The sequence below is a fragment of the Gossypium hirsutum genome, chromosome D08 (genome assembly GCF_007990345.1).
Source record: "Gossypium hirsutum isolate 1008001.06 chromosome D08, Gossypium_hirsutum_v2.1, whole genome shotgun sequence".
Lineage (NCBI taxonomy): Eukaryota > Viridiplantae > Streptophyta > Magnoliopsida > Malvales > Malvaceae > Gossypium > Gossypium hirsutum.
In genome coordinates, this window is record NC_053444.1 from 59633040 (window position 1) to 59705128 (window position 72089).

Here is a 72089-nt window from a genome sequence, read left to right on the forward strand (position 1 = left end):
TATAATGATGATAAGATACTTCATTTCACCCCCAAACATATATAATAATCGACGGCCAAAAAAAAAAGTGTACCAATCCGTGAGAAAGAGAGCCAAAATCAGGTATTAAAGTTGAGTCCCCCAAGCAGAGGAAGCCAATCGTGGACACCTACACACGTGATTCCCACACAATAAAAAGACAGAAACAGAGTATGCATCACTCGAGTCAGCGCTCCAAACTTTGCTGGCAGCCAATGGGACCACTCATCTCTTTGTCTTAGCCCCATTGTCCCATTTATTTACCCTCACATGCAAGACTGATCAGGTGCATGGGAGCGACCCAATTGGTGGATTCCATTCAGTTATTATTGCTGGTAGTTGAGGGCTTGCGATATGGGAGATTGGGGGAATTTAATAGCCTATTCAATTTTGTTTGAGGTTGATGACAGGAGATGTGGCAATCAATTATTAATTTTCGATTTCCATTTCCGATTCAATCAATTCGTCAAATTCAATTTAAAAGTTTTAATTGTTGTTGATTTTTCTCACCATTACTTTCCCATAAACAAATAAAAACCTCATTTTGTTATTCAAGGTTTTGCTATGTGATATTGTGAAGCTATTAGTAGGTCATCCCTTGATAAAAGTATCATAGAGATTTTGTATTAGAAGTTGGATTAAATTTTGTTCTTTTCACTAAAAAATAGACAAATTAATTTATTTATATTAGATTAAAGAGTAAATTGACTCTTTTGTGAGATACACTTAGCACGCCAAGCATCACTATCTGATTATTCTATCAACCATATTAACTTTTAACAATATAAAAGTACGAAATTTTTTAATAAAAGAGATAAATTTACTTATTAATCTCACGTATAATGATTATATCAATTTTTTAAGTATAAAAAATAAAATACAATCCGACTTCTAATAAAAAAATCTCTATAATACTTTTACTATTATTATTATTTAAGAAACAGACCAAATTAATGATATCAATCAATTAATCAGTGGGTGCCTAATAACATGCCAAAAGTGCCACTGCTATATATTGCAAAAACAAAAGAAGCCCAGTATTATAATTGAACCAATTTGCATTAAATTTTCAAACTGAACACCCAAGATTAGTAGTTTTACATTAGTTGATTCTGGTAGAACTCTTTTATCTCAAAACCACCGTCGTGCCAACACTTCTTGTTCGATACATGTTAAACCCTTTCTTTTTTATTGCGGTCTTTCTATTTCTACAATCACGGCCTAAATTGGAATAGGTTCAACCAAGCCAGTATCATTGAATGCTGGTTGAGTTGAGTAATGGTCAATAAAACTAATGAATGTGGAAATTTTTCTTTTTAACTAATTGTCACGTAGCACCGCTCCCCACGAAACCCTCTTTTTAACTGTTTTGTTTTTTTTTTTTTTTTCTTTTGCTTTTACCTATTCGCCATTGGCTATTCCTCGGCGTGCTCAATGGGGCAAATCTCGGTGCATGGATGACAATTGACAACCTTCTTTATTGAGAGAGATTTAGTGGCTAACTAATATGCGGCATGCTATTGTAATTAGGCCTTAACCTAGTAACCTTTTTGTGTACGTTATGTTATATATGGGCAATGGTCCAAAGACGGGAGAGGGGTTTCAACCCACCCAAGGACGATACACTTAAATTGCTCTGGGTGGTTGTACATTTACATATGATTGAGGTAGTTTTTGTTCTGTGAACCAAAATTTTAATGTAGTTACTCACAGAACATTAACTCTTTTGACAAAGCATTAGAGAGAAAATTTTTCTTAGAGGATAATACCTTTAGTTGTTAGAGTATCGAGCCAATCGGTTAGCGGATGACACTTCAAAAAATTTTCTTTAGATGGAGTTGACCCCTCCCCAACAACGATAATAAAATTAAACTTTTTTATTATTTCTTTGTTAATCTTAGGATAGAAAATAATAGAATTATCCACCTTTCTTAAATTAAATGGGGAAAATTCAATGTCGTGTAAATAAGATATTGGATTTGCAATTGTAGGTAGAGAAAATAGCATTATGAGGGCTTTTATCTCGTTTAGATATCCGATCCAATTATACTTTAAATTTTGATCGAGTATAATATGATATGATTTGAATTTTGTTGCATCTCTTAAAAAAATCAAAATATTATTTAAAATAATTTAAAAAAGGGGATGCAATACCATTTGTACACGTGAAGATAGAGATAATGCAATAATGATGAGATTAGGTTTAATTATAACAATGCACTTCCTTGTTTTCATCAAAATGTGGGTTTTGATAAATAAATGTCACATTTTAACCTTTTTGTCCCTAAATAAATGATAGTGAAAGTGATAGAATATCTAACATTGGGAGAGTCGGGTAATTTACATAAAAAAGCCTTTTTTTTAAATATTATCGAAATGAGCCCATTATTTAATTATTTATCGGAATGGTCCATTTTCCGTCAAATCGCGTCCACGTTAGCGCAATGTCAGGAGAAGCGCCAGCAAGTCGCGGCCACGTCAGCGCGCTTTGCTGACGTGGACGCGACTTCATGCCACGTAGCGCGTTCTGGGGGACGAGATTTTGCCGTTTTTCCCATGTTAGGTTTTTTTTGCTTTTAGGGTTTAGGGTTTAGGCTTTTTAGGGTTTTTAGGTCTTGGAAGAAATAATTTCGAGTTGACATTTCTGATCAAATAGTATAAAATCTCTTCTAGTTGGATGCTATTTGAGAAGAATTTGTGAAATCGCGTCCTCGTGGACACGCTTTTGCTACAGTAGGTCATGGAAGAAATAATTTTTTTTTGACGTTTCTGAGGAAATAGTATAAAATCGCTTCTAGCTAGATGCTATTTGAGAAGAATTTGTGAAACTGTTGGTCATGGAAGAAATAATTTTTTCTTGACGTTTCTGAGCAAATAGTAGAAAATCGCTTCTAGCAAGATGCTATTTGAGAAGAATTTGTGAAATCGCGCCCTCGTGGACTCGCTTTTGCTACAATAGCATGTTTGGGCTGAGGCTATAAATTAGGCAGAAAATGTTCTCAGAATGCATAAGTCACAGCAGAAACAATTTAGAGAGGCTAAGAAGGTTAGAGTTTCAAATATGAGTGAACGTATTAGCGCTGTTATTTACTACGATGGTGAGATTTGCCACACCGAGAATGGTGTTATTTTTTTTCGGAGAATACGGTGCGACTGGTTTTTAACCAGAACATAGATTTGACAGAACTTCGTAAAAGAATTAGGCGTAAAATTTTTGGAACGACGCCAATGAAAGTTCTGTCTATTACGTACTGATTCTGTTCTTCTGTTGATCCGGTGACATATGACTCGTTCGACATAAAAGGTACTCGTAGCTTGGAGGCAATGGTGCGGACTCATCTTGCTAGTGGAGCACCTTATATTGAGTTATATGTACAATTTACATCATCAAATGATGTATTTGCGACCAGTGTTCGAGATGTATACACGACCCCTGGCCGACACTCGGTTAGCGAGTTACAAAATATGGAACAGCCCATGTTTGGTAGCGGTGTCAAATGCACATCCCCTGCAAGACACTCTGTCAATGGATGGGACATGTACGTCAGTGGCTCGATGTTTAATGCTAGAAATATGTACTGGGAACGGCATCAAGTTCTGGTGGGTGGTAATCTACATCCAATTGGGGACGTTATCAAATGCCTAGAAGAATGGATGATGTATTCCCTACGACGTCAACCGGTGAGGGGACCTCGTAAGCTGCAGATGATTGTGGGTTAGAAGATGACTCCGATGTGGATCCACCTCAAGAGCCTGGGCGGGATGGTGCAGAAGTTGGTTTATTTTCTGAACCGGAGCCTATTCCAACAGAACTTGAAGATGCTGAAAGGAGTTCAGATGAAGAAGAAAATCCACGATTCAGAGCATACTCACCTCCAGCCCACATGCATAATGTCGATCTGTCTGCAGATGATGCGTTAGAGTTTCCAGATATACCACACCGGTTGCGTGATCGTACAAGTTCAGTGTAACAGCCCAATTTTGACCCTAATTGGAATAGTGGTTTCGGGACCACAAATCCGAGTCTGAAAAATATTTTAATATTATTTTGTGTGTTTATGATGTGTGAATTTAAATGTATGAAAGTTTCGTGAATTAATTTTGTTGTTTATGTGTTTAATTTGACAAAAGTATCAAATTGCATAAAATGTGAAGTTTGCTTATTAAGGTGTAAAGTGTTTATTTGATAGTGGCTTTTAAATATGAGGTTCTTAAAGGGCAATTAGCCTATTTTAAAGGATAGTGGACGGCAATTTAGTTAATATATAGTTTTTATATATTAAATAAAAAAGTTATAATAATAATAGTATAATATTATGTTATTATGTCATTAAAACATAAAAGAAATAAGCTTTTTCTTCATTGTTTGTATCACCGAAAATAGAAAAGAAAAACAAGGTTTGAGAGCTTGAAATATTCGGCCATTTTGAAGCTTAATTCAAGGTTAGTTTTTGTTCGGTTTTTGATAATTTTTACGTTTTTGAGATCGTTGCTTTGAATACTTCAAAACCCATGTCTTAATTTTGTGAATTGTTGATGATTTGAGAAATGCCATTGATGAATGCTTGAGCTTTGTGATAGTTGATGATGAAATATGAAAGATATGTGAAAGATTAACATGCTTTGTTTTTGAATTTTTGATGAATTTGAGTAATTAGGGTTAAGTTGTAAAAATAAAATTTTTGAGGGACTAAAATATGAAATAAATGAAATGTGTGGGTTTGTATGGACACTAGGAATATTCGACCCTTAAGGAGTGTAGTCAAATTTTGTGTATTTTGTGTTTTGAGCAAAAAGGACTAAATTGTGAAAATGTGAAATATTAGGGGTAAAAATGTAATTTTCCCATTTATGTGTTCTTATACTAAATTGAATGAAAATATCTTTAAATGAGATTTATTTGAATATGTTTAGATCAAGAAACCAAGAAATCGGATTTAGATTGGGGGAAATCAAAGGTAGTTGAGTAGTCGATCTATTAGTCGACAATATCCGAGGTAAGTTATTAAAAGCATACATAGTTGTGTCGTTTTAAATTATCTTAACATCTACGTAATTATGCTGAATTGAATTGATATATATATAGTGATAAAATTTTTGAATTATGACGTATTGAGTTGTTGACTTCCAACACTAAGTGTGCGAGTATAAAAATATACGATAATGAGATTAGCACTAAGTGTGCGAGTTTAATTGAAATGCACTAAGTGTGTGAGTATAAGGGTAAAGCACTAAGTGTGCGAGTTTGATTATTAAGCACTAAGTGTGCGTACTTATTAAATATTTTCGAAAGATTATTAATATCGAATATTCGACTTATCGAGAAATCATGAGTAATAAAGTGAGTAATAATTATTTTGGTGGTATTCAAGATTAAGTTTTGTAAGTATTAAACCTAGGTGGTGATTATAATTGGAATCATATTTATTTAAGATGATTCTTTATATTTTATGATAATAAAATGTATAATGTACTTGACCTTGTACTTAAATTTGAAGAAATGCTTATAGTTGTGTTATTATATTGATTTTTGTTAAATCATAGTATAAAGTGAATAATTATATTATGCTATGGTAAGCTAAAGGTAAGATGATTTAGAAGTATGAATTGGTTAAATATTATTCTAAATGTCAAGTTAAATTGTAGAGTTTATTTGCTTGTAACTTACTAAGCTAAATTAGCTTACCATGTGTTGGATTATTGTTTGATGTATAGATTTTGGTGATCGCTACGTGTTCGGGTATCGTCAGCTAAGCTCATCACACTATTGATGTCTCCTTTTGGTATTTTGCTAAATTGTTTTCAAATATATGGCATGTATAGCATAGTTAAAAAAATGTTGATTTTGAAACCAATGTGTTTGTGTAATTAAAAGCCATGCGAAAATGGCTTATCTCTTTTTGTTTGAATTTGACTTTGATACATATAGTTTAATGAACAATTTGGGGTATATGCTTATGTATCATGTGCATGATTAATTAGATTTAGATAATGTATATACTTGACTTAGATATAAGTTCAATAATTTTTTTTTAAAGATGTGATAACCGATTGTGTGGTGCAGGTTTGATTTAGTGTATGCATATTAAGTATGTAAATTAGGTATAAAATTAGAGGTTAATAATGTATAATATGGTTCAAGTTGTCATGGTCATATGCGCACAAAATGGTAGTGAGAAAATAGGTACATTTTTGTGTTATAAATTTAATGTATAATGCTGTCCAATTTTGAGTATATTTAAGCTGTCTAATTCGATGTATAATGCTGTCCATTTAGAGCATATTATTGCTGTCCAATTTGATGAATAATTGCTGTCCAAAACAGGGTTGGTTCTTTATGTCTGTAGTATGTTACATAGTTAATCATTTATTAATGAAATAAATGTATGCAAATAGTAGTTTTAATATTGGCTCGGCATATGATATGTATTGATAAATGTTAATTTTAAAATGTTTTAAGTATTTGAATGATATAAAATTTTTAATTAGTAAAGCATGACTGATATTTGGTGTGGATTGTTAATGACTTATATTTTTGGCGAATAAATTGTTTTTTGATAATTAGGTGAAATAAATTAGGATTTTAAATATATATATTTTTATATATTCAAGACGCATATTTATATACAGCTTGATATTTGGTTCATTCTGTTAAGTGTAAGATTTCGATATTTAGTATCACTCCTTAATCCTAATTCAGCGACGGATATGGGTTAGGGGTGTTACATTCGGGGGTAGATTCCGGTGAATTTGAAGTTGGTAATCAGTTTACCAACAAGAATAGTTTTATTGGTGCTTTGAAACAACATAGCATCAAAAACAGCGTTAACTACCACGTTGTTAAATCCAAATCTGATAAGTTTGAGGCGAAGTGTGCGGTCCAAGACGGCACACGTTCATAGAAAATCTACGCCTCGTTAAGGAAAATGACAGGGTTGTAGGAGATTAAAAAGTACAAAGGTCCACATACATGTGCTGCAGGTACAGTATTGACGGTTTCTGAATAATACTTTTATTATGCAATGTTGCATTACTTAATGTACTCGGTTTATAGGTGTTTCACAAGATCATCCCAAGATGGATTCAGCTATGTTAGCTAGCTTGATACTGCCCACGGTTAAAGTAGATCCCAGGACTTCAGTGCCGGTGTTAATTGCCAATATTCGTAGCCAAATAGGGTACACGCCCTCTTACCGCAAGGCTTGGATAGCTAAGAAAAAGGCATTGGAGAAGATGCATAGTGGGTGGGATGCCTCATATAATGAAATATGGCAGTGGTGTCAAGTGCTAGAGAGATACGTCCCAAGTGCCATCACAGACCTTGAAACGGAACATGCGTACTACAACGATTGATTGCTACGCGGATGCCAAGTGTTCAAATGCCTGTTTTGGACCTTTAAGCAATGCCGAGACGTATTTCCATACTGCAAGCCGTTGGTACAAATTGACGGTACATTTATGTTCGGTAGATATACTCATCGGTTATTGCTTGCAGTGGCACAGGATGGCGGTGGGAGAATTCTTCCAATTGTATTTGCAATAACACCGGGGGAGTCGTCTAATGACTGGGATTTCTTTCTCTCTAGGTTAAGGAGGCATGTGTGCCCCCAACCTGATATCTGTGTTATTTCAGATCGGGGCGCCAGTATATTAGCTGCATTTGATCGTCAAGAAAGCTTATGGCAGCGCACACACCATAGATATTGCCTAAGACACGTTGCTTCGAACTACTACAGGCAATATCCATCAAAGAGCGAAAGATGACAAGTGACCAACATGGGTATTTAGTCTATATCTGTGTTATTTCGTTTGTCAATTTGAATTAGTTTTATTGGCAGAAGTGGTATAAATTATTCGCTATGATCTTATATTGGCAGGGTATGAAATAAATAAAGATCGTTTTCATGAGATGTTGGCAATTTTACGTTCAATTAACGGAGAAGGGGCGGACTACCTTTGTAACATACGTTTCGAACAGTGGGCACAAGCATACGACGGTGGCCTACGATATGGCCATATGACGTTGAACCTGGCTAAATGCATAAATTCTATTCTTAAAGGAACACGCCATCTACCGATAACATCGGTTGTGCGAGAGACATATTTTTGTTTGGCGGCGCTATTTCCAAAGCGAGCAGCAAGTTATGCAGGCCAAATGCAGGGAGGCCATGTATGGTACAGTAAGGTAGTTCAAGAAATTAGCAAGGCCAAGGCGAGGGCAAACACCATGCACACAGTGTGTTACGATCGAGACAATTTATGGTTTCGCGTGACAGAGTTTGACAGACCGCACCAAGGTGTTGTTGGCGGGCAATATCGTGTACACTTGCGAAATAGGACTTGTGACTGTGGGATGTTTGATGCACTTCGTTATCCATGCGCTCATGTTATTGCAGCTTGTCAGAATCTCCGTCTGGATCCAATGAGCTATGTGGACGAAGTGTACAAATTAGAAAACATGTACAACGTCTGGAGACACGTTTTCCCACCAGTCCCAGATGAACGTAAGTGACCGTCCGTATCTCTTGCTCCTTTTAAGCTGTTACCGGATAGAGAATTGCGTCGTAAACCAAAGGGTTGACCTTGCTCGACTAGAATACGTAACAATATGGATATCCGAGAAACAGCCAGTCAACAGAAGTTGTGTGGATGGTGTAGGAATCCAGGCCATACAAGCCGATCATGCCCTAATCGGAATAGTTGAATGTAATTGTAAATAAATTATATTTTTTCAATTATTTGTACAAATTAATTAAGCTCATGTTATTACATCAAATAAACTTCTATTTTATTACATCAAATAATATCAAAATAACTCAAAAAAATTTCTATTTTATTACATCAATTAAACTTCTATTTTATTACATCAAATAAACTTCTATTTTATTACATAAAATATTATCAAAATAACTCAAAAAAATTTCTATTTTATTACATCAAATAAACTTCTATTTTATTACATCAAATAATCTTCTATTTTATTACATCAAATAATATCATAATAACTCAAAAAAAAATTCTATTTTATTACATAAAATAATATTAAAATATTTAAAATATTTGTAGAAATAAATTTAAATACGGCAATCAATGTCTATGCCCGGGGGATTCAGTGCCACATGGCGGCCGTCGACGGTTACGCGCTGGATTCCTCCTTTCTCTAGCTTCCGGAGGCAGTTGTTGTTCCTCCGACGGGGATTCTGGTTCTTTCGGTACGGCGGATGGTTGTCAAACTTGGGACGATGATCCACCTTCAAAGAATAGTGTATGTGGAGGTGTTTGCATCATGAACGACGACGGTGTTTGAAACTCATACGTTGGTGGGGATTGGTAAAAAGAAGATCTCCCCGATGGCCCCTCTTGCAATCCCTCGTGCGCCACTAGCCTATACATCGACGGTCCACTCGGCATAACAGGAAATGGAGCTGAGCCGGGCATTTGGCTCCAACCTGCCATAGGACTCGGAAAAGGATACATATAAAGGTTATGATACATGTCGAAACCGTTTTTTTTTAAAACAAAATTTTAGTTGTCGACTTAAAAAAACAAAAACTGGAGTCGCCACCGATCCTTTATTAAGGTGTGATCGGCTCACCTTAAAATGATTTTGGTCTACGAAATTTGAGAAAATGAGTCCGGGAGTCAGTTACGCACGAGGAAGGATTAACACCCTCACAACGCCCAAAATTGGTACCAAATTGATTCTTTAATGCCTTGATGTCGAAAATTTGAAAAGATTTTAAAATGAGACTTTTTATTTCATGAATGAATCAAAATAATAGGACATTCTTATTTCAAATAAATAAAACACCACACCCAGTAAGTTAGGGCACAATATTTTTAAATCTTCAAAAATACCCGAATATTGCCTTTTGCTTTTGAAAATTCTTATTTCGAGAAGTCAAAATATCAGGACCAGTAAGTTAGGACCCAACATTTTTGAACTCCAAGAATAAGTTTTTATTTAAAATTTGCGAATTTAATGCAAAATGAATACTTAGCGTTCTAAATTCATCGAAGAATAATCGCATTCCAGTAAGTTAGGACACGGTCTTTCTCGAGAATTATGTACACCAAGTATTTTGAAAATTTATAAAATATGATGATTTTAATGTTTTGACAAAACCAAAATACATATTTTCTAAAAGGTATGCTAAAAAATTAATGTATAACATGAAACAAATACTTTAATTTAAATATATATGCACATGTATTTACAAAATATATATATACAGGCACAATATACAAGTAAATTTGAGAATCTGTGTATGCATATATTTAATACACATATACAAGTATACATATAAAAAGAAGGAATGGAATATATCAAACAAAAATACTAATAAAAAATGCATGTATATATGTGTTTGAAAATCGTGAAAATAAGATAAAAATATAAAAATATGTATTTGTGTATATATTTAAAAAATTTAATAAAAATGCGTAAGTATATATATACATATAAAATATAAGGTATACAAAAGTTAAAAAGATAAAAGATAAAACAAAAAGAAATAAAAAGATTTTTGAAGGATAATACAAAAAGGTATAAGTATACATATTTACAAAAAAGAAAATTTGAAACTAAAATATAAGAGTACATATATATATATAGAAATTAGGGAATAAAATTGAAAATAAAACATATGAATAAAAAATATATATAAACGTATACTAAAAAACATATGTGCATTATATAAAAAAACCTATGCGCATGTATATACAGTAGTAATGATAATAATACTAATGGTATAATATAATAGAAATAATAACATTAAAAGAAAATTAAATAGTAAAACAGTAAAAAAATGGACTAGATTGAATTAAAGATGAAAAAAATAGGGTAGATTTGAAAATAGACAAAAGAGACCGATTTGAATGCGCTAGCAATAACGGAGGACCAAAAGGGAAATTATTCCCGCCTTCCTAAACGCTGCGCAGCATGAGACCGAATTGAAACAAAATTAAAATATGCGGCCCAAATTTAAAAAAGAAATAAAAGGGTTTAATTGAAACGAAACGCAAAAAAAGGACTAAACGCACAATTTCCCCATTCAGGCCAGAACGCGCGGATCCTTCCCTCCGGGTTGGGTCACCGCGCGGGTCTGGCCCTTTCAAAACGGCGCCGTTTGGCCTTTATTATTAAAACCAAAAAAAATTCCTAAAAAACTATTTAATTTCATTCTAAAAAATTTGCAACAAAAGGGGGGAAACCTCTGCTAGGTTTTCAACTCCCCAGCCCTCCATGCCGCCGCCGTTCTCGGCCAGTGGCCGATTCAAATCCCGGCCTCCAACTCTGATTCCCAACGAAGCAAGCCTAGGACGTCACGGCGAAACCGCAGGTAAGAATCCCTTTTCCTATACTACTATTTTTTGTAAAAATCAGAAAATAAGCATAAAAATGAGAGGAAAAAAATCGCAATCACCTTTAAAAAAGAGTTTTTCACTTTTTCTCTATTCTCAATTTTTCTGTTATTCGTCTCTTTTACATTGAACCCCCCCTTTTACAGATTTCCCATCGGTTTTTATAATCGAAAACAAAGAAAAAAATCAACAAATCAAAATCCCGCAAAAATACAAAGAAAATCATTATTTCTGTTATTGTTGCCTCTACTCTGGTGTTGGTTCCGCTTTTCTCGCAGGTACGGGAGTCGTGGAAGAGGCGCACGTGCACGGAGGGTCGTGTGGCGAAATTCACGGCGGCGTGCAAAGGTGAAATTGCTGCGGCGGCTATTAGGGTTTTTGATTTTTGATGTGGCTGAAAATTTGTTAAGTTTTGGGCTTGTTGGGCTGTTAATGTTTTGGGCTTGTAATTAGGGTTAATATTTGGGCTATTGGATTGGGACTTTGGTTTGTACAAGCCCGGGTAAATTGGGCTTATTACAATACATATAAGGGCTAGGAAACGCACCTAGCATCATCTGAAAAGGCGGTTGCCTGGGTATCATCGGCTGAACTGCTGCGTCGGGTGACTGTGTCGATGCTCTCGTTGGGCCTGGTGATTGCATGGTCGCTGATGATGAGCCGGGTGAATGTCTAGGCCTCGTTGAGGGGCTGCCTTCGTCGTCTTGTCGTCTTGGATTTAGAGGCCCGCACCTTTCCCTTTCGACACGTATTTGCCGTTGCCTCTCCTCTGGCGTCAGTAAATACGGCTTGCCATGGATCCTAAATCATGGCATGTATTCTAGAACGCACGCTAACTCCGGAACGATGATTGGTTCCCGAGTAGGTATATATTCATACCGATCTTCCCACATTTCCATGTACTCGGACCAGTATCTCGGCCAATCCGTATTCAATTACCGAAGGTCGACTTTGTGTTAATCGTCAAACACCTCAGCATTCACGGGAATCGGTTGTCTACATCCTAACTGTCGTAGCACTCTGTCTGACTGGTGCGGCTCCACGGTTGCGTAGTTGATCAACACGACTTTCACGTGCCAAGCTTGTGGATTTTGTAAGAATTGTTCTGGAATTACTGCCCAAATTGCTAGATCCTCGTATGGTGTCCATTGAAACTATATGAACATGATAGAAATATTAGTTATATACATAATACTAAATACTAAATACTAAATATCAATCGACTAGCGAATGTATGGAAATATCTATTTTATTTAATACTTACTTGTGCTTCCGACCGTTGGTCCAATAGAAGTCGTATATCTTCAAGAGAGGTAGGTAATCGAGCATGACTTGCCGGATGGTTTCACCTAATTAAATAAATTTTTAACATAATTTTATTTTTTAAAATCTACATAATAATTGTAAAATCTAATATAAAATTTACCTCGTTATGAGTGGGAATGTATATGGGTGGTCCACTTGAGGACGTAGAAATAGAAAGCGAAACCGTGCCCATGATTGCAGTAGTGACAGACAACCTCCGATTTTTGCTCTCCTCGATCGCGTCGCCCCGCACATCTCCTGATATAACGTTGCCAAGACGGCAGACCCCTTACTCAATTCACCGGTTGCTCTAAAATCAACGAGTTTCAGCAGCCATCTTAGATGTACGAGGCTCCATGACGTGTCGGGCATCAGATAACCTCCAATTAGTTGAAGAATGTATGCCTGAGCATATCGGATTCTTTCAATTTAGATTGAATCTTCATCCGGATCAGGGAATGTGTCACGTAACCAGCCTATCTCGATCTTACCTCCCTTCATTTTCTTCGGAATAGCGCCTAAAAGCTCGTAGCACACCGCCCCCCAATCGCTAGATTGGGCAGACCCGGTGACTGGGTACCCATCCACCGGCAATCCCAATTGCAGACTGACATCTTCTAAAGTGATAGTGCACTCTCCACATGGAAGATGGAATGTGTGCGTCTCGGGTCTCCACCTCTCGATCAATGCACTAATTAGTTTCGGGTCCACCTTGCATCCCCGGCCTACCGTCGCCACGTGCCAAAAACCCGCTTCCCGCAGGTAGTTCTCTACCAACGGTGATGGAGGAGCATCCATATTCCGGATATTGCATTCCAATACCTGATCTACAGACTTTTATAACAAATAATAAATTAATAATTATCTAAAAATGCATAAATAAAAATTCTTAAATAATATTTAAAAATTATATTTAACACTTACCATTTTCACTTATTCCACCGATATGTGATGATTATCAAGACGAGTCAATTCTCCGGCCATTGCTGAAATCGTACAAAATTTTACGGTATAAAAAAATTTTAAAAAAAATATTTTTTTTAAATTATTTAAAAATAGAGATTTAAGAGAAATTTAAGAATAACTTGAGAGCAAATTGAAATTAAATATGGATTTGAGAGAAATTTTGTAGGAATTTGAGAGCAAGTTGAGAGGAAATTGAGAGGAAATTTGAGAGAAGATTAGTTTGTGAAAATAAAAAAGGGGTGGAGGTATTTATAGTTTTTTTTTACCGTTGGAGGGGCAACGTCAAATTTTTGACCGTTGCAGCATTGTTCATGCGCGGGACAAATCGCGGCCACGTCAGTGCGCTGACTTGGACGCGATTTGCCAAAAAATAGACCATTCCAATAAATAATTAAATAATGGATCCATTTCAATAATTTTTCAAAAGAAAGTGCTTATATTGATAAATTGCCCGGGAGAGTCCTCTCATCTTTAGAAAAGATGGTTTAAATTGATGAGCCTTTTATCTAACACCTTTAAATTTAGTGAGCTATAAACTTAATTGTAGTAGAGGCAGTTTCTTAAAATTGGGGATGTTATTTTCATGATTTGAATATATATAGTAATCTAACACTTTTCCCGTTCACAATGAAAGTGGTCATGACGTGGCTCAAGGACCAAAGGGCACAAAAACCTAACACAAACAATGTACTGTCCATATCGTTTGACCGCGCATGGTAACATTACACCTCTGATTCACAACCATGATTACAACACGACGACAAATCAACCCCTCTTCCCACACTGCCAAGAAAACGATAAATCACCCCCCAAATCTATTCAATTATATTAAATTAAAACTCATTGTTCTTTCTTTCTTTTTTTCTTAATTTAAGATAAAAAATAAATTATTACCAACCTCAAAATCATATAACCCCACGTCTTTGGATTTCTTTTTCTCTTACTCGTATATATATATCAGTAAAAACCAAACAAAAAAACCGACCCAACTATGAGATAACAAAGAAGAAAATGAAAAACACGGTTCCTTCAGCTTCTCCTTGTTCTTCCAAGTCCCTTCCTCCTACTCCTCCTCCACCTTACCAATCCCCTCTTTTCACTCCTGTAAGTTCCTTTACTGTTTGTTTCCCGAGAATTTATAAGTGGGTACTTTTTATTTATTTATTTATTCTTCCTGTAAGTTTCATTCTTTGGCTTTCTCTTTGTTGTTGTTGTCGTTGTTGTACAGACTCAAGAATGTGAAAGGGAAGAACAAGAAGAAGGTACACCAAGTGTGACGACGGATAAAGGGCTGACGCCGAAGCACCTCCCAACACCCCTCCATGACAAAACCACTAGAAAACCCAACGCTAGGAAACGTTCGGAATCTGGTGGTGGTGATGGAGATGGCTCGGTTTCTTGCAACAAGTGTAGGCCAAATTCTAGGGAGAAGATCTCCGTGGTTCCTTTGGACAACAACAATGGAGTTAACAAGCATTCCTTTTCCATGCCAAGTCCTAATGGGATTTTCAAGTCCATTTTCCATTCTTTAACAAGGAAGAGTCCTAAATCAACTGATATGTCTACAGACAGAGAAGAACAATGGAAAATTGCTGCTGCTGAACTCTCACACAAGCTTATTCAAGCTACGAGGAAGAGAGATGAAGCATTAATGGAAGCTTCGAGGTTAAAATATTCCATGGCTGAACTTGAGAAGAAGCTTAACAAGCTTGAAGTATATTGCCACGATTTGAAGTCTGGTCTAGATGAATGTAACAGCAACTCTCCTTATAGAATGGGTCAAACTCATAATATTCATCAAGTGAAGAAACAAGATGGGGTCATTGGAGCTAATGAGAAAGTGGTTCAACAACTCTTGGCTTCTGTATCTGAATCCAGGTCTTCAATCAGGCTTTTAAGTAGATCACTCACCATGCAATTAAGGCACATGGGTAGCAAAGTTTATGAGAGAATATCTGTGCTTTTACAGCCTTATGATATGAAGATTTCTCACTCGAAAAACCCCAAAAGCCTTCTCCTTTACCTCGAAGCTTTGTTGAACAAAGCTTTCTTTGAAGATTTTGAATCAACCGGGTTTCAAAAGAACGCGGTGAACCAAATATTGAACCCCATTGATCGTTGTGAAGCTAATTACAAATCATTCAATGAATTACAAGGTCTAACATGGGAGGAAGTTCTGAATAAGGGAACAAGGCATTTCAGTGAGGAGTTCAGCAAGTTTTGTGACAGGAAAATGAATGAAATTGTGGCTATGTTGGGTTGGAACCGAGCTTGGCCTGAACCATTGCTACAAGCCTTTTTCGGTGCCTCAAAGAGTGTGTGGTTGGTTCACCTTTTGGCCAACTCGGTGCATCCTGGTTTACCAATCTTCAGGGTGGATAAAGGGGTAAGGTTTGATTCAGTATACATGGAGGACATGGATGGAGAAAGAGCCAAGAAATTGGTTCCAAGCATGGTACGGATCATGATCACACCAGGGTTCTATGTCTATGGCAATGTAGTCAAGTGCAAAGTCATTTGCAGGTACTCCAACAATGTGGATAGTAGTTTAATTGATAAGGGTTTAACCTCATCATCTCCTTAGTGTTTAAATTTACGTAGGTATTGGTTAGAACTCAAAAGTGAAACCCCTTTGATTACTTTTGCACTTTGTAATATTGTGGTGCTAGTTTATATGTGCAAATTTGGTATTTATCAAGACTTATCTTTTTGGTTTTTGGGGTAGAGATGATGTATATTTTTCCCCACACAAATAAAAAAGGGGGGGGGGGGGAGGGCCTTGGATTAAAGTAAAGATTTGGCATTTTCTTGTTTATCATTGTCTTTATTTAATTTAAATTTTTTTGCCAATCTGGAAATGTGGATAAACTTATCACATGTAGAAATGGATGCTTACCTTGTGAAGGATTTTTTGGATCTTCTAGTTTTTATTGGGTTATTATATGAGCAATTTGGTTGCCAAATTCCCTTCTCCCCATGCACTAGTGTTGGTTACAACTTAATTTAAACCCGCATTAAACCCAATTTTTTCAGTATATTAATTTAAGGTTAGATTATTATTAGGTTTGAATTTAGTATTTTTTTTCATATTGGAGTCTAATTTTTTTAGTTTGAATAAGTTTTAAATTTGATAATTCTTCTCACATTAAGGTTTAGACTATGCAATTGTTTCCCGTTTCTTTTTTTTTCTAAATTACTCCCTAAATTTGACAATTTTTACAACATTAGAGCATGAATTTGGTAATTATTTCTACATTAAGACTTGAATTTTAGAATTTTCAAGGGTCAAATTAGACAAAAAAAATTTAAAATTTTAATGTGTGAATAATTACCAAATTAAAGGCTTAAGTTGAAAAAAATAATTGAGACATAAAAAATATCAAATTTAAACAAAAAAGATTTAACTTTTAATTTAAGATTCTGTTTAACATATTTCTAATCCCAAAAAGGTTCAAGAAATAAAAAGAAACCTTTATTTTGAGTGGGAAAATAATGTGTAAGGAAAGGACAAAGATTGTGTGTAGGAATGAAAATGAAGTTTGCAGAGCAAAAGTGTAGAGACCATGAGTTTTGATTATTCGCCACTTCAGACATGCTTTGTTGTTTTACTCTCTGGCTTTGAGCCTGCTGCGACTTTGGGTCTGTCCATTGCAGTTTTAATTTATATATCTCAATTGGGATGGACCTCTGCCATCTTGGTTACACCTTATTTCTATTAAAAAAATAGCAATAGCAAAGGATTTATGTTAAAATCAAAATTTTTTAGAACCATGGTTAGAATTTTAGTTTCACAATTTACACGGTGTTTAGTGATTTTTTTTTGTTTTAAATCTGTCTAAATCAATCTCACTCTCGAAAAGTAAGAATTCTCCCAGAACAATTACGATCAATTCACATTTTAAAAATTTTGCAACTTTACTAATAAAAATAAACATACAACATGTAATACAATCATTCTCGGGCTTTACATGAGCTTATTGAAACTCTAAAGCTAAATCAAAATTGAAAAAGGACTAAAATGAAATGTTTCAAAATTCAGAGTGGATGTCATGACATGAGGGAATTCCTCGTCGCGACGTGACTCAATGTCTTGGTCTCGTTAAGAAGATAAGGTACCTCGTCACACCGTGACCTAGAATTCAAGCTCGTCCCGGCAACAAACATACGACGTCACAACATGACATCCTCGTTGCAACGTCTTTTGAACGAAGTCACAACGTCACTAACTGTTTTTGCAATTTCACATTCTCAAAGCCTGCAATTTCAAAGGCATAACCATACAAACCTATTCCAATCTCATTTTAGACCAAATGAACAGCAACCAAGCAATTTTAACATAACCTTAAGCACATTCATATCACATTCAAAACTTCAATTTTCTATACAACCAACATCAACATCCTCAATGGCATTCATCAATATATATATCAATTCCTTACCTCAAACAAAATACAAAAGTCTTAAGCTACACACTCATGTGTCTATGCATCAAACTTATACCATTCACATGATAAAACTACAAGCCACCTATAAGAACACTTTTAATTCATGCTTAAGGTATATTCACAAACAACAAACCAAAATACCATTCTAACTTGGCATATTAAACTTACAAATAGACATATATATACTTAACTAGGTACTAAATGACTCAACCTAGGTACGTGCCCTTATAACACAAAATAAGACGATTACAAACTTGGTGAGTCAGGAGTTGTAAGTTGGATGCTTTCATGATCGTTTGACTTATCAAAACTCTACTTGTACCTACACATGAAAAATAATACTATATGTTTAGTAGTGATACACGGTAAGTTTATTAAGATCTAATGCCTTATAAATAGGTTTGCACACATGTATATAATTGCTTCTCACAACCTTTCAAACCATTATATAAACACCTATGAATTTCATGTAATAATACATATGATTACTTCCATGCTAAAACATGTACTCATTTATACTATGCTTACCACTTTTTCATTTATGTAAATTGTATATGATCATGCTTGCAATTCAATTACCTTCTAAATAACTTAAGCATATGATATTATTTCGTATGACAAAATTTCATTACTTGAATCTACTCAAGCATAATTTCGCATTACTATTACTTGTCTATTTCGAGTCTAAAATTTTAGTTTCACATAGCCGGTCCACCTCACGAGCTTATAAGCTCATTCATAGTCAATAGCTCTTAGTTTATCATTAACTTAATTTAATTCGTCATCCCAGGTTGTCTGACAACGATGGTTTACCATTCCGAATTGACCTACAACGATGGTTTCCAATTCAATTTTGTCATCCCAGGTTGCCCGAAAATGATGACTTGCCACCCTGGATTGCCCGGCAATGATGGCTTAGCACCCTGAGTTGCTCGACAACGATGGTTTTCAGCTTAATTCTGTCATCTCGGGTTGTCTAGCAACAATAACTTGCCACCCTAGATTGCTTAGCAACAATGACTTACCACCCAGGATTGCCCGACAACGATGGTTTTTAATTCAAATCATACATAAACAATTCAGTTATCATATGTCACAATATACTTCAATTCGATTTCACATCAATTGTCTAATTTCAATTAACTTAGAACTTCTTACTTTATTCAATATGGTCTCTATCTCAACATTAGTCTTACATACTCCAAATTAATTCAATTTATCCACGAATACTTGCTTTAATGACGTACATTGTAAAATAACATAAAAACATGGAAATTAAATAGGTTTTAAATTATAGAAATACATATTGTAAACTCTGATCTATTCGTCAATGACTTTATCTTTTCCCTTCTTTTTTGAGGAATCTCGATCAACGTTAGCTGCAGATTAACATAAACACACAAAACCATCAATACACAATCAATTTAACACTCAATTGCAAATTTATGCAAACTTCACATTTTATTCAATTTAGTCTCTAAAACCAGAATTAGCATAACTTTTGATTTAAAACTCCAAGTTTTAATCTAATTTCACTATAATAAATTAGAAACCTCCTATTTCTCATTTCTACAACAAATTTTATAGTTTATGCATTTTATTCTCTAATTTACAAAACTATCAATTAACTTCACAATTTAGTCCTTTTTTCACTTTTAAGTTCAAAATCTATCAATTTAATACCTAAAACTTCAAGAAATCAATAATGGTAATTTCCCTAAACTTTAACAGTTTCATAAATTGATACATGAGCTAGCTAATTTAAACTCTCATGATCTCAAAATCATAAAAATTACAAGAAAAGGACTAAATTGCACAATTGATGAATTTAAAACTTAGAACCCTAGGTCATTTGTCTTCCTCTTCTCCTTCAATGGTTCGAATATATTAGGATGAAAAGAGAAGAATTTTCTTTCTCTTTCATCCAACTTCACTTTTATCAAACTATTTATTATTAATATTTTAATATGTTTTTATCATTTAAATTATAAATTTATAACATAATTTCTATACATATTCATTAAGCCACCCTTCCACTAAATTTCCAAGTGGTATAATGTCCACTTTATTCCCTAACCCCATTCTAATTAATAAAAATCCCTAGTAATTGAAGTTTTACTACTTTTATAATTTAGTCCTTATACTTTAATTAATTACTAATCCAGCGTATTCATCTATCCAAAATTAAATTCCCTTATAAAATAAATCCATAAATATTAAGTAAAAATATTTACGGGATCAGTTTATTAAAATAAGGTCTTGGGACTGTATTTTCCGGCACCACTGACTTTCAGGTTTTTACATAGCCAATGGAAAAATAGATCAAGAAGATAAATCATAGAGATCATGTAAAACAAATATTAATTGAGCTATTTTTTTCATTGTGGATACAGGTGTGGCCAAGTCTAGCATGCCACACATGAAGATCATTTTGTAAAGTTATAAAGGAAGAAATAGTAGACAATGGAACAATGATGGATGTGACAAGAGGTGAAATGGTACTTGTAGGTATGTTAGGAGGTTGAAAGAAGTATAGGCCACCATGCTCTTTACCAATCTCCATAATCCGTCCACTACAAAGGTCTTGTAAAAGGCAATAAGAGGGATAAAGAGAGACAAAACAATTGAGATTTTTGTGAATTGAGAAATGGAAATCAAATTATAATTGAAATCTGGTACATATAAAACATTGGTTAACATATGATGGGAGGAACGGATATGAGTGTCAATGTGAGTGGCAGGAGTTGATTTTCTATTAGGCAATTGAACATAAGAATTGTTAGAAGCAAGAACAACAGAAGAATGCAAGTATTGAAAATCAGAGGTTATGTGACTAGTGAACCTTGTGTCAAGGATCCAACCAAGTGAAGTTGATGCAAAGGCGAAAGGCATACCTGCTATGTGAGTGTAACAATAATAGAAGAGTCCTTTTGTAAAAGGGTAAGAAGTTGTTGATATTGTTCTGAGGTTAAAATAAGGGTAAAAGGAGCCTTGACAGAAGAAGCAATGACAGATTCAAGTGGATCTTCTGAGGAGATAACATGACTAGCAACAGGTTTCTTCCTAATAAACTTAAAATTAGAGGGGAAACCAATTAGAATGTAATACTTTTCACGTTTGTGGCCCTTGATATGGCAGTGATCACAATTGTCATTGAACCTACACTTGGAAGGGCTAGTAAGAATAGCTAAGGAATAAATAGCAGTAGGTTTAGAGGCAGAAGGCAGAGTGGAGGAGAGCTGACGCTGAGATTCTTCCTGTACAAGCATGAAGTAAGCTTGATTGACCCAAGGTAGAGGTTGAATAAACAAGAGTTGACTACATATAGTAGAATAAGAGTTATTGAAACCTGTTAAAAACTGAAATAAGCATTGTTGAGGAAGGTGTCCAGAAGTGTGTTGAACACTATCACGGTTACATAGTGTGAAGGGGACTAAAACATCATGTTCATCTCAAAGAAGTTGGAGCATTGTGAAATAAGTTGAGATGGGAGAAATACCTTAAGTGTAAGAAGTAATGGTTTGATGTAGATACAAAATTTATGCAACCATCAATCTTGTTATACCATTCTTGAAGATCTTGCCAAATAAGGGAAGCACTCGAAGCAAAAACAATACCAGCAGAAAGTTCTTTGCAGACGGTGTTTAATATCCAAGAGAGGACACTCGCATTACAATGTTCCCATTGTGGGTGAAGAGCTGTTGGAAGATCAACATTCAAGCAAGTTCCATAAAAAAAGCCAAGTTTATTTTTGGCGAGGAGAGCAATGCGCATGGACCGACTCCGGACATTGTAATTTTCTAAACCAAGAAGTTGATGAGAGACAAGTAAAACTCCTGGGGTATCGGAGGGATGGAGATAGAAAGGATGATGAAAATCAATGACAATAGATGATTGAGGGATGGCCATTGAAGAAAATCGGAAAGAAGAAATGAGGGGAAGCAAAAGATAAAAAACAAGGGTAAAACCCTAAATCATAGCAATTGATACCATGTTAAGAGAAAGGGAAGAAATTATTTGAATCATTATCTATTGATTGATATATCTTTTGCTGGTACAACATTCTTACTTTTATACTCTATACATAGTAACTAACTAGTATTTTTAATACAAAGATTAATATTAATTACTAATAACTAATCCCTAGATACTAGTAGCTGTTATGACAACTTTATTTAACAACTTCTACAAAACCACCACTCACGGGCCCTCGACCATCGTCACCTATCATTAACCTTCACCCTTTAAACAAAAACCCTCATTGCAAGCTTCACAACATCATACGCCACAACTCAAAAGCCCCAAACAAAACATGAAAAAAAAACCTAGCAAATCAATAGCCAAAAACTAAAAAAACAAATGGAAAGAAAAAGAGAAGAAACCTATATCCGCTTCGGGTTTCACGGGTTGGAGAACTTGGGACCCCAGTTCAATGATTTGAACAGTCGAGCCATGGTTGGTTAAAGAAGAGCTGTGGGCAGAATATGGTAACTATTCGACAGTAGACGATGGAGATCCGTTGAAGCCTTATTCAAAGCTTTGAGGTCTTAATCTCGGGATTTTGAAAGCCTATTGGGAAATTTGAAGTGAGATTTGGAAAGAAGAGACAAAAAGAAGCCATTTGGTGATGATGGTTGGCCAAAGAAGGTTAGGGTTAGAAGAAATGAAAAAAAAAAGAAAGAAGAAGAGATCAAAGAAGAAATGAAAAAAAAAGTGATGGGCTTACAAGGTTTCACGAGAGAAAAGGAAAAATTACAAACTTAGTCCCTAAACCATTTGGGGTGAAACAGGTTGGATGGCATATGCTGAAAGGTTATAGCTAGGTGCATTTTTTGTGTAGTTTTTAACTATTTTAATTTACTTAATTTAAATTATGTTGCATTTAATTTTTAATTGTAATTTAGTTTGAAGAAAATTAAATTATTTTTTTTAAAAGAGTCGACAACCGATTCAAAGAAACTAAGGGCACGTTTGGTTCGCTGTATTGGAATAAAGGCGTAATGGAATAGAGACGTAATGGAATAGAGGCGTAATGGAATAGAGTCGTAATAGCAAATCAATTGTTTGGTTGAATGTAATGGAATAGAGACTTAATAGTATTCTTGTGTTTGGTTGAATGGAATGGAGATGTAATAACATAAGGAAAAAAACTAAAATGACAAGAATACCCTTAGCAGAATTTTTTTAGGTTGATAATTATTGTTATTGTTATTAAATTTTAAAATAAGATTATTAATATAAATAATAAATAATGTAATCATATCTTAACATAATTTTTATTAAATATAATTTAATAAAATTCTTAATATTAGATATTCTTAATATTAAATTACTAAAATCGTAATATATATAATACTATAAAATATAATTTAACATAATTATTATTAAATATAATTTAATAAAAATATATAATTTAATAAAATTCTTAATATTAAATATATTCTTATATGAATTACTAAAATCATAATATATAATACTATAAAATATAATTTAAAATAATAATTATTAAATATAATTTAATAAAAATATATAATTTAATCTAAAGTTTGAATGTGTATTTACCTAACAAAAATCAACGAACTCTCGTGTAACTATAACCTAATAATATATGATGTATAATTAATATTTCGTGACTAATTAATAGTGTAATAACAGATTTTGCTCGGGCTTTAAAGGGCCCAATTTACAATCGGCCTATGTGGCCCAATTAAAAAACAAACTGAGGCCCAAACCAAATAGTGGCCCAAAACTGATTCAGGAAACCCTAGGGTTTCCAGGAAGTAACAGTGCCGCAACCGAGCCAAGCCAAGGCCGAATCTCCATGAATCTTCATACCTGCACGAAAATGGAAACAAACAGAATATGGAAAATGAAATCGGAGATTTGCAAATCAAATCAAAAGAAAATAGATATTGTTTCTTCTTTTATTCTTTTTCATATAGCTATATAAAGCTATTGATAATACTGTAAAAGGCCCGGATTTTGGAGATCAAAAATATAAACTGCAACTTTCGCAATATCAAGAGCAAAAATCGAAGCAAAGGTGGATACTTGCAATTTTTTTATTTATTACATATTTTTTATTTACATACGAATAGAATAGAAAAGAGAAGGAAAGAAACAACCTGTTTTCGAGCCTGAAACCGTCGTGGATGGCCGAGGAAGTCGTCACCGAGGATTCAAGACCGGAAGCCGAAAGGTTTCTGTGCTTTTAGGGGCTCTTTCATTATTGTTTTGCAAAGATTTAAGCCCAGATTCGGGCATAAGGGTGTTGAGAAGGCTAAAAGGGAGATGTTCCCTTTTTCTGTCCACAGCAGACGGCGGTGCCGGCGCCGGAGAACGGCGGCCGGCGCGGTGGCCGGTGATCGTCCGATGACCGACCGATGGTTGGAGGACTGAAGGGCTGAGAGGTTTTTTTGAAAGATTTGGTTTTTTTTTTTAAAATGGGTTTTGAAATGAAATTTGGTTTAAATTTTGGCTTAAATAGCCAATTGAAAACGGCGCCGTTTTGAGGGGAGGATCCGCGCGTCGACCCGACCCGGACCCAGGATCCGCGTGTTTTTATGCGGAGGGGCAAATTGCGCTTTTAGCCCCTCCGCCTTTAAATATATTTATAATTAGGTTTTTTTATTTTTTAAATTCCCTCTTTAATTTATTTTAATTTCAATTTAACCCTTCTTGAACGACACCGTTTTAGAGGAGAAGGGAAAATTTCCCTTCCAGCCCCTCTATGTAACTCGCGCGTTCAAGTTAGTCCTTTTACTTTAATTTATTTACGGATTTACCCTAGATATTTTAATTGCAATTCAATTTAGTTTTTTTATGTTCTTTTTATTTATTTTATTAATTAATAGTGTAATTATTATTTTTCTTCTAATTTTTTTTATCTATATATATTCCTTTTATATGTACACATATATATATTTTTTAAAAACGAATATTTTCCTATTTTTTTAAATGAATATTTTCATATATATATGTATATATTTACGTTTTTAAGTGATTAAATACTCACCTTTTTTTTCCTTTTTTAAAATATACTTATTTTTTTATTATTTTATATATGTATGTGTAATTATTTTTTTTCTTTATTTTCATAAGTATATTATGTGTTGTATTTATATATAAATTCTATAACCTAAAATTTTATTTGTAAATTATATGTATATTTTTAATCTTCATAATTTCCATGTGTACATCTTTTGATCCTTATTTATTTGTTTGCTATCCCATCCATTGTATAATTGTGTTTACATTTAATATTTTGCATGTCGTGGATTACCTTTTTTATTTTGTTTATTCATTTGCTTATTATTTTTATGTCGATGATGTATTTATTATTGTTATTATTGTTATTATAGCATTTGCATGTATAAAATCACGTTACATCATTTTTTTACTCAAATTTAAAGATAGAAAAGTTTTTAAAATTAAGATAATGTTCGTATTTAGGATTTTCAAGGGAATTGAGCCCTAACGTATTGGGTTCCGATTTTCTTCGTTAAATCCGATAATCGAGCATTTCTCTTCAATCAAAAAAATAAAAACTCATTATTGGGAATTCAACACATTGTGTCCTAACGTATTGGATGTGACGCATTGATTTCTCAAAATGAAGATTTTTTTAAAAATAATAAAGGAAATATTCCGAGTTTGGGATTTTAAAGGAATTGTGCCCTAACGTATTGGGTGTGATTTCTTAAATCTTGGGTAAGTGGATGTTCTTTTAAAGTAAAGGAAATATTCCAAGTTTGGGATTCTAGAGGAATCGTGCCCTAACGTATTGGGTGTGATTTCTTAAATCTTGGATAAGTGGATGTTCTTTTAAAGTTTTATTGTACAAGTATTTTGGCCCAATTCATTTTGGGGAAAATTAGAATGCTGTGCCCTAACGCATTGGGTGTGGTATCTTCTTTCTCTGAAATAATAAGGGTCTTAATACGTAGCCTTTTAAGTTTTGCTAAGGATTACGTTTTTTTCCAAATTCTTGACCTTAAGACACTAATTAATTAACTAGGTACCAATTTTGGACGTTACGAGGGTGCTAATCCTTCCTCGTACGTAACTGACTCCCGAACCCGTTTTCTAAAATCGTAGACCAAAGCTGTTTTTTAGGTGATCCAATCACACCCTAATAAAAGATTGGTGGCGACTCTCAATTTTCATTTTTTTAAGTCGACAACCTAAAACTTTTATTTTTCAAAAAAATGGTTTCGACAGCTTGGTGACTCCGCTGGGGACTTTTTTAAAAAAAATAAGAGAGTCGAGCCACAAAGTTGATTAATTTTTGTCTTATGGTCGAGAAAATATTTTTAAAAAAACTCATGACATCCTTTAGCATTCATTATCTTCTTGTTTAAATATAGTTTGCAGTCTACATTTCATGAGTTGAATATTTTTACCCTTTTAAGTGGGAGTGAGAAGCTATGCCTTCATGAGGTTTTACCTCCGTGTAGGGTAGTGGATTGCTTTCAGGATACATCCGTACCTATGTCTTCGTGAGATTTTCATCTCCGTGCAGCCATAGGGAAATGCATTCCCTTGAACTGAACTCGGTCCATATGAGCCTATAATGGGTGAGGATTGAGGAATTTGCTGGTTCAGGTACCTTTACTCTAGAAGCCAAACTTCATATAATGAACCTTAGGAATCCACCCTAGGTAGAGTCATACTAAACCTAATAGATATCCAATTAGGGATCTTTACTATTTCTTGATTATATCTTGTGTTTCTATGTTATACTGACTTTTGGTGTTTTATTTGCATGACATGACATTTCATTTCATCATAAAAGGCGTCAATCCAAATTCTGTTGCTAGATAGAAGGCTTATCATGGAAAGCGGGTTTCTTGATAAAGTGGAGGACAATGCGGCTGTTCGAACTTGGTCTGAAACAACCCAGCAAGAAAAGGGTGATAGTTTGGTTGATGGGCATGTATTAGAGTGATGGAACTTTACGCATATCAGTGTAACTCAAAACAATTTGCAAGAATTGAAGGAAATCTGGGGTCAGTGGAGTGATGAGGTTAGACAGCTCTTTTATGATAATTTTGGGGATCCGCCTTATTTGCTTGATGTGAAGGTAGACAAGCACTTGTTTCAAGCCCTCGCCCAATTCTGGAATCCTGCTTATAGTTGCTTTACATTTGGGAAGGTCGATTTAGTTCCTACGATAGAGGAGTATATGGCTTTACTCCGTTGCTCAAAGTTTCAAGTGGATAGGATCTATTCGAGAGCGGTAAATGTGCCAACCTTTTCCAAGAAGCTGATGAGTGTAACAGGAATGAGTGAGCAGTGGGTTGTCGCACGAATTAAGCAAAAGGGTGATAGTAAGTGCGTTCCTTGGAGAGGCTTGAAGGATGCAATTCTCACACACCCAGATGTAAGGAAAAGGTTAGATGTTTTTGCTTTAAGTATATACGGCTTGGTTGTCTTCCCTAAAGCCTTGGGGTATGTGGATGAAACAATCACTGATTTATTCGACCGGCTCAATAAGAAAGTTACACCGATTCCAGCAATTTTGGCAGAGACTTTTAGGTCATTGAGTGCATGCCGGAAGACGGGCGAAGGTAGATTTATTGGATGTGCACAACTTCTACTCCCATGGTTTCACAGTCACTTTTGGAAAGTGGATAAAGTTTCGTATTGGGTTTTCTCTGAAAATTATTCACCACTAAAGGAGATAGTTGTTACGCCTATGAGAGACGACATTTCGAATGAGAAGTGGATAGAAATTCTTCAAAATCTTCGAGAGGAGGACATTGAGTGGAGAGCTCCTTGGTTACTTCCAGATGAGATCCTGTATAGGTGTGGTAGTTTTGATTGGGTTCCTTTGCTAGGGGTTTGGGGAGCTACTAGATACGCCCCATTATTGATGCTAAGGCAATATAGATCAAGGCAATTTATACCTACGACCCAAGGGATAGCTGATTGTGAATTTTCGTACAAGGATGATGGTTATAGAAAGAAGATTCAAGAGATGGCTAGTGTGTGGAAACAAACTCGCCGAATGAAGAGGCTAGCTGTGGGACCAATGACAACTCCTGAGTATCATCAATGGTGGGCTAGAAGGATTAATGACAATACACCTAAGTTAAATCAGGATGAAAGACAGTCAATAGAAGAGCATTTGCGAGTCATTCCTTCTAAGTTGGAAATCATAAGGCAAGATTTTGAGAGGAGAAATACAGATTTGGAGAAAAAGATAGAGCAAATGGAGGCGGAAAAGACGAACTTAAGATTGGATATAGACGTTCAGAAGCTTGAAAATGAAAAGTTAAAGAAAGAGAAAAACAAGGTTGAGGATGAGCTGGGTAGTCTGAAGACGGATTATAAAAAAATGCGTTTGTCAATGAGAACTGCTGGGCTGAGAAAGACTTCAGAACAATGGCGAGCAGAAATCCAAGAAGAAAAAGACAAAGCCGATAGATGGGAACAAAAATGTAAGGAAATGCAGAGACGAAATGAAGTCTTAGAAAAGAGTTTGTCAGAAAGCCAAAGGAAAAAAAGCGAACTAAAGGATAGGGTGGTTGTGTTGGAAGGATGTCTTCGTCAATATCGAAATCGAAATTTGGCAAAAGAGTTGAAAGCTAACTTGAGCAAGATTGAAGAAATGAAGAAAAGAATTGAAGAGTTAGAGATGGAGTTGCAAAATTGTGAGATCCAGATCAAGCACTTGAAAGCAAACGAGAGTCATAATAATGAACAGTTTCACCATTTTCAGAGTCAAGTTAGAAACAGAGATCATCTTATCGAGGAAGCTGTGGTCCAGATTCGAGAAGTAGCTGACCATATACAGACTTTAGCAGTACAGGCTAACACAATGAGTGTGAAGTATGAATTAGAATCGGATCGGGGGCAAGAATTAGATTTGTTACTTAGAAAGATTAGAGTTCTAGGTACTAGGGCAAAGTCTTATTTGTAATTCACTTTATGTAAAGGAATTTAATTTCTCGTAAAGTTTTCTTTTATGGAATTGAATCAAAATTGACGCCTTTTCTGCATTCATTGCATGCATTGCATTGTTTCATATGCCTTAATAAATACATTAAGGGATTCTAATTAATCTAAATCACTCCCCAGCTAATCTGGAAACCAATCAACCTACCAAGCACCACTACGGTACTCGATCAAAAACCAATGATATGGATCAAAGAATGGAAAGATTAGAACAAACCCAAAAGGAAATACAGGAGCTGCTTCAAAAGCAAATGAATGAGCAACAAAAGATGATAGACAAAATGATGGAGTCTCAAGGGAGTATGATGACTCAGTTAGTCAATAAAGGAACTGATAAAGGAAAGGGTTATGTGCTCAATATTGAAGAATGAGACAATGATGGACTTGTTTATCTTCTGGACTTTACACCCCAACAAGTTAAGATGTACCCGCGTAGGTCCTCTGTTACCACTAATCCTCCGGGTGACGCTGCAACGCAAATGAATTTCCAGACGGGATCAGGCTCTAACCCCGGTGCCAATTTTGTTAATCCTGCTATTCCTGATTTTGATGAGATGGTTGGAGAGGAAAAAATGAATGATGAGTTATCAAAACAACTAGAGGGAAAAGTACAAATGGCTGGAAGAGAAATTTAGAGCGATGGAAAGTGCAGAAGGCTACTATGGAATAGATGCTAAAGAATTGAGTCTGGTTCCGAATTTAGTACTCCCTGACAAATTCAAAATGCCTGAGTTTGAGAAATATAATGGAACCAGTAGCCCCGAAGCTCATATTACCATGTTCTGCAGGCGAATGACCGGTTACGTCAATAATGACCAACTCTTGATTCATTGCTTCTAGGATAGCCTCACAGGGGCAGCATCCAAGTGGTACAATCGATTGAACCGTACCCAGATTAATTCATGGAGAGATTTGGCGCAGGCGTTCATAAAGCAGTACAGCCATGTGACTGACATGGTACCTGATAGGATCACTCTGCAAAATATGGAAAAGAAACCAGGCTCTGCAGAGATGGAGGGAGGTTGTCGTACAAGTTCAGCCGGATTTTCTAGAAAGAGAGATGACGATGCTTTTTGTCAACACATTGAAGGCACCATTTATTACACATATGTTAGGGAGTGCTACTAAGAGTTTTTCCGACATAGTTATGAATGGTGAGATGATAGAAAATGCTATCAGAAGTGGGAAAATAGATGCTGGAGAAAGTAACAGAAGGGCGGCCTTGAAGAAGAAAGAGAACGAGGTTAACAACACGAGTTCATATTTGAAGACAGTTACAGTGAATCAGCCAGAAAAAGTGGCTGTTAACCAGTAAGGATCATCAAAGCAGAGATCTGATACCAGACAAAATACAGAGAAAATTCAATTTACGCCAATCCCAATGACGTATAGGGAGCTATATCAAAATCTATTCAATGCACAGTGGTTTTGCCCCCTTCCACTTGAAACCACTGCAGCCTCCATACCCCAAGTGGTACGATGCAAATGCAAGGTGCGACTATCACGCGGGAATTGAAGGGCATTCTATAGAACATTGTACGACGTTCAAAAAGATGGTGGAAAGACTTATAAGCTTGGGAGTGGTAAAATTAGATGATTCACCCAATACAGAAAATCCGTTACCTGATCATAACGGAGTGAACATGATAGGTGGGAGCATGGGTAGAAAGATCAAGGAAGACATATCAGAGGTAAAAATTCCTTCGAGGTGGGTCTGGAAAAATATGGTAAGAAGGGGATTGATCGTCTCAAGTTCAGAGAGAAGCTTCGAAAGAGTGAAAAATTACTGTGAGTTCCATCACGAGGAGGGACATAAAATCCAAGAATGCGCAGAATTCAGAGCCTTGGTTCAAGACCTGATGGATAACAAGGAGATGGAATTTTATGAAGAAGTTAAGGAGGATAGGAGCATTTGCACATCAGAATCTTCGAAGGTTCCAAGAGTAGTGCAGCCTGTGGTCATTATCTCGCGACCCAAGAAGGATGAGGTGAGAACATCAACAATGCCAAGGATCATAATAAAGAAACCTGCAACCTTTCCTTACCAAGACAGTAAGAAGGTCCCATGAAACTATGAGTGCAATACGACTGTCCCAGGAAAAGAAACTGCAAAGAGCCAGTGTGCGAGTGCCAATCCAGAATCTATGAAAGAGGCTACACTAGGGGAGCAAAAAGAGAAAATAGTTGAGCCAGTAAAGGAGGAAGAAGCTGTGGAATTCCTCAAATTTTTAAAGCATAGTGAGTATAATGTTGTTGAGTAGTTGCATAAGCAACCAGCCCACATATCTGTACTATCCTTACTATTGAATTCAGAAATACATCGAAATACGTTGATGAAGATGCTAAATGAGACCTATGTGTCCAAGGATATTTCTGTCAGTAAGCTAGATCGGTTGGCCAATAATATCAGTGCTGATAATTTCATATTTTTCAATGATGATGAAATACCTTCTAGGGGCATGGGATCTACCAAAGCTTTGCATATCACTGCACGATGCAATGGGCGTATTTTTCTAGGAGTACTGATTGACAATGGATCAGCTTTGAACGTATTGCCGTTAATCACACTTAACAGGCTACCCATAGACAGTTCGCACATGAAAATTTGTCAAAATGTAGTGAGGGCATTTGACGGTACAGAAAGGAAGGTCATGGGAAGAATTGAGGTACCTTTACTGATCGGTCCAATAGTTTATGAGGTAGATTTTATTGTGATAGACATCAAACCCTCCTATAATTGCTTATTAGGAAGACAATGGATACATTCGGCAGGGGCAGTACCGTCATCATTACATCAGATGTTGAAGTTAGTGTTAGATGGTCGGCTAGTGACAATAAAAGCCGAAGAGGATATAATAGCAACTGTATCCAATAAGACGCCGTACGTGGAGACCAATGACGAGTCAGTTGAATGCTCATTTCAATTTTTGGAGTTTGTAAATGCGGCATTTGTTCCTGAATGGAGCAAAATTTTGGCTCCAAAATTATCCAAAACCACAGAGATGGGTTTACAATTGTTGGTAGGAAAATGAGCTTTACCTGGAAGAGAGCTGGGGAGATATCTTCAAGGGAGGACTGAGATTCCAGTACTGAAAGAAAAGCAGGATCACTTTGGCTTAGAATACAAGCCAGATAGGGGACAGAGAAAGAAAGAAATAGAAAAAATGCAGGAAAAGAGAAGAGCGCGTTTGAATGGGGAAGAAGCTAAGTGGGAGCCAATGATAATTCCCCACATATCCAAAACTTTTGTATCTGGAGGAGTTATTTACTAGGAGAGAAGGAAATCGGTTGAGAAAAGCATTGAGGAAATGTTAGGAAATATGCACATCAATGCCATTCATGAGCATATGGATGAGGAAAGAAGCTGGCTGGACATTCGCCCTTATGAGCCCGGAAGTGTTCTAGACAATTAGACTGCAGAAAGAAATACCTAAAGTCTTTAGAAATGTCTCAGAGTAATGTTCAGAACAAACTTGTTGTTTTAGCCTAGAAATAACAAGAATTCTTTTGTGAAATAGGCCTATGTTTGAATATCATTATTTTAATAAAACATCTTTGCAATCTTTTTGAACAAATATTCTTTCATTCTTTCCATATATTCTTTCATCATTGCACAAATATTGTACATAAATTCATACATTCTTTTGTAACCCTATTAGGTCCATGTGTATCAATGACGTGAATGACGCTATTACGAGCTCAGAGTGCCCTTTTGAACGAAACGTGTGTTTAGAGGGATCGCATGACTTTGAAGGTGACGAAGATAGTGGTTTATCTTTGGACTTGTTGAGGATGGTAAAATAAGAAGAAAAGCAAATCCTACCTCACAAAGAATCAGTAGAAATTGTGAGCTTGGAGGAAGGAAAAGAGGTGAAAATTGGAACTGAGATCTCTACAAAGACAAGACGAGACCTCATTGAGTTACTTCAAGAATTTAAAGATGTCTTCGTATGGTCCTACCAAGATATGCCTAGATTGAGTGCTGATATTGTACTACATCGCCTACCTATAAACGAGGGTTGCAAACCCGTTCAACAGAAGCTCAGAAGGATGAGGCTTGATATTGTGCTCAAAATAAAAAAGAAGGTTAGGAAACAGTTTGATGCTGGGTTTTTGCAGGTCAAATACTCTGAATGGGTAGCCAACATCGTTCCAGTCCCTAAAAAAGATAAAAAAGTACGAATGTGCGTAAATTACAGGGATTTGAACAAAGCAAGCTCAAAGGACAACTTCCCATTGCCACATATTAATACTCTGGTGGATAATACAACGGGATTTTCGCTGTTTTCTTTTATGGATGGGTTCTCAGGATATAATCAGATAAAGATGCACCCAGAAGATATGAAGAAGACTACGTTCATTACTTTATGGGGAACATTTTGCTATAAGGTGATGCCATTCGAATTAAAGAATGCGGGAGCAACATATCAGAGAGCCATGTTAGCCTTGTTTCATAATATGATGCACAAATAAATTGAAGTATATGTTGATGATATGATTGTCAAATCCAGAACAGATGAGGAACATGTGCAGGTCTTGAGAAGATTGTTCTTAAGATTAAGGAAATTTCAGCTCAAGCTTAATTCGACAAAATGCACTTTTGAAGCCAGGTCAGGAAAGCTGTTAGGCTCGTAGTCAGCGAAACAGGAATTGAGATTGATCCAGACAAAGTCAAGGCAATACGAGATTTATCGCCACCACGTACCCAGAAAGAAGTTCGAGGTTTCTTAGGAAGACTGAATTACATTGCTCGGTTCATTTCACAGTTGACCGAGAAATGTGATCCCATATTTTGCCTTTTGAAGAAACATAATCCTGATGTCTGGAATGAAGAATGTCAGAAAGCCTTTGAGAAGATAAAGCAATACTTATCTAACACTCCAGTGCTGTCACCACCTAGCCCAGACAGACCCTTGATTTTGTATTTATCGGTGTTCGACAACTCTATGGGATGCGTACTGGGTCAACATGATGCGACTGGAAAGAAGGAAAAGGCGATTTACTATCTCAGCAAGAAATTCACTGATTGTGAAATGAGATATTCGCCTATCGAAAAATTGTGTTGCGCCTTGATTTGGACGACCAAAAGGTTGATGCAATACTTACTTTATCATACGACTTGGCTAATCTCAAAATTAGACCCTTTGAAGTATATGATGGAGTGACAGCATTGAATGGAAGAATGGCTAAATGGCAAATCTTACTTTCTAAGTTTGATATCGTATATGTAAGTTAAAAGGCCATCAAGGGGAGTGCGATAGCAGATTTCTTGGCTAGCAGAGCTCTGGAAGATTATAAGCCTCTGGACTTTGATTTCCAGAATGAAGATTTGAGGTATGTGACAAATACTGAAGAGGATCCCCAAGGAAATTATTCTTGGAGATTAAACTTTGATGGAGCATCAAATGCACTAGGCAGTGGGATTGGGGCAGTCCTGGTGTCTCCGAATGGAGATTATCATCCTTTCACCAGTAAATTAGACTTTGATTGCACTAATAACATGGCTGAGTATGAAGCTTGCATCATGGGTCTACGAGCAGCCATAGAGCAGAAAATCAAGACATTAAAGGTATACGAAGACTCAGCATTGGTAATATACCAGCTAAGAGGGGAATGGGAGACGAAAGATCCTAAATTGATCTGTTACCGGAGATTGGTTTTGGGATTGATCGAAGAGTTTGACAACATTACCTTCTGTTATCTCCCACGAGAAGAAAATCAAATGGCGGATGCTCTTGCTACTTTAGCTTTCATGATTAAAGTGAATCAATTAGATGACATGAAGCCTATTCAAATTAGTATTTATGATATCCCAGCCCACTGTTACAGTATTGAGGAGGCAGAGAATGATAATCATCCCTAGTACCAAGATATATTGCAATATGTGAAGAATCGCGAATATCCTGATCAGGCAACGGAAAATGATAAGAGGAAATTGAGGAGGCTAGCCATTGACTATGTTTTAGATGGGGAGATCCTATACAAAAGGGGAAAGGATCGAGTACTGTTGAGATGCGTGGACGCTGTAGAGGCTAAGGAAATTTTAGAAGAAGTCCATGAGGGTGTTTGTGGAACACACGCTAATGGATTCACCATGGCTAGACAGATTATGAGATTGGGTATTACTGGTCCACTATGGAAGGAGATTGCATCAATCATGCCAAGAAATGCCATAAATGCCAAATTTATGGGGATAAAATGCACGCGCCTCCTTCTCCTCTTCATGTTATGACTTCTCCATGGCCTTTCTCCATCTGGGGTATGGACGTCATTGGACCAATATCATCGAAGGCTTCCAATGGACATCGTTTCATTTTTGTGGTTATTGACTACTTCACTAAATGGGTAGAGGCAGCCTCGTATGCTAATGTCACGAAGTCAGCAGTCAGTAAGTTTTTGAAGAATGAGATCATATGTCGATATGGAATGCCTGAAAAGATCACATCTGATAATGCGTTGAATCTGAATAATAACACAATAGTGGAAGTCTGCGATCAGTTCAACATTAGACACCATAATTCATCACCATATCGCCCGAAAATGAATGGTGCAGTGGAGGCGGCGAATAAAAATGTCAAGAAAATCGTGGCGAAAATGGCTGAAACTTACAAAGATTGGCATGACAAGTTACCTTTCGCTTTTCTTGCATACCGAACATCTATCAGGACTTCTACTAGGGTAACACCTTTTTCGTTGGTTTATGGAATAGAGGCAGTATTACCCATTGAGGTTAAAATCCCTTCCCTCTAGGTATTGGCTGAGTTAAAACTGGATGAAGCCGATTGGATCCAATCTCGATATGATCAACTGAACCTAATTAAAAGCCATTCGTCATGGCCAAATGTATCAGAAGAGAATGATGCGAGCTTAAATAAGAAGGTTCGTCCCAGAGAATTTCATGAAGGGGATTTGGTTCTTAAAAAGATCCTCCCTTTACAAAAGGATTTCAGAGGGAAATGGATGCCAAACTGGGAAGGACCTTATGTTGTGAAAAAGGTTTTTTCCGGAGGCGCTTTGATTTTGAGTAAAATAGATGGCAAAAATCTTCCGAATCCTGTAAATTTAGACTCGGTTAAGAAATATTTCACTTGAAGAAAGGGAGGAATCAAAGTGAAAACCTGCAAAGGGCGCTCTGTTTACAAAAAAAAAGGAGAGGCCAATGTGAAAACCCGAAAAGGGCACTTTGAGACCAAAGGGAGTTTGAGTTGAAAACCCGAAAAGGGCGGCTCAAACATTGTCAGATTATGGCATATGATGATCTTGCTTCGCTAAAGTCAACAATAAAAGGATGGACGATGTCTTGGAGGCATTGACAAAGTGCTGTAGATCCCCTAAACACATGTTAAATTTAGAATGGTTCTTGGCTTGCATGGAGAAGTTCAAGCGGCGATATCCAAAGCACCTAGTCTTTATAATATTTGTACCAAGTTTGTTGGTTCTTGTAAAAACTTCATTCTTTCCTGTTCTTGAATATTTTTCTTTTCAGGACACTTACTATCAATAAATTCTTGAATTAATTCATCTCTTACTCAGTATTTTTGATTCTTGTGTCAGCATGTCGCATTAGAATAATGATTGATGGACTAATAATCTTTCACAAAAGAAGTTTTGTATATTACTTTGGGAATTTCTAAATAATTTAGTAACCTGAAATAGAGTTATAGTTTAATAACACCCCAAGTTCAAAGATTAAAGAGCCTAAGAAGGAGAAGTCCAAATTAAGACTGCTTTTTCAGATTTGGTTGTCTAAATATTGAATGAGACAGCAAGAAGTCCTGATGGGGATGGAAGAAATCCCCCATAGAAAAGAAGTTCCTCATTTGTGCATGAATATTTGGCAGGACACCCTGAGAGTGGTGTAAACAAATTTCATGATTTGTATCCTTGAATTACAATAGGAGAAGATTGAGAAGAGTCAAAATTTTCCTACTCTTAAAGTCACGGAGGAAGGAATATAGTACGAATTATGTGTCCTAGAGAGTTGAGCTTTGAAGTGTACAACGGGGGGCAATTTGATTAAACGTTCTTTTTGGAAATATCAGCCAAGCAAAAGGCGTCAACAACAAAACCTTAATAAACCTCAAAAATGATAATTCTTGAAAAATGACATTTTGCATTCATTCAAATGTCATTCACACATGTCTAGTTAGGAGCACTTGATGCATTTTTATGTCATCCTACTCATTAGGCATAATTAGGTTACTATACAGGTCATGTTCCCCAAAGAGCAGATCAGTGAAGACAACAGATCGCATCTAGTCTTATCTCCCTGAAGTTGCAGTGGAGCAGACTAAGTAAGCAAGTATTATCCTCCTGAAGTTACAGTGAGGCAGACTAAAGATGGCAAATCTTATCTCCCTGAAGTTGCAGTGGAGCAGATTAAAGCCGATAATCCTATCTCTCTGAAGTTGCATTAGAGCGGATTAAAACCTCAGATCTTATCTCTCTGAAGTTGCAGAGAGCAGATTGCATCTAGTCTTATCTCTCTGAAGTTGCAGTGGAGCAGACTAAGCAAAGCAAGTCTTATCCTCCTGAAGTTGCGGTGAGGCAGGCTGAAAATGGCAAATCTTATCTCCCTGAAGTTGCAGTGGAGTAGATTAAAGCCGACAATCCTATCTCCTTGAAGTTGTATTGGAGCGGATTAAAACATCAGATTTTATCTCTCTGAAGTTGCAGAGAGCATATCGCATCTAGTCTTATCTCCCTGAAGTTGTAGTGGAGCAGACTAAGCAAAGCAAGTCTTATCCTCCTGAAGTTGCAGTGAGGCAGACTGAAGATGGCAAATTTTATCTCCCTGAAGTTGCGGTGGAACAGATTAAAGCTGACAGTGGAGCGGGTTAAAACCTCAGATCTTATCTCCCTGAAGTTGCAGTGGAGCAGATTGGTAAATCAAGCTGAAGCTACAAGTTTTATCTTCCTGAAGTTGCAGAGAAGTAGATTGAAGCACTAGTTCCTGTACCTCTGAAGATGCAGTAGGAAGGAATACCAAAGTCCAGTACGACCGGGCAAAATTGCTTTTGGTCTTTGCTCTGTTCTCGTTACTCGACAACAAGCAAAGAGGGGCAGCTGTAATAACAGATTTTGCCCGGGCTTTAAAGGGCCCAATTTACAATCGGCTTATGTGGCCCAATTAAAAAACAAACTGAGGCCCAAACCAAATAGTGGCCCAAAACTGATTCAGGAAACCCTAGGGTTTCCAGGAAGTAACAGTGTCGCAACCGAGCCAAGCCAAGGCCGAATCTCCATGAATCTTCATACCTGCACGAAAATGGAAACAAACAGAATATGGAAAATGAAATCGGAGATTTGCAAATCAAATCAAAAGAAAATAGATATTGTTTCTTCTTTTATTCTTTTTCATATGGCTATATAAAGCTATTGATAATACTGTAAAAGGCCCGGATTTTGGAGATCAAAAATATAAACTGTAAATTTCGCAATATCAAGAGCAAAAATCGAAACAAAGGTGGATACTTGCAATTTTTTTATTTATTACATATTTTTTATTTACATACGAATAGAATAGAAAAGAGAAGGAAAGAAACAACCTGTTTTCGAGCCTGAAACCGTCGTGGATGGCCGAGGAAGTCGTCACCGAGGATTCAAGACCGGAAACCGAAAGGTTTCTATGCTTTTAGGGGCTCTTTCGTTATTGTTTTGCAAAGATTTAAGCCCAGATTCGGGCATAAGGGTGTTGAGAAGGCTAAAAGGGAGATGTTCCCTTTTTCTGTCCACAGCAGACGGCGGTGCCGGCACCGGAGAACGGCGGCCGGCGCGGTGGCCGGTGATCGTCCGATGATCGACCGATGGTCGGAGGACTGAAGGGCTGAGAGGTTTTTTTGAAAGATTTGGTTTTTTTTTAAAAAAAAATGAGTTTTGAAATGAAATTTGGTTTAAATTTTGGCTTAAATAGCCAATTGAAAACGGCACCGTTTTGAGGGGAGGATCCGCGCGTCGACCCGACCCGGACCCAGGATCCGCGTGTTTTTATGCGGAGGGGCAAATTGCGCTTTTAGCCCCTCCGCCTTTAAATATATTTATAATTAGGTTTTTTTATTTTTTTAAATTCCCCCTTTAATTTATTTTAATTTCAATTTAACCCTTCTTGAACGACACCGTTTTAGAGGAGAAGGGAAAATTTCACTTCCAGCCCCTCTATGTAACTCGCGCGTTCAAGTTAGTCCTTTTACTTTTATTTATTTGCGGATTTACCCCAGATATTTTAATTGCAATTCAATTTAGTTTTTTTATGTTCTTTTTATTTATTTTATTAATTAATAGTATAATTATTATTTTTATTCTAATTTTTTATCTATATATATTCCTTTTATATGTACACATATATATATATATTTTTTTAAAACGAATATTTTCCTATTTTTTTTAAATGAATATTTTCATATATATATGTATATATTTACGTTTTTAAGTGATTAAATACTCACCTTTTTTTTCCTTTTTTAAAATATACTTATTTTTTTATTATTTTATATATGTATGTATAATTATTTTTTTCTTTATTTTCATAAGTATATTATGTGTTGTATTTATATATAAATTCTATAACCTAAAATTTTATTTGTAAATTTTATGTATATTTTTAATCTTCATAATTTTCATGTGTACATCTTTAGATCCTTATTTATTTGTTTGCTATCCCATCCATTGTATAATTGTGTTTACATTTAATATTTTGCATGTCATGGATTACCTTTTTTTTATTTTGTTTATTCATTTGCTTATTATTTTTATGTCGATGATGTATTTATTATTGTTATTATTGTTATTATAGCATTTGCATGTATAAAATCACGTTACATCATTTTTTTTACTCAAATTTAAAGATAGAAAATTTTTTAAAATTGAGATAATGTTCGTATTTAGGATTTTCAAGGGAATTGAGCCCTAATGTATTGGGTTCCGATTTTCTTCGTTAAATCCGATAATCGAGCATTTCTCTTCAATCAAAAAAATAAAAACTCATTATTGGGAATTCAACACGTTGTGTCCTAACGTATTGGATGTGACGCATTGATTTCTCAAAATGAAGATTTTTTTAAAAATAATAAAGGAAATATTCCGAGTTTGGGATTTTAAAGGAATTGTGTCCTAACGTAGTGGGTGTGATTTCTTAAATCTTGGGTAAGTGGATGTTCTTTTAAAGTAAAGGAAATATTTCGAGTTTGGGATTCTAGAGGAATCGTGCCCTAACGTATTGGGTGTGATTTCTTAAATCTTGGATAAGTGGATGTTCTTTTAAAGTTTTATTGTACAAGTATTTTGGCCCAATTCATTTTGGGGAAAATTAGAATGCTGTGCCCTAACGCATTGGGTGTGGTATCTTCTTTCTCTGAAATAATAAGGGTCTTAATACGTAGCCTTTTAAGTTTTGCTAAGGATTACGTTTTTTCCAAATTCTCGACCTTAAGACACTAATTAATTAACTAGGTATCAATTTTGGGCGTTACGAGGGTGCTAATCCTTCCTCGTACGTAACTGACTCCCGAACCCGTTTTCTAAACTCGTAGACCAAAGCTGTTTTTTAGGTGATCCAATCACACTCTAATAAAAGATTGGTGGCGACTCCCAATTTTCATTTTTTTTAAGTCGACAACCTAAAACTTTTATTTTTCAAAAAAATAGTTTCGACAAATAGCATAGAGATAAATATAGTAATGAAGAATTTATAGTATATGAAATGCTAATAATTTATAGTATACAATTAAAATATTATAAATAAAATAATAGTAAATGATATATAAGATAAATTAACATATAAATAATTCATATATTTAGAAGGAATAAAGATAAATTTAGTGTGATAAAATACAACATTACTTTGAAATCAAGGTTGCGAATTAGTTTTCGTGCAAGCTTTTCCAAATGCTATATTAATGATATTGAACAAGTAGTAATGTAAAGCTCTTTTCTTATATCCGTCAAATACTTCAACTGATTTCTCCATTTATCAGCAAAATAAAAGCTATCCTGATCAGCAAAACAACTTCCAAATATAGCATTTGATCCAGTCATCCTCATAAATAAACAAGTCAACCCCTATTACAAGCCTCAGTTCCCAATAGGCAATAGGAGAAAAACAAGATTCCATTGGCAACATAATTCCAAAATATATAAACATGCATTTAAAAACTTTTAGATCAAACATCAAATTTACTGGCAATGCTGCAACAAAGCTGCTTCACCGCTTCAAAGTTGTTATCGTCAAGGGAGAAACTGCTCAGTCTATCAACCATGGCATCCTCAGTAACTTGATAAAATTGGTACCTATTCTTGAACAACAAGTAGCCCCCACATTCCCACACAGAGCATCTTTAAATAACAAAACGTGGATGTTACAATTGTAAATAGATGATGCATGCAATGCATTACGTTAAGAGCAACTGATGTAGAAGCAGAATTGATCAGACCAATACCACAAATCTGTTTGATCTTTCAACATTTTTTAGTGGACAGGAAAACTAGAATAAATGTTGCTATATGCTACAGAAGAGAGGGGAGGGGTGAGGGATAGTCAGATCTCGGTAAGATGCAAGTTTATAGTTGTTTCAATAGATGGTGACTTACGACCGAGATTCAAATCTCCAATAACTATAATCAAATGACTCAACATAGTCATATAGGGAGAAAGAATACAAGAACAGCAAAAAGCAAAGCTAGCATGCAACTGATCCAAATGGCTATCTATACAAAGGCACAGAAAATATTATTTGTGATGCAGAAAAGCAAAGGGCTATTATCGAATGTTTGAATAAATTGTATCAAGTTGAGGGCGACTCCTGGAGTTCAGGAGATGAGCCCTTGCTGCCAATGCAAGAAAAGTAAGTTGGAATGGAAGGTTTGCCTACTTCTCTGCCAAGAAATAATCCAAACAAAAGTCATAGGTGGTTTTCAACCACATCAGATCAGGACTAACTAATCTTTAGATACCAAACATTAGTTGATCTGATAACAAGCAGAGTGGTTCAACAGAAAATCCCATATTCCCCTTAGTGACTCTTCATTTTTCTTATAATATAATCCTACAAAGTTATGGAAAAACATAAAAGAAAACATTGAATAAATTCGTATCAAACACATTCGAAATCTAAGTTGTGGTAGTAAGTCGGTTGAAATTTTATGACATAAAAATTGTGATTAAATTTTTAAAAATAAAATTTGGAGTATGGAGTAGCATTTATCATTTAAAAATAATAATAATGAGGCAATATTTCAATTTAATATGGGTCGTGAATCTTTTATGGTAATAAATAGCCTTCTTAAAATGAGTAAATAAATTTTGTTTGATATTTTGAAAATTAAACAACACATGTTTAATAATGTTAAAACTCTCCACGCAGTCCTTTAAAACTAGAAGTGTTCATGGGTCGGGCCGGGCCGGGCTTAGAAAAAAATTTCGACCTGGATCTTAGGCTCGGGCCCGGCCCGGCCCGTTTTTTAAATAAATACGAAAAATTTATTTTAAAAATTAAAATAAAAATTAAAAAAGTATTTTAAAAATATTTTAAAATTAAAAAATTTTAAAAAAGTATTTTAAAAAATTTAAAAAATTTAAAAATTTTAAAAAAGTATTTTAAAAGTATTTTAAAATTAAAAAATAAAAATATTTATTATTCGGGCTGGGTCGGGCCCGGGCTAAAAAAGTGGTGCCCGAGGCCCGGCCCGTTTTTTAATCGGGCCTCTTTTTTTTGCCCAAGCCCATATTTCGGGTCTATATTTTTACCCAAACCCTCCCATATTTCGGGCGGGCCGTCGGGCCGGGCCGGGCCGCCCAGCCCATGAACACCTCTATTTAAAACTTTACCACAAAAGAATTTTTAATTTTGAAAGAATATTTGACCTAACCAATTTTAATTTAAAAATAAAGCCTTATGTGTTTCTTAAAATTAAAAGTTGGATATTTTCTGAGTTTCAACAAAGAGAATATAATTTTAGTTAATAAAAAAAATCTCCCCTAAAATCACAAAATTTAAATCTTATCCCTTGTAAAGATAAGTTGGGACCACCGCTACTCAGAAAAGAAAGGACGATCTGTATTTCTGTTCGCAGGTAGCTTAGTTTCAGAGACAAAGTTTTGTAAATGGCAACTTCGTTTAGCTCTCCACCATTTCTATCTTACCCACTAACAAGAACTCCCCGCTTCTCTTCTTCCTCGCAAACACCTCCTCCTAACTCACAACCACCGAATCCACCACCATCTCCTAAATTAACCACAACTTCATCTGAGCAGCAACCACCGGTAACTGTGCGAGAACCAAAGCCCCCCAAACCTACCACCACTGTTGAAACCACTGATTGGATAGCTTCCTCCTTGACCAGGCGCTTCGGCCTTGGTGCTGGCCTTGCATGGGCTGCCTTCCTTGCTGTTGGAGTCATCTCTGAACAAATTAAGACTCGCATTGAAGTTTCTGAACAAGAAGCAAATACAAGGTGTGTCACTCTAAACTCTCCTCTACAGTTTTGACTTTGTATTTCTGGCCTTTCAAATCACTGGGTTGGTAATGGTAAGATTTTGGATCAAAATATATATATACACAAATTTAAAGGAGAATGAATTCTACATATTTGGGAATGAGAGTAAATTGTAGTTTCTTCACTAAGCACACTCATTGTTTTGGTTAGAGATGTTGAGAAGCAAGACGAGGTGGTGCTGCCTAATGGCATAAGGTATATATTCTTTTCATCGTCTATGACAATAGTATATGGCCATTGGGAGCATTTTATCAGGCTAAAAATATATGTATTAAAAACAGGTACTATGAGTTGAGAATTGGTGGAGGGGCTTCTCCAAGGAATGGAGACTTGGTGGTGCTTGATCTAAAAGGGAAAATTGAAAGCAGAGGTGAAGTATTTGTTGATACATTTGATGGAGACAAGAAGCCACTTGCTCTGGTAATGGGATCAAGGCCTTACACCAAAGGAATGTGTGAAGGGATAGAATATATAGTGAGATCAATGAAAGCAGGAGGCAAAAGGAGAGTCATAGTTCCTCCCAATTTGGGGTTCGGAGAAAAGGGTGCAGATTTGGGAACGGGTGCCCAGATTCCACCCTTTGCAACCCTTGAGTACATAGTTGAAGTTGATAAAGTCTCCATTGCACCTGCATGACCTTGTTTATTACCATATATGTTGCAGTTTCGAAAACTTCTAAACAAAGATGACATGCATTTTTACAATATCTAATTTTATTCAAATATTTCGTCTTAAATTATATCACATAAGATTTGATATGTTATTTAACAGTTAAATTAATTATTTTAGTAATAGATAACTTGATTGATATAATCTCAATAGCTTGAATATATAATTAGAATGATGTAAAGTTTAAGGACCATTTTAAATAAATAATTTAATCAGTTGAATCGGTAATTGATTAAGAATATTGTTTTCGAATGTGGCATGAACCATCATCTTTCCTATTAATCTAAAGGATGAGATGAAAACTTGTACAAAGTCGCACCATTAAAGATAACACTATAATGTCACCATTATTGAGAGCTATAAAGCTCAAAAACTTTTACCACCACTAAGAGTAATTGCGCGATGTATTCTCCAACAGATAAGAGGTATTAAGTTTCAAGCAAGCACCTATCTAAACAAAAAGAAAAGTTCCAAGTGATCAGCGAGATGGATACAAACAATCATGGTATAGAATTATTTAAATTATAAAATAATTATCAAAATTCTTTTTTTATAATTTTAATAATTTAATATTTTCTATAATTATTTAAAAATCACGTCTAGAATGAATCCAAACAAACGGGTGTCCAAGTTCACTTGAATTAGGACATCCATTTGTCTAAGTTTATTCTAAAAAAATATTTTTTAGAATTTTTAAAATATATATTTCTAATTTTATTTTTTAAAAATATTTGTTAAAATAAATGTCAAATGTCACCGTCTACTTACTCTATTAGTTATGTCAAAAAAAAAATCATGCTCAAACTCGATCAACCTTAATAGAGAGTTTAACTAATTAACTTTTCAGTTTTATGAGTTGAATTGGGTAATTCATTTATTTTATTTATTCCTATAATTTTTTATACAAAAATGAATATTAAATATTTTTCCTTTTCTAAAATTTTGGAATTAGATTTAAATTGATAATTAAATTTTGTAATTGTTCACGGTTAAATTTATTAAATTTTTTAAAATTAAAACAAAATAAAAATTTTTATAAATATTAACAGTTAAATTTGTTAAATTTTTAAATTTAAGGTCAAATTAATAAAAATGTGTAAATATTAAAGGATTAAATTTGTTATTAAACCAATAAAAATTGTTCACGTCAGCTTTCCGTTAAGTATTTAATTATGTAAAACTAAAATTTTAAATTCTGGAAATATTAATAATAAAATTAAAATTTTTTGAAATTGAGTGACCAAATAAAATCTACCAAAAATTGAGTGACCACCCAAATAGTTTACCCTAAAATTTAATAACCTTGTTGTCTTCAACCGGAGAATATCGTATAAAATGCAAGAAATTAATAGACTCTCGAATACAAATCATCGACATTTTCGTGAATGTGAAATAGATATATTTTTCCACAAGGGAGCAGAAAGGTTATACGAGTGCGATTTACTTTTCCCAACTTCTAGACAGCAATGTGAAATAGATATATTTTTCGTTTCAACCTTTATATTATTCAAGAATAGGTTGGTTTAATTATTTAATTTGGTATATTTTGTACATGTATTTAATTTTAATATTTAATTTAATACACCAATCAAATAATTTAATGAATGTTTGACATGTATATTCTAACAAAAATAACACAAGTGTTTAATTGGGAAAAAATAAAGTTTAGATACTAAATCGAATATTGAAGCTAAACTCGGATACTTAAATGGGATAAAAAAACTGAAGTATCAAATTTTTAAAAAAAATAGATATTAAAGTGAACCCTGAAGCTAAACTTAAGTACGTAATTAAACACTAAAACCAAACTTAAGTACCAAATAATATATTATCTCTTAAAAAAATAAAATGAAGCGATTAGTTGAATCTATTTTTTTTATTCTATAATTTTATTGAATTAAGTGATACTAATTTCTCGATAAAACAATATAAAATTTTGAATTAAATTATTATATTTATAAAAGAGATAATGTCACATTTGGTATATGTACTTCCATTAAAACTTTAAGGTAGTACTTATACTTTGAAAACGTTCAATGTGGTACTTGAACTATTAATGTATTTTATTATGGTACATGATGTTAACACCATTAGTGAATTACTAAATCAACCAATGAAAATTTGACACATAATTTGTTTTGCCAATTCATCAGGTCACACGAATAATTTATCAATATAAGAAAAACTAAATAAAACAAAAAATTAAATTAAACTTATTAAATAATTAATAACTTAACATGTGGCAAATAAAAAAGAAGTGATTATTAGGTATTTTCATGGATAATAAAAAAATATTATTTAAAAATCAATTAAAAATATCATTTCAAATGAAAAAAAATTTTAGAGAAGATTGACCATTACTTAAACGGAGAAGATGACATTTTTGTTTATATAAGTTTAGTGTTTAAATTTTTGTTTATGTTATATTATCCATGTGGACTTTGATGATTTGGAAAAAAAATTTACATGTCGAATTTTCATTTGTTGGTTTAGTAATTGACTAATAGTGTTAATATCGGTACAATAATAAAACACATATTGGTAGTTTATGTACTACATTGAACATTTTATTAAAAGTATAGGTACCAAATGTGACGTTATTATTTTATTAATGATAAAAATATTATTAATATAAAATTTACAATAATTTATTTTGAAAACTAAATTAAAAATTCTAATAGATAATATTTTATATGAAATTTAAATAACCGTTCTTTTTCAAATAGGAGCAAGGGAGAAGCTAGAAATTTTTTTTAAGGGGACCAAAATTAAATTATAATTTTTATGCTAGTAAAATGTAATTTTTAAAGGATTAAATCAAAATTTTATTATTTTTTGGGGCTTAAAATATAATTTTATTTTCATTAATTTAAAAAGCTAAAATGAAAAAAAAAGAGGGGGGGCGCCTTCCACAACATTCCCCCTGAACAGGAGAATATTCAAACACGCAAGAAATGAAGAAATTTCCGGATACATTTTCATGAATGAACACGAGAGCAAGGTCATAAATATTAGGGATAAACTAATATTATTTGCTCCCTTAATTTGTTAACTTTTTCATTTTAGTCTCTCAAGTTTTTTTATCTACCTCAACTTGAATTCTTTAAAGTATAACGACTTTAGATCATGAAATTGTGCCAGTTTAAAATTCTCTTTTAAAATTTCTTGATAGTTTTTAAATATTATTTTTATTTTTTAATAAATTTAATACGTTATGTAATTTTAAATAACCACGTCATAATATTTCAAATCAAAATTTAGAAACATAAAAGAAATCCTAAATTCAATAACCAAATGTTGCTTTATTCTAAATATAAGTCCATGCACGTCCACTTTCAGATGGAAATGTGAAATTATATAATTTCGACATTTTTCAGCCGTCAACACGTCATTGAAAAAAATAAAAAATAACAGTAAAATGAAGAAAATTCAATAAAAATGATTTCTCTTTCACCCGTCCCTTCTAGTTTTTCCTTTTCTCATAAATTATAGTTGTGTAAATAATAATTTTTTAATTTCAAAAAAAAAAAATTACAATCTCCGTTTCCTTCTCCTCCCATTTTCCCTTTTCTCTTGTGTTTTGATTACTCCAGGATCTCCATCTATTCGGTCCTGTTTTTCACTCGATCGGTTGATCAGAGGGTTCTCTAAACGATGTCGTATTCGGATTCCGACTCTTCTTCCGGCGCTGGTGACCACCACTACAAGAATTTCAAGCAAATCAGCCGTGAAAGTGAAGTCTTATATTCTCTATTTATTCAATCTTTGTTAAACTTAATTTTAAGATTCTCTAATCATTCTGCTTATGATCTATCTGGTTTCACAATCGTTAGTAGTAGTACGAACCTGATCATGTAATTTCTACTGAATTTTAATCGTTAGTAATGAATTTGTCAGTTAAGTTGAATATACAATAAATTTGTGTTTTTACGCAGTCTTAAGGAAAAGCCACGAAGAAAATATATTATTTCATAACTTATCAGCGTAACTATATATATTTTAATTTATTGGTTTCGATGTATGAAATTTGAACAAAGAATGTAAGTGATCTTTTTGTTCAACAATGCTAATTCAAAAACATAAAATCAGTGCTATGACTGTGCTATATGCTGCATTATTTGCATTTTGCTGAGAACTAGAATATAGACTGAAATTGCTCATGAAAACGGGACTTTTTCCATGAGCTATAGTTGATTTTTAATGCATCGAGTTTATCCTTAACTCCCCGTTGTGAAATTACTCGTAATGGGAATAGGAAAATATGTAAAAAAGAGGAGCTAAAAACAATCACGATCTGCGGACTTTGTAGAATTGTAGGGATGTTTCAACTATTATAATCAGGCCTGCACATGCATGTTATGGCTTAAAAGCATGGAGCTGGACAGTGAGAGCAGGTCCCTACCCCTAGGCAAGGTGCTTTTAATGATGCACACAAGTTTTCTGCCCAGGCTTCATCTAGTTGTCTTGTACCTTTCTATCTATTAAGCAAAAAACCAAGGTTATAATGCATTTGGGTTGTGTGTGTGTGTGTGTGTTTTATTACCTTTTTTCATTTATTCTTTAGGCATGATATTGTTCACTAATTTTGGGTGGCTGATCTGATTTAAATTTCTATATGTACTTGATGTATGTAAAGGGTTATTACACGAAATGCTTCGTTCTGCAAAAGTGAAGGACTCTAAATCTACTTGGAAGGTATGCTGGTCTTGTTGTCATTTTTGTTTTGGTTATTCATTGGCTGGCTTTGTGCTGTTATCATTGTTACTGGTAGCTAGAAATGTTCTTATTTATCTTGATTTTTGATCCCCTCTAAGCAGGTGCTAATCATGGACAAACTCACGGTTAAGGTAATGTCTTACTCTTGCAAGATGGGTGACATCACAGCAGAAGGAGTTTCATGTAAGCCAAGCTTCGTATTATTTTAACTGTTGCATAACAACTGCTCTAATAGGGCAGACAATGAAATAATAAGCTACATAAGTAATGTCATCATTTTAAAGTTTCAAGGATCAAATTTTTCTTCTAATTTTATTGATTCTGGTTTTGTTTTGCAGTGGTAGAAGACATATACAGACGCAGGCAGCCATTGCCATCAATGGATGCTATATACTTCATTCAACCAACCAAAGAGAAGTAATGTCTCTTCCCTTTACTGAGTTTTCAATTATCAAGTCTTTAGCTGGGTAGGTATTTTCCTTTTGGGACTGGGTTTTATGTGTGTATCACATTTTAGGCCATTCCCCCTTTTGTTGACCATATAATTTTACATTTACGGGGCAAAGAAAATAATCCATTTTCAAACAGTTGCAGACTCCATACTGAACATTTTCCCATTTTAGGTCTACATTCTTGATTTGACTACCTATATCTTAGATGATCTCATATCATACTTCCATCATCAGAAATTAACCTTGCTGAAGCCTTATTTTATTCTATTTTCTAGTATAGCTTTCCCTAGCAAGGATGCATGCATTCATGCATGTCTGTTGTACAAGATTTAGTTATCCTAATTAATAAAAGGAAATGTCTCTGTGAGATGTATATATGTCATAGTGCAACATAATCCTACTTCTCTGGTGCGCTTTTCCCCCCTCACCCTTTATTGTTTCACTTGTGTGTTTGTGCAGTGTTATTATGTTCTTGTCAGACATGGCTGGAAGGACTCCCTTATACAGAAAGTATGTGAAAGATCTTTTACATAATACATTACATGAGGGGTTAAATCTTCGGAATTCCAAGCATATGACAGCTTCTGATATATATTTTCTTTTATCTGGTATGTGGAAAAGGGCATTTGTTTACTTCAGTTCGCCTATCTCAAGAGAATTGGTTGCTCACATCAAGAAGGATTCAACTGTCTTGCCTCGCATAGGTGCATTGAGTGAGGTTAGGGTTTTTTTCTTTAGATTGCCAGTTGGCCTGAAACAATCTGCATTGTGCAAACTAGTCCCATTGATTGTTGAGTTGTTGTTTAGTGCTGATCATTTCTTGGTTGGCATATGCAGATGAACTTGGAGTACTTTGCAATTGACAGCCAGGTAATCTGGTCACTTGTGCAAATTGAATTAAAATAGTGATCATCATCTTTCTTTTTCTCCTGAAAAAAAATTGTAATAGCCTATGTGGCCCTTTCATATTCTTACAGGGACCAGTTCATTTTGATTTATTTGGAACTTGCATCTTCAAACATCCAGGCTAAAATTTGAGATGCAAATTTTGGCCCAAATTAAGTCCTAATAAAAGCCTTTGTGGTTTAAGCCTGAAAAACTTTCAGTGAAGAATAAGTACTATTTGTATATACTTGTATATAACCACTGAGATGTCCTAAATTGGGATCAAGAGGGTTTTGGAAGATTTTAACCTTGAAATTTAAGCTAGTTTATCATGATATATGATGAAGCTTGTGTATCTGATCAGTATCTAATGAGTCCCCCCCCCCCAAAATGAGGAATGGCCTATCAAAATTGTTATCAAGTGAACTGCGATTTTCTCACTACAGGGTTTCATCACTGATAATGGTAAGGCTCTTGAAGACCTTTTTGGTGATGAGGAAAATACTCGCAAAGCTGATGCATGTTTGAATGTGATGGCTAACCGCATTGCTACAGTATTTGCTTCATTAAGGGTATATGCACTGGTCTTTGAATTTTGATTCTCAAATGGAGCGAAAATTTTCTCAGACGTGTTAATATTTTAGGAGTTTCCTTTTGTGCGCTACCGAGCTGCCAAGTCTCTCGATCCAATGACCATGACTACTTTCCGTGATCTAATTCCTACCAAGCTTGCAGCTGGAATCTGGAATTGTCTTGTAAAATGTAAATCAATTCCCAACTTTCCTCAGCAGGAAACATGCGAGTTGCTTGTCCTTGATCGATCGATAGATCAGGTTTGCATATTAATATTGGTTGCAAGCTAATGTCATTTGCATTGCATGATTGTTCAATTTGCTTATGATAAATGGTTAATTCCCTTATCTAGATTGCTCCTATCATACATGAGTGGACTTATGATGCCATGTGCCATGATCTACTGAACATGGAGGGGAATAAATATGTACATGAGGTATGTGCTGTTGTCAGATTCAGTATGTTCTTGACTTAACTAGGAACCTTTTTTCTGGTTTCTGTATATCAAGCAAGTGTACTATTTAGGTTCCAAGCAAAACAGGAGGCCCTCCTGAGAAAAAGGAGGTTCTTTTGGAGGAGCATGATCCAATATGGCTTGAGCTTCGACACGCACATATAGGAGATGTATGTATGGTGCTTTCTACTGTGTATATACAACCTATATTGCTCTAATATTTCATTTCCATCAAGTGCCCAGATTGGACACTTGTCAGGCATGTAAGTAAAATTGGACATGGATATGGGGTCTTGACTACCATGTAGGAGGAAAAAGTTAAAAAAATTGAATACATCCATGTATGACCTATATCATGTCCAATGCTCCTGAGCCTGACCAACATAGGACTCCATGTTGAATCCTGATTGACCCTTTGGTGTATTCTTAGGCTAATTTAAGGTTGCATGAGAAGATGACCAATTTTGTATCAAAGAATAAAGCTGCACAACATCAACATGGTTCAAGGTTTGTGTAAATGCAGTTTTTACTTTATCCATGATATGCTTGAAAGTTTTACTGAATACACTGTCTTCTCACCTGGCACCTTCTGATTGTTTCATCAGTGCTGTACAATTAGGGATGGCAAAAATCCCTGAACCCAACAGTTCTGATTTGCCCAACCCTAAAGAGGCGGGTTTTTTTTTTGGCTTAATGACAAATTTGGCCACTAACATTTACATGTTTTTCAAAATGACCCTAATTGTATTTTTTAGCCTTTTTTGGCCATCAACCTTTGTTTTTTTTTTTTCAAAGTGCTTATTCTAACAGATTTGATGAAAGTACCATTAAAAAAATTAACAGGGATGATGTGGAATATTTTTAATGAGACCTAATTTATTACTTAGGTAACCCAATAAGATAATTACATGTGGAATTATCTAAAAAAAGGTTTCAAAATGAATGCATTAGTTTGTTTTCTGAGAGGTTTCAAAAAGATAATTAATAAATCAAACGGAAAATACTGAATGTGTGCATTCATTTTGAAACCTTTTTTTAGATAATTATGTTTATTTTCTTTAAACTAAGAGTTATTTTTTTAATTTCATGTATGATTTATTTATTTTATTATTTTCCACATGTAATTATTTTATTGGATTTTCTAAGTAATAAATTACATCTCATTAAAATTATTCCACATATGAAATTCGACATCATCCCGTTAACTTTTTTAACGGTACTTTTATCAAATTTGTTAGAAAAAGCAATTTGAAAAAAAGAATAAAGGTTGATGGCCAAAAAAAAGCTAAAAAACACAATTAGGCCATTTTGACAAAACATGTAAACGTTAGTAGCAAATTTGTCATTAAGCCTTTTTTTTTTTTGAAAATCGGGTTTTAAGGTAGGGCAGGTCAGTTTTTTCAATTAAAAATTTCAGGATTGAGGTCGTGTTTAGATAAAATCAGCCCTGCCCCCACCTTAAATGCAACTGCTGAAAGAATGAGTTAATTTTAAATGTGATAATGCTATAAAATGTAGTCCTTGATGAATGTTCTTGGAACTTTTAGCTACATGACTCTACTCTCACCTTAAAATTCAACATTTTTACAGAGATGTTGGTGAAATTTCTACAAGGGATTTGCAAAAAATGGTTCACGCATTGCCACAATACAGTGAACAAATGAGAAGCTCTCCTTCATGTAGAGGTCAGTTCAGTTTCTTGCCCATGTAAAAGCATAGAATTTTTTGCCCCAGATATCTGCTCTCCTGTTTTCTAGTTGAAAAAACTCTCTATTTCTGTTTTAGCCTTCTGTATGGTGCCTGCTTCTTTTATTCCTTTGAATGATCAGATTTTTTGTATTCTTTTGTTGAATATTTGGATTATATTTAGCATTTTAGTACCACTTTTGCTATTAATATATTATCCTATTTTTCCTGTCTAATAGTCCAAAACTCATTGAAACCTTGGTTGTGAGCCAAACATTTTAAATATTTGGATTATTCATGGGGATCATTTGTTCTGTTCAAGGTCTGCATGTTCTACCATGATGGTGCTTTATCTTTTTATGGCATGATTAGAAGTTATCCCTTCTATTCATGTCTAAGAGCAGCCGATATTTGCCATATAAAACAGATGTTAATGGTACAAGCTTCATGTGTTTCCTAACCAATTTCCGATGTATGATTCATGATTTTTTATGACTGAAAGAAAATGCTTTTAATTATCAAAGATATAGTGACTTCATACAGATTCAGTTTTATGATTGCAGATTGCTGGAAAAATCAACAGAATCATCACAGAGCAAGGGCTAAAAGAACTTGGGCAACTGGAGCAAGATCTTGTTTTTGGTGATGCTGGAATGAAAGATGTAATTAAATTTCTTACTACAAATGAGGTAAGAAATTTAACTATAGCATAACCAAGAGGTATTCTACTCTGTCAAGTTTCTAAACTAGAAATATCTCTTTTTGCAGGCAGTATCTCATGAAAATAAGTTGCGGTTGATGATGATTCTTGCAGCCATTTACCCTGAGAAGTTTGAGGGTGAAAAGGGTCTTAGTTTGATGAAGGTTGCAATTTTTCTCGTTTCATTTTTTCTATTTCATCCCCACCCTTCCTTTCCATTTCTTTCTCCTACTGGCTTTACAATTCTATCCTTTTCATTTAGAGATCTGAGTTCAAGCAGTTTCAGACAGCCAATTATGTTTCTCCAATCTGATGCTTTAACTTTTTTCAGCTAGCAAAATTATCAACCGAAGATGCAAATGCTGTGAATAATATGAGTTTGCTTGCACCATTATCAGAGTCCAAAAAAGGTTCAGCCAGTTCCTTTTCTTTGAAGTTTGATATTCACAAGGTAAATGTTTTACTAGTTGAAACTCTGGTTTTGCTGGTTGATCTGGTATTGTTGTTTACTGATTAAGTTCTTTTCCTTCTCTCCTTGTTCCTTTGCTCATGAATTGCCAGAAGAAGCGTGCAGCAAGGAAAGACCGATGTAGCGAGCAAGAAACATGGCAATTATCACGCTTTTACCCTATAATAGAGGTATGTTTAGGCATAGGTTCATTCTTTGGAACCATTTTTTATTACATTTGTGACTAGCTGCTGCATAATCTTCTGCAGTCTTGCATAACTTCTATTTTTTATTTATTTCCACTTTAGAATAACTTAAATGTTAATACTTTTTTTAATCATATAATGATATATTGTTTGTTGTTCTTCGGGAAGTTCATGTTTTGGAGGTGTTGGTGGTAAAAATATCATTTCCTATGTATGTTTTTGTTTTTGAGAAAGATCTAAACTTCTTTCTGCAGTATGCTTTTCTGATATGTTTAGTTTTACTATGTCAAAATCCTTCAAAAGATCTAATGCCATTTCTTTTCTAAACAAGTTTGTCATGTTTCATTTGTTCCAAATCTTTAAGCTGTAATTCGTTGGTAATAAGTAAAGTTCAATGAGAGATTATTATTGCAATTGTCTTGTTATATAACAGAGTCCTGCATCTTTCAAAAACTTATTCATAAGAGTAAAAGAAATGCTGTAACTTTGCATCTGACATATTAGGAGTTCATGGCAAAATGATTACTTACATGTGAATTCTTTTCCATTTTCAGGAGCTTGTCGAAAAACTTAGCTTGGGAGAACTATCGAAGGATGATTATCCTTGTATGAATGATCCTAGTCCAAGTTTCCATGGCTCATCTCCAGCTGCTGCATCCATACATGAGGCTCCAGTTGCTCATTCCATGAGATCAAGGAGGACGCCAACATGGGCTCGGCCTCGTGGTTCAGACGATGGGTATTCAAGGTCCTTATTATGAATACCTAGCAAATTACTTTTGGAATCATTCTCCTTAAGAGTTTTATTTTATTTTATTTATTTATTTATTTATTTCACTGCTTTTAATGCATCAATGCCACTGTCAAGGACCCTTGTGCTTTCTTATCCTTAATGCTCTTAGTCTGTGAATTTGATTTTAATGTTTGTTTTCCGATGTCATCTCAGTGATTCTGTACTAAGACATACATCGAGTGATTTGAAAAAGAGGGGCAAACGCATTTTTGTGTTTATAGCTGGTGGAGCTACAAGATCTGAGGTATGAAAAATTTATGATCTCAATCTCCAAGACCATGAGGTTATGATGATAGACATTTCTGATACCATCTCCAAAAAATGTCCTTTCATGTACAGCTAAGAGTCTGTCACAAGCTCACCGGAAAGTTGAACAGGGAAGTTGTTTTAGGCTCAACCAGTATTGATGATCCTCAACAGTTCATCACGGTAATGATTTTCAACTACCCATAATTTTGTCATATTCTAATTAGCAGCAGAATTGTTTAACAGCTGACCTAATTTGGTATTGCTCATGGTTTCCAGAAACTGAAGCAGTTGACTCCAAGTGAAATCTCATTGGATGATCTGCAGATATGATCCTGGTGGAGTAGGAAGCAAGGAATTGTGCATTTTGCTCCATCCTAGTAAAATCATAGATGCGTCGTTTCATTATATAGCCATTTTTTAACATTCAAAGGAAATTGTCCGCTTCTTGGCCGATGTCACAGTTTTTTACTTCGTTCTTCTTTCTGGTGGGTGTATTGTAATTAATTTGCCGGAAGCCACCAAATATCCCCCCATGTATAATATTACTGTTAGTTATAAGAAATAACTCGCTGGATTTTAAATAATAAAAGCCTAACCCCATATTCTTAAGACAATCTAGACATATTCAGTGACTTTCTAGAATCTCTTTAGCCCCACTTCATAGTTCATACTAACACTGACACATGCTTTTGTTACTTATTATCAAAAGCTTAAACTCAAGTGTCAGCAACCACTATTTCAGATGAAAAGACCTGGCATGGCTAATCTGCTTCTGTCAATGTTCAATGTTTTATACTCATCCTATCAACTGGCTGATTTATTTGTTGTGTTCCGGTAATTTTTTTATGTGTTTATGTTAGATTCATGCCAAATTTTATCCATGGTAAATAACAAACAAGCCTTTGTGTTGATATCAAATTTTATACCCGAATGTTAGATTCAAATTTTGGATTATCTGTTTAGTAATGACATTCTCAACTCACCATTATGAAGAAAAACAAAAAAATAGAGTTTTCTTGTCGCAAGAAACCAAGCATCTTCTCCTAGCCACTCCGTTCCACTAGTAACATAATTTTTCAACTTCGATTTTTTTTTTAAAAAAAAATCATAATGGATAAAATTTTGAATATAATTTATAAAACTTTCAATGAAAAAGATTTTAGATATATTTTTATATAAAATTCAATTAATTGTAAATTTTAAAATAATTAAAGTCAATGTTTAAAAATTTTTATCTAAAAAAGGTTCTAAACCCTGACATTTTTACTGAGAATTAAAGAAATAGATAGTGAGGCTAACAAAGCTTAAAAAGTACCAACGATTTGGTTACAAGAGTCATTGAAGATTCACCCAGCAAACCTGAGATACCAACGTATACTTTGATGAGCCCCCTTTCCGTAAATTTGTAATCGCTTATCTGATCTGCTTTGATTACTTGTCGATCAGTTTTCCTATTTTGAGTAGGAGACAGTAACAGGAGAACATTGAAATAGTAGATGATGGATATTTATGAATTATCATCTGCTTGCAGACCCGGTGAATAAATAAATAACAACTTGGACAATGGAGATCTTGGGCGGTGTTACCATAAAAAGTAGTGTTGGAAAATGATTAGTATAGTCATAGAATCTATATTGTGTTTTATCAACCCTCTTGTCTGGCTTGATATAGTGTATACTTCTGACTCAGTGACAACTAGAATTAAGCTCAATATTCCAGGGAAGAAAACAGTCAAACAGCTGGTTAGTGTCCATGGAGGAATCATGAAATTCATCAACTCTTTTTTCCCTATCTCTACCTTTGATGTTTTCTTTTCTTTGAAGCCATTTCCCCATCAGTTGCTGTATTAGCACGGAGATCATTACAATCTTTCCTATTTCATTTGATATTAATTTAATATAGGCTAATCTATACCACCTTCAATGCTCAAAAGTCAAAATTAGACATCAAGCTTTATGTGATTGGATTTGTCAAGATTCATCTAAATTTCTTCTTCTATTATTTTTTACAAAATATCTAATACATTTTTTATTACATTCCAAAGCATGAATAATTTAATCTTTTCTTATTCTTCTTTTTTACATTGAGTACATGATATAAAATTATAATAATTAATACAGAGGAAAAGTATAAAGCCGACAAACACCCGGAATCTGATGAAAATTAGTACAGGTAGGAGATAGTAGCTAAGCTAGGATGACGAGTGAGCAAAAATGGAAGAATTGGTGGTCGTTGGCAAAATAACCAATATGTTGAAACCCCAAAGTGGTCCACTCATTACTCAAAACAAGGTTGACATGCATACATACATAGTGATATATTATTGTTTCACGTTGAAACTTGAAACCTCGTGTAGGCTGCTCAACCTACCTACAACACTATGTTGGCCTCATTGTTGCGTCTACGTTCTTACAAGTTTTGTAGGTTTGGATCTTGTTGGAAGAGTTAAAAAGGTAATGATTGATGTATTTTTTTATTATTTATGTCTCGGTTGAGCTTGAAGTAAATAGAAATGAATGATTGGTGATTTGTAATATAGGAAATTTATTAAAAAGACGTCGGAGTTTTACCATCGAAACAGTTTTCAATCCTTAAATCAATAAGGTAGCAAAGGAAAGGTATAGGAATGAAATAAAAGTTCTAGAATAAAGCTGAGTATATACATGATTAACGAAATAAAAGTGTCTATATAGATGTCCACATATTTTTTGTGTATTAATATATTTTTTTAAAATATTCTTTTACAAAATCCATTTCTACTCATAATTCTTTACAAATTTTTAATAGTATGATTCCACTTTTTCCTCGTTGCTACGACAGTAATGATTCACCTCAAATTGAAAAAAATATATATTTAAGATGGTTTGTTGCTCATGCATGAGCTGAATTTGAATACGAAAACTTAAAAAAGAGGAAGAATCTTGCAATGCGATATGTCTGTTTAACGAAAGCCAACTATATAGTATCAGCTGAAACAAGGAAAATTACAACCCATGTACTAAAGTCAAAACATACTGTTGTTAATCTTATTTAAAATTTCATTTTTTTCAAAACAGCTTCTTTTTTTTCCTTAAAATTTATTTATGCTTGTGGACTTTGGCATTTCAAGTTTGGTTTTATAATAATAAAATATAGGGTCCCAAAAGGGATTTGGCATCTGTGGGTTTCTGCAGAAAAGGGTCCAAGCTGAATGAGTAGTTGGGTTTCTTTAACGTGCATTGCAAGATTGGAGATTGTCTACTTCCACAACTCATCTTCTGTTCTTCACTAGTTTTTGGGTCTGCGGTTGGTTTTGATGCACAAATAAAAAGACATGTTTGGTTGTTCTGATAGACAGACAAAGGACTGTTCTTGGTAATAAAATCTACCAATTTCTCACATGCATGAATGCCAAAGCCTTGCCAGTTTGTGGTACACAAAATGAATATCATCAATTAAGAGGCCATTTCTATTTTATGAAATAATAATAATAGCAGATCCTGCCCTAACAAGTTGAACAAATCAGTTCCAGTGTCTCCCAGAAAAATGGTTGGCAGTCTTTTAGAATAGAATGTATAACATGTTCTTCAAAGCTGCTTCTTGTTTATGTCTGCTGCTTTACTTCTACCACATACAACTTTCTTTAATATGCTCCCTTTATTTTGATTTAATAATTGAAATCTAATCTATAATATTATCAAATAACTCATCTTAGATTACATTATATGAATTTTTTAAAAATAAAAAGAAATAGCTACATGTGTCAAATAAACAAATAAAATGATGAATACGAAGTTGAAACATTCTGGATCGGTTCTAAAGGATATTTTCTTTTATTTTAAAAATTCGGATTAATTGTAGTTCAAAAAGAAAAAATATATAGAGATTAATTATATATATTTTTTAACCTGGAAAAGAGAAGTGATGATTCACAATATCTTTTTTAAAGAAAGCTACTACATTTGTTAATACTCCATCCCTTTCAATGCTACAAAATGAAACCACACATTTCACTCCCCTCTTAATCATTGGAAAAAGCTTGCATTCTCATCTAAATTTCCACTCATTGCTTGGAAATTTGCGTAATGTCTACATATTACTGTAACAAGCAAAAAGATTTTAAGCAAAAGTTGCTTAAACTAATTACGTGATCACCAAGAATTCAACTTTGTTTATTTGCTTGACAGCTCCTGCTCTTCTTTTTCTTTTCTTTCTTTTTTACAAATGGGAACCAAACCCTAAAAGAAGGAACGAAATGACATAATAATAATAATAATAATAAAGCCAATGTGAAGGAATATCTTTTGAGATAAGCAATCCAAAGAGCTAAGAATATACGTACCCACCAAATCTTACTTTTTCAGATTTTATACATCCCCTTTTAGGGTGGGTAGCAATCATTATTTCTTATTTTCCCTCTTTTTGTTGTAAACTTGTCACCCCATTTTCGTAGTCACAAAACTATCCATACCAAACCAATTTTAACATCAATGATAAATAGGGTAATACTGGAATTTCGGGTATTTTAGTATCAAGGATATGAATAGGTCTAAGTTGATGGGTCACTCCATTCTTTTGTTATTTTTGTAATAACTTTTTCTCATCTTTTTTTTATCAACTTTTTTAACAATATTATACTTTTTATTAAACATATGAACTTTTCCATCCATACGAAACAATTTAATTAAAGTTTGAAGATATATAAATAAATAAAAAGAATTGAGATCAAAATAATACTAATAATAATAATTTTTAAAAAGAAGAGAGATGTTGGATCAAATTATTTAAATAGGAGATATGGTCCCCAGAAGAGCAACCAAAGCAACATCCAAACACTTCTTAATCAACCCAAGTAAACAAGATAGTCATGGAAACCCCACTTTGCTGGTCAAACATGAAATAAATTCAACCCCTTTGTTTTATATTTAAATATTCCCTCTTGTTTAAGAAGTAGGAATGTAATAATGGAGAAAGTTAATTGCAGGTGGGAATCATGATTTCCTGGGTTCTTACTGTCTTCTTGATTGCTATGCTTTAACCCAAACTCTTTTTTTTTTTTTTAATTTTTACTAAAAAAATGAAATGAAAATTTCAACCTTAGATTCTCCGGACCCTCCTGAACAAATTAATATGAACTCATCTGTCTTAAGGATTAAATGATTAATGGTGGGTTGAGTCTTAAAACCACATTCTAGATTTATTAAAACATTTATTCTCATCCCACATCATTTGAAGCTTGAAAGTTGCACCCTTTTCCACTCAATTTACGCCTTTCACATTTGTGGTTTGGACTAAATCAAAATATTCCATTCTAGTGATTAAGTAGATGCATCCTGATGATCAATTTTTCCTTTTTTATAAGTAATTCAATCATAATTTAAAACCCTAACTCATTTTGGCCATCATCATTTCTTTGCTATATTCATTCACTTTTATTTCCAAAATGCCACTGTAGATATTTTAGATTTATATTTCTCTTCTTCTTCTTTTTAAAAAGTGACGTTAACTGACATTGACCAATGAGATCCATTTCTTATTCCAACACGTGGTTTAGAAGAGGAATAAATCTTTGTCCAACTTAAGGAAAAAAACTATTAACATATACCACAATTGAATATAAATATACTATGCAATCAACTTAAATAAAATAAATCAATTAATAACCTTTTTTCTTTTTTCTTTTTTTTTTATAAAAGGATTTTGTAAATCTCCTTCATATTTATTTATAAATATCTATTCAATACACAATTATTGATTTTTTTTCTTTGCAAAATCTTTATTTATTTATTTTAACCTGATAAATGAGTAAATATGAAATTAGTAATGAATTATTTAAGGAACGGTGTACTTATTTCAAAGTAATTAGCACTGTATTGGTGGATGCACTGTTTCTACTGGAATTGATGTACATTGGTACTAATGTATCACTTTAGATTTATCAATATTTACAAATGATATTAAATACATTTCAAATATAAAATATTAATACACCGGTTGATGTACAATATTCCGATACATTTTTTATTAATTATTAAAAAGGTAAAAAAATTAAAAACATTTTATTTTATAAAATATTTATCCACTATATTGATTACTGAAACCGACCAACTGATTGACTTACAACCTTGTGAAATACAATGTTATATTTTGCCGACAGGCACTACACAACAAGAAGCAAGGACTAGAGCGGAGACCCTCCAACTGGGGTCAGTAATAAATATACGGTAAAATTGTGACATTGTATTCCCAAGTCTCGTACCCGAATTGGGTGTGGAGCCGGGTAGGGTAAGGTAGGGATGACCCAATTTAAAATGAGCAATGTGCCGAAAGTCTATGAGATTAATAATAGAGATGGTCCCATTGTGAAGACTTGACGGCTTTTGATGCACCCATCATGTTTCCAATCAATCTCATTCATTTTACTCTACCCGTATGTAAATGTTAAGAATGATTGATGGCAGTCAATAAATGAATGAATAGAAGAGGTGAAGAAGAACAACTTTATAGAGTTGGTAGCAATAAAGAGTTGACTTTTATCTCACAACTTCCAAAACTATGAGCTCATGTGTGACCCTCTTTCAAAACCAAAACATTTAACAAACCTATTTTCATTGATTTTTGTGGGGTTTACTTTGTCTATTGACTTTGAAATTTGAGTTCCCCATTTTTATCTGATAAAGATTTGAATAAACACAACCATCTTCTCAGTTTAACATATAGTTGAAATGGCATGCATGCATGCATGTGAGAAAGAAGCAAATCATATGCTAAATTCAGCGATGGATTTGCTGCAATATTTTATTGGATGGATCTTCTACTTCAAATAAATTTCTTAATTATCTACCAACTCACAAATTATAAATGTCTTTTGCTTTAAATGACTCACCACTTTTTACATGTTGAAGTAAAAATGAGTGATGTTTGACATTTTGTTTGAACAATGTCAATCACATTTTCTTTTGGAATTTTTGGCTCATTTGTTGTAGGGTTTTTTTTTGTAATTGAGGAGAATACAAGGATTAAATTAGATAAAATTTTGGACATTATAATTATAATAATATATGGAAAATTATCCGTCTGTGACAAAGCAAACTGAGGGTATGATTTGAGTTAGAGAGTATAATAAAATATAAAATATAAATAAACGGGATGTTTTTCTTATTTTAAATTTTTTATATTTATTCTACAATGATACATTTTTAGGGTTTATAATTATTTCTGTTAATAATGTTTTTTTCAAGCTTTGATTTTACATTCTTCTATTGGAAATATAATCTGTCTTATTACTACACCCAACACTTGTTAATATGAATTTAATAAAATTAAACTAAAAATTCTCTTACATGTGTATCTGGGGAAATCATGTATTTAAAAATAATATACATTAATTAATGAAAATAAGGTTTGAAACTAATAATAACACATATACATATATATGAAATTAAAATAAAAAAATAGTTTTAATTGTGAGTAAAATAAAATTAATACATCAGATTAAGAATATTAAGTACAATTCAATTGTTTTTTTTTTTTGAGTTGGTATATGATACCAACTTAATCATGGCATTATTAATATATACAAACAATGTAAGTAAAATATTTTGTATAATAACATTGAAATATATATATATATATAAAAACATTAAAATAAAACTTTGGTTGGAGTTGTAAGAAAAAGATTTTATAGATGTTAGTGTGGCATGGGTTAGATCTTCACATATGTAATTTTATATTGGTTTTATTAAAAATGTAAAAGGACAAAAATACTCATGTAAGTATATAATTTATTTCAAATATGTAACGATGATGTAGTAGTTTTCTAACCGAGTTAGTGCCCAGTTGATTTATAAGGCCAACTCAAATAGAAGTTTAAATAACAGTATAGATAACTGTAAATTTTTTAAATTATTAATAAAAGTATTTAGAATTTTATGCTAAATAACATTTATATTATTTATTTCTTATTCTTTTCAAAATTAAAGATTTTTTTTTTTTGGAATTTAATCAATTAAATTTGCATCACTTGGCTCATGATATCAAATTTAATCAGTCATTTCGTAATAATTAGAGTACGGGTGAAACATATTTATGTAACAAATTTATAAAAATTGATAAAAAAAAATTGAAGACTTTGACTTTTTTTCTTAATTAAGATTAAAAATAAAAAAGATCAAATCTTTGGCGTTCAAGTGACGATGACTTAAATCCTAAACCTGTGACAAAATTTTTAACCACTTATTTGGATTATTGGCAAAAACTAATTTTTTGTTAAATATCAAATTCCAAGTACAATAATACACCAACTAATATACTTTGGCATATGATTTTATTTTAGTAAATTTTGTTAAGATTTTTTTTTAAAAGAAAAAAGCACTAAGAAAAAGGCATGATGATGATGATGATGTTGATAAGCATAGAAAGGGGTAAAGATTCTTGTATAAAGACAGTGTCGTCCTATACTAATCATTATGTATATATCAAACAAAAACTTAGTGGAATCAATGAATAATGTAACATATGATAGTATTAGTAGCTTAGCCTTTGTTTGTTGAGCAGTCACCACTACCATCACTTGCCGACAAGAATTATCGTCTAAATTCAAACAACACAATGAATTTGTAATAATAATAAAAACAACACTGTAAACTCTAATTCTTACAAACACACTCTCAAGTCTGAACCTTTCATGAGCTTTGGAATGTTTAAAAGCTAAAAATTGATGATTTGATGGGAAAAAAATAACACTTGAAGCTATGAAAAAGACTTGGCACTTTCTTTCATGGTGGGGCTCCACTCTCCCAACGACCCAAAAACATAACACAGGGAAATGTAGATAAGATGGGAACAGTTACGAGTGCTTCTCCACCTACAATGGCTTGGTCTCTCAATTCTTTCCCAGGTTGAGGTTGCTGGCCCATGTACTGAACTATGGCTCAGGACGGCCCCGGGAACCTATGCCAAAAAACTTCACATCCTAGGTTCCTCCACCCAAATTCTAATATAATCATGGTCCGACAATGCTAACGCCCCAACCTTCTTACCTGTCTCTCCGGTCTGACCATGTTGTTATCACATGCTTCTGCCAACAAAAAAGGACATTCAGCTTAATGATGATGTTCATTGTTCACTTCAAGTTCAACTTACAATGATGAAGCTAATTGTTTCCGAATGTTTGTCGATAAAATAACTCAAGAAATAAGTAACAACCATAGCCACATATCCTAAAGATGAATTGAGCCCTATCTAAACAACTCTGATAAAAAAAATGTAGTTGAATCTACTAGCGAGCCCATAAAAGCACTTGCTTGCATCACAAGTCACAAAAATTAAGGCAGAAATCACATCTATCTAGGTACCGATACAGCAAGGTCAGGCAAATTACCTGTTTCGGCAGAAAGAACATACCTAAACTTGGAATTTTAGTTCCAGCTTCAGTTTGCGGAAAGTCCCTCGAGATGGGCGTAAGAAAGACCACCTAGCATCCAAGCTTAAGTAGCTCAGACCAGAAATGCTGAAAGGGTTTTTCAGCAAAACCTTCCCAAACATTTTTCAATACATCTAAGAACAAATGATATCAAATCAAAATCGGAAGGTAGCATATATGCCAAACCAGATCATGTAAGATACGATATTACTCGAGATAAACAGAACATAAGTTCTTTATGCTGAAATGATATGACTTGTAAAGGAAAAATTGTACAGTTTCCTTCGTGCTCTCTAACTTGTATTCATGAAAACTTACCAGCAAATTGAAATGGCTTCAAAAATCATGCTAAGGTAAAAGATACTGTGAGGCTGAGCAGAGTGGTAGAAATACAATATTCAATCCCAATCAATGCTTTTTCTTCCCACTTAACTCTCCCAAAATCTTCTAATGAGTAAGTAAACTAATACAAAATGAGGGGAAAGGTTGTAAAAAGAATATAAAAAATCTTACAAATTTCTAAAGAAATGGAAGAAAAAGGGAAAAACGTTACACTGAGGATGTTTCAACAAGAACCTCATTTAGTACATCATCCTCAACATTTGCTGATGCGAAAAGCTCAGCATCCTTCTCTTCATCGTTGGAAAAATCCCGCCTCTCGAGCTTCAAGTGTGCTGCTATAAATATCAACTTTTGAGCCCTGTCCATGCCTATCCTTGACTGCTCATGTGCACCTACCCATTTCAAGAAAGACCAATTGCATTTGAATCCGCATGAAGTTGAATGGAGGAAAATAAGCCTAACCGCAACTTTCCCTAGGGACTTGAACTTGGTAAGATAAGTTTCCCAAACAAGTCTACTGCTTTGGGGATTAGCAATTTTCATCTTCCCTGTCACTAGATCTCTCTCCTTCATCTGTACTGCTCGTGCATATACCTCATCAAGACCTTCTGTTCTCCATTTCATAAGTTCCATAAGAGCAATATGAGCCTCTTCCCTAGATACAAGCCTAGTTATCAGCTTATCAACATCTTTCTCTTGCTCAAGTGTCAAGCATTTGAATGGGGGAAGGTACCTCCCACTCATGTCTTTGATCAAATAAAGAGGATCAAGTACATATGCAGCGGCCCAAGCCGGGTGGTAGTTCTTCTTGAACCGCTTTTCAATCACTTTCTCTACTGGGCCTTCTGCAATGTGAAATCTTGAGCACCAATCCTTCACTTTGGTTCTAAGATCATCCCATAGTGGTAGGCACTGCCCAACTAGTGGTCTTTCTGTCTCAATCACTTTAGCCATTTCTTTGATCAACTTAACCAATGAATGCACCGCCTCTAACTCACTCCAAAACCCCGTATCTCGAATCATCTCTGCAATTTTCCTGGCAAATGGATCCTCCATGGATAACATCTTAAACGTTTCGTCATGCAAAAGCAACTGAAATGCCCGAGCTGAGTTTAATATATCTTCAAGCATTGTATACACTGGTCCAAAATCCAAGCTTTCAGTATCATGCAAAGGCATTCGTAATAAACCAGCACTCCCAAACTCATGCAACTGATGCTTTTGAAAGCAACTTTGGATTTGACTCGTCTTATTTACGAAATTTGCAAGCTTCAAGGAATTCTCGGTCACAGTCTTGAACAAAGGAAGCTCCTTGCTAAAGTCCTTAATCAAACTATTAAAGCCCTGAAACATGCAAGAAAGATTAACCATCCACTGATGCCGGTTCTCCAAATTCCTCAACGCTTTACCATTAAACTTATCAGCAACAATCCCAGCACACTGCTGGACGGCGTTGCCGCAAATTCCTGTTACCGTCTCCCACAGCACCTCCTCGGCGTATTTTGAAGGAACGGAACCACTAAGAAAGAATGCTCTTCTATACAAACTAGTCCCGTTAGGTAAATTCACGGTCAAATTCACCAAGCTGTCTTCCCCACTAGCAAACCTCTTGACTTTCCACCCATCGGATGAAACCTGAAAGAACAGAGCATCTCTAATCCTTGCTTCGGATTCAGCTTTCACTGCTTCATATTTAGCATCCAATCTACTCCCAGCAAGCACCCTCCTGGAAACCGGTGGCAACCCAACCCGGTTAAGAAAGTCTCTGAACTTGGGATGTTCAAGGCTCGAAAATGAAACCGACCCACAACACTCGTAAACCCAATCAGCTAATAGATTAACTGCGCATTCAATCTGGGACTTGCTTAAAGTTGGTCCAGGTGATGTTTTAGGACTTTTTAGCTTCTTCACACTATCTTCTAACATAGCCAAGGCACCAAAATCCTCTTTCCCTCCAGACAAAACCAATTGCTGCTGATGTTGTACCGAATTGCCACCACTCACCGTCATAGTCGTCCCAGGAGACGGCGAGTAATCTGACTCCCCGCAATACCTTGATGGATCAACAATAGCCAACGGAGTAGCTTGATAAGAACAACCCGGAACCGAGCCAACAAGGACCCCGCCAGTGGCAGTTACAGTAACAGAAGAAGAACGTCGTTTTCTATTACTTTGAGTAGTAGCGGTGGCTGCTGTCATCGTTGTTGGAGATGGAGAAACAGATGAAATGGGTTTAGCAAGTGAGTTAAAGTTGGGACAGGTTCCCCTTTTTAGATGCTCTGAAGCCGTTCTTGAAGGATTAGAAGCTGAGAAGACGGCGTCGCAAAAAGAACACCGGAGCTTTACAGCTTTGGGGAGTCCGGTATCAGTGTTATGAACGAGCATGGGCTCGAGATGAGCCCAATACCAAGCTCCTTTGCCTTTTATAGCCTTGGTTCGAACCATGACTAAACCTTCGTACCTTTTGTGGACGGCCTTTGCTGTTAACTCGTCGGCAGAGATTGAATCCACTGGAGTCGTCGTTGTATTAGTCGTGGCAGCCATTACAAAGGACCAAAATGAAGAAAAAAATGGAAATTTTGGTAACTCCTTTTGGAGCTTCACTGAAAAATTCTCCTCCTTGTTCTTGTCATCATCATTTTCTTCTTCTGCTATAGTCAACGATGATTAATGAATGGGTTTTTACATTCAACCGGGAAAATCCACCGGTGCTGACCGGATCTTGATTCCCCGGCGACACTTCATGCAGACTTTTTTTTTTCCTTTTTCTCCACTTTTTTGGGGTTCAAGTTATTGTTTTGCAGCAGAAATTTCAAAGCCAAAAAAAAGGGCCATAGAAAAAGAAAAGAAAAGCAAGGGGGGGGACATGAAAGTCGAAAGGGGGTTATTATATTGAGGGAAATAACACGCGCCGTCGAGGTGAGAGTGGGGAAGGGAAAGGGGAACATGTTGATGGGAACTGGTGCAATGAGGTATAACACCAAAGCCCCACGTACGAAGACAATTACTACCTTACATTGGTTGTCACGAACAGGTAATTGGAGAGTACAAAACACGCGCCTTCAAAGGTTCTAGTTTTGGTATCACATTCATGTTTCCACCATTATTACTTATAAAAAAAAATCAAACCATTTTTTTTTTCTTGCTTTCCCTATCGTGGTGGTGGTGGTGTTGGGTCTTCTTTGTCCTTTCTGTTTCTTTTCCTTCCTTTTTCCTTTGAGAATTTCATTCTTTTTTAATTAAAAAAAAAAAGAAATTATTTTCACCTACAGCAGTTAATTCCATATCCATCGTACTATGCTCTCTATTCCTATATATTTAATGAATTCTTGGACGGTGTAATTTAACCATAGAATTGCAGGAATTATAATTGGGTGTGACTAATACTATATTACCATACTTGGCATATGTTATGATACATATACATATGTATGTATAGCTCCTTATTTTATCCAAGGTAAAGTTTACTTACTTTCCACACGAACAAAAAGGGTAAAGCATTAAAGAGAGATATATACATATATATAGGCTGTTCTTTGGTTGTGTCTCTTCATTTCTTCTCCATTATTGCCATCAAAGAAATGCTTTCTTAACAATAATATGGATTCAATGTCGATGCAGCATTTGAGTGCAAACCCAGATAAGCTTTTCAAGAATGAAGCTTAAGTTTATAATTCTTCTCCATTATTGCCATCAAAGAAATGCTTTCTTAACAATAATATGGATTCAATGTCGATGCAGCATTTGAGTGCAAACCCAGATAAGCTTTTCAAGAATGAAGCTTAAGTTTATAATAATAATAATAAAAGTGAGTACTATCATATTTTTTTTCCTTGAGAAGCTTTATTTTATGTGCATGATTTTTTCTGAGTTTGTTTGGTAAGGGGATGGTTGGACTGTGACGAAAATATAGAAAACTACAAATGTTAAATTTCTCTTTCATTTTTTTTTAAATGAAATATCAAAACTTTTAGGTAATTTTATAGAACTTTTTAATTTATTTATGTTATTAATAATTATATTTATATATTTTTCAACTTATAATTTAATAGTTTTTGGGAGTAGGGAATGGAAGAAGAAATCAAAATTGTTGGCTAGGGAAGGTGGATGACAATTGGGTTAACATATGATTTTTATATTTGATTCAATGGATCTCTATAACTGGGGCATTAAAAGTTGACATTTGATTGTCTTATCGTATAATACCATCGACTTTAAAAACTGAAGTTTGATGGTGGGTAAGGAAAGCAATAATGTTCGGCATCGGATTGATTGGACTGGAAATTAATTTGGAGAACAATATCGAAATTTGTTGAATCAATTAAAAAATAAGTTAAATAATATATTTTACTTTTTTAATATTTTTTTAATTTGATCCGACTAACGAATCGAATTAATGGATAAAATAATTTAATTATTAATCCGATTCTAAAAAAATTAAAAGAAAGAGATATCTAACTCATTAATTGACTCTTGAATAAAAAATAACTAAAGTAAGAAAAATTTAGTTTCCATAAAAGATATATGAGTTCTTTTTATGAGGATAACTTCTATATATTAAAATATGGCGCGTTTTAATTACACTCTTTATTATCGAAATGACGTTTATTTTAAAAAAAAATTATTTTAAACTGTAATTACTAAGATATAGCAATTACATTTTATTATAATTAGGCTTATGGGTATAAAAAATTCTCAAATTTTTTCAAAAAAAGTAATTAAGTCTCTACTTTTTTTTGCACTCGTTTAGGTACTTAAACTTTCAAAATGCATCAAAAAGTCCCTCAAACTTTTTCAAAAAAGCAATTAAGCCTCTGATATTTTTTGTACTCAATTAGGCACTTTAACTGTCAAATGCATAAAAAAGACCCTTTGACCGTTAAATTTAACTAATCCTATTTTTTTCAATTAAAGCCAACCCGTGTCATAATTACAGCGTGACATATGGCAAAAAATTATAAAAATAAAAATCACTAAAAGTCATAAAAATATTAAATTTTAATAAAAATTAGAAAAAAATATATAAAAATCATAAAAATTTATAAAAAAAATTGTAATTTTTTATAAAAGTCATAAAAAATTTTATAAAATGCATTAAAAAGGTCATTTAACCATTAACTTTAACTGTTGATCGTTAAAGTTAACGAGTCTCAATTTTTTTAATTAAAGCAATCATGTGTCGCAACATAGCATGACATGTGGCGAAAAATGATAAAAAATAAAAATCAATAAAAGTTATAGAAAAATTATAAAATGTTTCTTTTAGTAAAGTTATAGAAAAATTATAAAATGTTTCTTTTAGTACTATCATTTTTATACTTATTTTTACGATTTTTATATTTCTTTACATTTTTTTATAATTTTTTATGATTTTATAATTTTTTTCTAATTTTTAATAGTTTTTTTATAGTTTTTTTAATTTTAATATTTTTTTTATAACTTATATTGATTTTTTTATCATTTTTCTTACATGTCACGCTGTGGATGTGACACGTGGTGGCTTTAACTGAAAAAAAAAATTAGGGTCAGTTCAAGTACTTAATTGAGTGCAAAAAACAAAATAGGGGCTTAATTGTCTTTTTTTTTAAATAGGAATTTTTTATGCATTTTGAAAGTTCAATTACCCAAGTGAGTACAAAAAAAAGGTCAAAGCTTAATTTTTTTTTTGAAAAGTTTGAGGGATTTTACACCCTTGAGCCCTATAATTATAAGAAATTCTAATTTAGATAAATTATAATATGATCCGACCAATGAACTAATGGACAAAATAATTCGATCATTGATCCGGTTCTAAAAAGATTGAAAGAAAGAGATATCCATTATAGCTTATGAATTTCAAAAAAAAACAAATAACTGGAGTATGAAAAAATTAGTTTCGATTAATTGTAAAATAGACATAGAAGATGTATAAATTCTATTCCAATACATTTTCTTGTGAGGATAACTTTTTTATGTTAAATTATGATGTGTTGTAATTATTCTTTTTACTATTGAAATGATAATTTAAAAAAAATTATTTTTGAACAACAAATAATTAGACAAATTGTAATTATTAAGATATACGGGTATTTGGTAAACAGTATTTTGAGCCTTTTTTAGCTGCTTTGGTCACAAATGGAAGATTGGGTAGCCAAACCTTCTAATTGTAGTGTTTGGTGAATGGAAGTTTTGCAAGAGCTTGTTGAGTTAAAACCTCCAAAACAAGAAATGTTAGGATGGGCAACATTTTTAAACAATTGATTGGGAATGATATATGTGGAATGATAAACCTGAGCATGCATGCTAAAAAATTACTACATTTGCCACATGTTCTCAAACCTAATAGGGGTGCCAAAATATCAGTAGCATTCGTTCTTTCAATTTCACTTTCACCTTTAATGTCCAAAGTAAATCTCCAAAAAAAAAAAAAAAACTCTACCGTGAATCTACAAAAATTAACATTATCGCGATAAATTTTCAATCTATCCCATTCATCCTTGAATATTTATGTGATAATATGCCACTCTAAGATAAAGTCATGTCATCACCTAAAAAAAACTTTAAAAGAAATTATTAAAAATTATAAAATAAGGTATAAATGGAATAAAATATTAACTTTTTTCATGTGACGAAATGGCACGACCTTAGAGTTCCACATAATCATACCTTAACAAAATTCAAGTTTAGGGAGTTAAAATTTATATTTATTTAATCTCCTTCAAATGTCAAACAATCTTTATGATCATTAATTGGTCCTTGAAAAAATTAGTATAAATAATTAATAGTAACTACTATGTAATTTAAATAAAATTAGTATAAATAAATTATAATAAATTTTATGTAATTTAATTAATTATTTAGTAGGTTAAAATGTATAAAAAATACCTATTGTTAATAAAAAAATTAAATTATTTAAACGAAATTAGTAAAATAACATATAATCATATTTTTAAACATAAATATATGTCCTAAAGTTAAAATACTATT

The 72089-nt window shown here is 34.0% G+C and overlaps 4 protein-coding genes across 10 annotated transcripts; 3 read left to right on the forward strand and 1 right to left on the reverse strand.

The window, feature by feature from the left end:
- Window positions 1–14596: 14596 nt before the first annotated feature.
- On the forward strand, window positions 14597–16351 carry LOC107931300 (IRK-interacting protein). Its single transcript, XM_016863157.2, has 2 exons — window positions 14597–14757; window positions 14882–16351. Exons 1-2 carry the CDS (start codon window positions 14665–14667, stop codon window positions 16235–16237), a joined length of 1449 nt encoding a protein of 482 aa, XP_016718646.1. The 5' UTR covers window positions 14597–14664; the 3' UTR covers window positions 16238–16351.
- Window positions 16352–42970: 26619 nt separating this feature from the next.
- LOC107931269 (peptidyl-prolyl cis-trans isomerase FKBP17-2, chloroplastic) lies at window positions 42971–44251 on the forward strand. The gene is made up of 3 exons (XM_016863113.2): window positions 42971–43505; window positions 43698–43742; window positions 43829–44251. The coding sequence occupies exons 1-3, from the start codon at window positions 43156–43158 to the stop codon at window positions 44181–44183; spliced, it is 750 nt and encodes a 249-aa protein (XP_016718602.1). The 5' UTR covers window positions 42971–43155; the 3' UTR covers window positions 44184–44251.
- A 3410-nt stretch (window positions 44252–47661) lies between these two features.
- Window positions 47662–55992, forward strand: LOC107931301 (SNARE-interacting protein KEULE). The gene is given in 21 exon segments (XM_041098613.1): window positions 47662–47949; window positions 48853–48911; window positions 49034–49115; window positions 49271–49349; window positions 49844–49894; window positions 50006–50102; window positions 50222–50254; window positions 50716–50841; window positions 50914–51102; window positions 51195–51278; window positions 51368–51466; window positions 51727–51803; window positions 52887–52963; window positions 53526–53671; window positions 53751–53846; window positions 54014–54133; window positions 54244–54321; window positions 54891–55084; window positions 55283–55373; window positions 55469–55558; window positions 55655–55992. Coding segments are annotated over 21 exon segments (2001 nt in total). The 5' UTR covers window positions 47662–47870; the 3' UTR covers window positions 55709–55992.
- Window positions 55993–63863: 7871 nt separating this feature from the next.
- On the reverse strand, window positions 63864–68205 carry LOC107931296 (uncharacterized). Of its 7 annotated transcripts, XR_005916937.1 has the most exons (4): window positions 65335–68202; window positions 65100–65244; window positions 64763–64915; window positions 63864–64436 (listed from the first exon to the last, which is right to left on the reverse strand). XR_005916937.1 is itself a non-coding variant. In XM_041098614.1 (2 exons), exons 1-2 carry the CDS (start codon window positions 67665–67667, stop codon window positions 65229–65231), a joined length of 2349 nt encoding a protein of 782 aa, XP_040954548.1. In that variant the 5' UTR covers window positions 67668–68202; the 3' UTR covers window positions 63864–65228. The 7 variants fall into 7 exon arrangements, 1 of the variants encoding a protein (XP_040954548.1); XR_005916941.1 differs by having other exon boundaries at window positions 65100–68205; XR_005916936.1 differs by having other exon boundaries at window positions 64763–65244.
- Between the last annotated feature and the right edge of the window lie 3884 nt (window positions 68206–72089).

Coding starts and splice junctions, on each gene's coding strand:
- LOC107931300 (XM_016863157.2), top strand. CDS start 14,665: ATGAAAAACACGGTTCCTTCAGCTTCTCCTTGTTCTTCCAAGTCCCTT. Junction 14,758..14,881: donor AATCCCCTCTTTTCACTCCT/GTAAGTTCCTTT, acceptor GTTGTTGTACAG/ACTCAAGAATGTGAAAGGGA.
- LOC107931269 (XM_016863113.2), top strand. CDS start 43,156: ATGGCAACTTCGTTTAGCTCTCCACCATTTCTATCTTACCCACTAACA. Junction 43,506..43,697: donor GAACAAGAAGCAAATACAAG/GTGTGTCACTCT, acceptor TGTTTTGGTTAG/AGATGTTGAGAAGCAAGACG. Junction 43,743..43,828: donor GTGCTGCCTAATGGCATAAG/GTATATATTCTT, acceptor TATTAAAAACAG/GTACTATGAGTTGAGAATTG.
- LOC107931296 (XM_041098614.1), bottom strand. CDS start 67,667: ATGGCTGCCACGACTAATACAACGACGACTCCAGTGGATTCAATCTCT.